This window comes from Sander vitreus, chromosome 14, assembly GCF_031162955.1.
Source record: "Sander vitreus isolate 19-12246 chromosome 14, sanVit1, whole genome shotgun sequence".
Lineage (NCBI taxonomy): Eukaryota > Metazoa > Chordata > Actinopteri > Perciformes > Percidae > Sander > Sander vitreus.
Genome location: NC_135868.1, coordinates 17,630,183 through 17,698,683, shown reverse-complemented (window position 1 = coordinate 17,698,683; position 68,501 = coordinate 17,630,183). Strand labels below are relative to the sequence as shown.

Here is a 68,501-nt window from a genome sequence, read left to right as displayed (position 1 = left end):
CCTGCAGTGTTGTATCTTTACCGCAAGAGGTCACTGTGGATTCATCACAAAGTCCTGTTAGGGCGAGTGGATGGTCTAAAAAGACGTATAAGTGGAATGTCTCAAATAAATCAATGCCAGTCATAATTTCACAAACAAACAACCAACAACCAATTTGAAGAAGAGCACATGATAACAATGATCCACAGACATAACATACTGAGAGGAATTTGAGGTTTATCAGAGAGTAAAACGTGTTTCTGTGATTAAAAAAAAAAGTGACAATCCAATGTATTTGTAAACATAGTCATTATAAATCACTCCCAGAATGCTCTGAATGACCTAAAATTGTGCAGCTTCCATTGTTTCAACTGTACAAATACACAAAACACTTAAATGTTGTAATTTACAGGTGCAATATGTAATATATTTACTGTATTAAATCCAAAAAATGACCACAATATGTCATCAGATATTAAGGAAACATGCTATGTTGAAATACTATCTTTTCTGACAACAATGCTAAAGCCAGTACTTTCTCCTTTTAAAATTTCCGTTCTGTGATGGAATTTCTGTTTGTGTTTTGGCCATAGACAGTATATAAGAATGGACCAACAGATCCCGTTGCTCTGGATGGCGACCAGTGAAGGCCATTAGAAGCACTTTTCCGGTGATGGCTGAGCATTACTGTGCCAAGAGAAATCTCAATCATTCCAAATCTTGCAGAGACGGAGAGCGTAGGTATATGTAAGGCGATAACATGGACACACGCTAATTATTGCTAACTAAAATTCTAGTTAACATTAGTAATTAAACTTAAACAGCTAATGTGACACGAAACTGCCTGCGCGCTTCTCCTGTACTATACGGTAATTCCTCTACTATGCGACAGTAAGTCGCGTGGTTATGACACAATTGTTAGTCTATTTTTACAAAAACGTCTGCTACGCAGCCATAACGTGAGGTACAAGGTAATGGAGCCTTTGGAGACTTGTCATGTTTCTTTAAAAATAAACAACAGACAAATAGAGTCTTTAAACGCTTTAGATGTAAAGTCATTCGCTGTCAAAGTGGTGCCAAAATGAATGGCAGTCAATGGAATGCTAACGGGAGGTGATGGCTTATTAGCATCACAATGGCGCCATAGGAGGTTCGCGGTCCGAGGAGAAGCTTACCCCCTTGGTTTTGGCCTGTGTGTTGTTATCAACTGCCCATTTTGACAGCCCGGCCAGGTTGCCAGATATACCTGTAAAAAACACAAACCCAGCGCGCTACAGCCATGGAAGCAGCAAACAAACGAACGGGATCAACGGAGATAGATTCTACCCAACCTAAAAAAAAACTTGGCATGTTTCGAAACAGTTGCATGACCAGAGACATAATAAAACCCAGCTAAATATTAGAGATGTATTTGAAAGATGGAGACAGCTTAGAGCCCAAAAGGTTAGCTAATTTCATCCTGAACAGGTAAGCATTAAGCTTCAGGCTAATTTATTACGGCTGCTAGGGATGGGCATTTTCAATAACATTCAACATAGACTACTCAAGTTAGTTAATCGCAAAAACAATTGAGACACAGCCAGTGAAGTGATCCCTTCCTGGCTAACGCCGCTATGCTAACACGTGATAACTGCTAACGTTACCTGAGGACCAGGCAAGCGGGCCACGGCCCAAACCACCATGACAGAGCTATGACAGAAACCGCAAGTTTGACTTCCTCATAATGGAAACATGCAATTTTCTGTCAGTCGGGTACAGAGATTCGCGTGAGCATGGGCTTTTATGACACAACATAGCCAGCATCTAACGTTAGCTACTCCGCTGTGCTGTGGAGTAATGTCTGGCTATGTAAGACTTGCGTCTAGCAACATTGTTGGATGCTGCGTTCTCAACCTGGCAACCCCCTTGAACTTCGAGTCTGGGGAGGAGGGGCCGGAAGAGACGACTCTCTCCAATATTTGGCAACTATACGCTAGCTGTCAGTATTACACATTGCCCTTTTAAAGTTAAAGAGGTTTAAAAACTGATCTAAAAGTTCAAGTGGAATTTAAATGGTTCGCTGTCATCGGTCCTCTTATGACCCCCCCCTCCCCTCTTGCTTTATCAGTATTTTGCCCAAATTCAACCCCAGCCCGTGTGTACCTCTCTTGCACCTGTACCCCCTCCCTCCATCACCACTCATTTATCTTGTCATTCCTCCTATCACTCCCTCATGCTGACTCCCTTCTTCCCCTACCCTGCTTTCTCTCTTCGTCCTACTTGTCTCCCTGATTTATAGTTGGCGGTGTGCAGTTCACACACATTCCACTTCTGACAAACCGCCCCCAACCCCCCTGCCACTAGACTCTCATATCTAAGCACTGTCATTTATCTTCATGATCCTCCAATGAAGAAGAAGAACAGGGAGAGTGAGAGAGATCAGACAATAGAAGGAGTGTTGTTTTTGTTGAGCGGACCAGACTATCTTTGCATACACCTCTGTCTGCCTCTCATTGCCTCTCAAGGAGTGGTCTCTGATGTGTGTGTGTGTGTGTGTGTGTGTGTGTGTGTGTGTGTGTGTGTGTGTGTATCTCCTCTGTCAAAGTTTCCAGGCTTGGCGGCTCCTACATGAAAGAGCCCCTGAAGTCTTTATAGAGAACAACCGGCTCCCTGACGCAATGCTCCAGGTTCCGGACACACAACGACCCATGCCACACACTCACTGGCTCACTCACTCATTCACTCATGCAGACACACCACATCCACAACCCACAATCCACAAATCCCCATCTATGCACACCCCTGTTGGCCAGGCCTAATTAGTTATGTGGTCGGCACTCTGCTCTATCCCAGAGCCCCAAATGGCAGCAGGTCATAAAACCTTAAGTGTTCCACCAGTCAGAGCCGTGCAACTGTGGCCATATATCCTCCTACATGGCCCAGCCAGGGCTGAGTCATGTCAAGGCCCATCTCTCATAGCCTACTGACATCCATGAAATCCCTTTATGGGATTTTCAAAGGCATTTCTAAGAGATTTTTGGCACTTCTGCTTTGAATCTCCCTCAGATAGGCAAATAGCCCTATGTCACACAGAGTCAGACGGGCTCAAGCATTAAACTCTTTCCCAAGGGATCAATGTCCACACATATGTATACAAGAGCACATGCACACACACTATTAACCCACACACACTATTAACCCCAAAGGTAAACATTACTTTTGGTTGGTGATTTGGATTCCCATAGTTTGTTTCTTTGGCACCCGACACCCAGTCCTGCCCTCAGTAACCCTGGTGACAACAGACGGGTGTTTCTTGTGACACCATTTTGCTCAAGGGAATTGTGTTTGGGTCTTTGTGTGTGTTTGTCTAATTTCAAAATGCCTGTTATCTTTTGGATACCTCAGGGAGTAACTGAACGGTTTGGTCATCTGACCTCTTCTCTGTGTGTTTGTGTCACATTCTGCAGGTGGACAGAGGTAGTAACAAAATACATTAAATGCATTAATACAAGGTTGAGGTCTTGGCTGCCCTTCAGTTGAGCTGAAAATTGTTGGACACAGTCCTAAGAATTCCAATATAATAAAAAGGTGTGTCAGGGGAGGGGTTCCTGAGGCTTTTCGACCATTAAACAAGCAGCCCTAATAAAGTATACTGGTGCCTCAAATATGAAGCTAGAGCCAGCAGCATTTGTTGTCATAAGTTTGCTTTGTGGATCAGTTAAATGTTTTGCTCAAATGAAATGAATAATATTGATGTTTTTCACCAGAACTAAATCTGACACACATAATACATCACATATTATATATATATATATATATATACATTTACATTGTTTATATCTACATATCTAGCATATATTAAGTCTGTGCATGTGCCTGTGCATGTGTGCGTGTGTGTGCGTGTGTGTGTGTGTGCGTGTGTGTGTGCGTGTGTGTGTGTGCGTGCGTGTGCGTGCGTGTGTGTGTGTGTGTGTGTGTGTGTGTGCGTGCGTGTGTGCGTGTGCGTGTGTGTGTGCGTGTGTGTGTGCGTGTGTGTGTGCGTGTGTGTGTGTGTGTGTGCGTGCTCTGCCCTGGCCAGCCAGCCCAGTGAGATTAATAGGGCTCAGTGAAATCAGGAGGTAATGGGAGGCTCATAGGAGTCTAGACAGTGCTCAGACCAAACTGCAACTCCTACACCAAAAACACTGGGGAAATATGGCAGGGAAAGGACAAAAGCAGAAAGAAAAAAAATGTTTTTATCTTAACTGTATGCAGCTATTATAATAGTAACATCATCTGCGGGAGACAAAGCTAATATTGAAGAATGAGGCCAAATCATATATGAGCATACACATAAAGTGATTTACTGTGGAACAACAAGCTAATGTAAAAAAAAATTTTTTTATCACTCCCTATACCTTTTGCATATAAATTAAGGAGAGAGCAGAAATGTGGAGAGGAGTAATGAGGGGAGGGGTAAGAGAGGAACACAAACAGCACATCATCAGACTTTCAGCATCAACCTCCCAAAACCACAGAAAAATATATAAGCCAAAAGGGGAGGAAAAAGCGAATGCGTCTGGAAAAAATGATCTCATGTTTAGTCATGTTTTCAGGGAACACAGGATGAGATGTAATACATCCTTTAAGTGCAAGTGCTTACTAAGAGAATGTTCTTGACCTTGGCTATATAGTTAACACAGTGAAATTTCAGGTGGGCATCCCCCTTGATGGGTGATCCGAGGGACACATCAGTAGTACACCTCCGGCTTCATTGGATGTTTCGACCATTATAACTAGACATCCTTGGCTGAGGAAGGCCCTACGGGGGTGATCAAGTCCCCGCAGCATATCCCCCCAATCACCCAATCAAGCCGGAGCCCAGCAGGAGTCTTGTCTCTTTATCCAGAGCCATGGGCTGCTTCTCTCAGCGGCCTCTGACATTGCTTTGATGGCCTGACGCAGGTTCTGGCCTCTGATTCCCAGGTCTCTAAGCAGTCTGGTGGTAGATACTGCCATGAACCCCCTGCACCCCACCTCCACTGGACAGACTTCAGTTTTCCATCCGCGATATTGTGCTTCAGCAGCTAGCTCAGCATAGCGTAGTTGTTTTCGCTCGTATGCCTTATCCACTGAGTCCTCCCAGGGTACAGTGAGTTCAATGATGAAGACCTTCAGAGAGGGGGACCAGAGAACTATGTCAGGCCTAAGTGTGGTGATTGCTATCTCTGGAGGAAAAACAAGCCGCCGACCAACATCAATTAGCATCTTCCAGTCACAGGCCCCTCGAAGCTGACCATGCTCCATAGAAGAGGGGCTGCACCTGGCTACCTTTGCCCCCATGCGGACAAAGTTGATCTGCGGCAGATTGGGTGCTGATGGTGGTAGGGAGTTGGAAGCAGTCCGCTTGTTTTCCAGGGTGGCTGCGAGGATCTTAAGGACTTGGTTATGACGCCAGGTATAACGTCCCTGGGTGAGGCTGACTCTACACCCGGTCAGTATGTGCTTGAGAGAACCTGGCCTGGAGCAGAGGGCGCATCCTGGATCTTCACCCAGCCACTGATGGAGATTGCTAGGTGTTGGAAGAACATCGTATGTAGCCCTGATGATGAAGCTTATTCGCTTCGCTTCCATGCTCCACAACTCCTTCCAGCTGATCCTCCTTCTCTCCACACTCTCCCAACGTGTCCACTGTCCCTGTTTACCAAGTGAGACTGCCTTGGCCCACCTTGCTGCTTCCTCCTGCCGATGTATTTCCTCCACCACCAATTTCCTCCGTTCTGGTGCCGCAGCTATGTTCCAGGCTGGCAGCCTAGTTGTTAGCCCTAGACCTCCCCTTTCCTGCTGGACATGCCCCACTATGTCTGCAAGTCTGAGAGAGGCTGCTGCCTCCTCCACTGCACTGGCTGGTCTCCATTTGCGGCCTGCCACAAAAGATGGTGCGTTATTACTCACCATTGCATCACAAGATTCATTCAGTGTCATCTGGAGTCTTACTTTGGCACACTTGAATTCCTCTGTGAGACTGGTGAGGGGCAGTTTGAGGACGCAGTCTCTGTATAGGCCTATGGTGGTTAGGCATCGAGGCACTTCAAGCCATTTCTTGATGTAGCCTGTGATTCCTCTTTCCAACTTCTCCACTGTTGAGATTGGGACCTCAAAAATGGTAAGGGGCCACTGCACTTGGGGAAGAAGGCCAAACTGTAAACACCAGGCCTTCAATCTTCCAGGCAGCGTGTGTTGTCAATGGCCTGGAGCCCACTTCTGATTTCCTTCCGCAGCTGCTGTACCTGATCTTTGTCCTTCAGGCTGGCATCATACCACCTTCCGAGGCTCTTAAAAGGCTGGTCAGACACTGTTGGGATGGGCTCCTCTCCAATGAAGAATCTGCAGTCAGAGAGCACTCCCTTGACAATGGAGATGCTGCATGACTTTGATGGCTTTATCTTCATGCGAGCCCACCTGATGTTCTCCTCCAGCTTTCCGAGCAGTTTCCTGGTACATGGAGCAGTGGTGGTCAGAGTAGTGATGTCATCCATAAAGGCTCTGAGGGGAGGAAGGCGCGTGCCCGAGTTCAGCCGCTGCCCACCCACTACCCATTTTGACGCCTGGATGATGACCTCCATTGCCATTGTAATCATGTAACTTTACAGGACAATACCCAGGACGCAACTAAATATTTTATTATTATATTTTTATGACAACCTTGTCAAACTGCAGAGCGGAGCTGAAGGTATATATAAGAAAGAGGGCAAGATAGAAAGAGAGAAGAAAGAGTTGAAGAGAAAGTAAAACCTAGTTGGCCAAAGTGCTGATGATGTGTATGTGAGAGCTGATTGCTGGAAAAGCACTTATAAAGTAATTGACGTGAAGATGAAAGAAACTCCCCTGATCAGCAAACCATCCTCTGACTCTGGCGAGCAGGCTCATTTTAATCACCAGAGACTACATATGACAAATATGATTAACATAACACATCTTCCAGTTTTCCTCAGTGAGTTCAGAGATCCATGCGAAAGACAGCAGCTTCCACTGAACGCAACTTAGAGAGCTCAAGTTAGAGAGCTACAATGCTGGTGCAGAGGCAACTTTGTCATGGTGGTAAAATTAGGAGTCAAGGGTATGGCTTTGAAGTTATAGCCATTGGCTTTTACAGGAGCTTTGGAAATAATCAACCTGTGCAGCAGGTTCATCATAAACAACCATACAATGTCTATAATCTATAATAACTATAAGCATCTGTGTGAACATGAGCTAGAGTGTAGTTCACTAAGTCTATTCTAGTAAGTTTAGTTTAGTAAGTAAGTCTAGTAAGCACATTTTTTAAACATGACATGCCAACCAGTTTTTCCCAAGAATTTGGGAAATTCTGGAAATCATCAAGTTGTAATCCAGCTAATGTGCTCTGATCTGCCTGAAAGGCTCCTGCATTCATATCCAGATAGAGAAAAGCATTTCAATTTGCTGGATATCCACACACTACAGGTGTTGAGTACGAACATTCAGGATCTTTAAACTGAACAGATTATACTGAGTCATCGTTGTTACTTTTAACAGGAGCTCCACTTACTTATGACCAAAACACTGTTGTCAGCTCAGTCTTAATTACTTCGACCCAAATATTGAGTTGTGTCATATTTAATTGATTATAAGATAAAAGAGGAAATGTATGCCATTATGGGGATGCTGTGAGTACTTGATGGGGTGCGGAAGCAGGGTTCCTTCCAGGAACTGATCAGTAATCCAGCTGGGAAGATTCAGGACATTCATTCTCTCAATTTTTTTTTTATGTGTGTGTGAGAATTGGTGACGTTTTTCTTCAGTGCTGTCCATATTTTCCAACTCCCCCCTGTCCCTAAGCTCTTCTGGCACTGTGGTGAGTAGAATACAAGCCTAATCTGTCTGAAACAGTCATGTGTAAACATATTTTACATAAACAATATCCCTTTAAAGAGGAAAAAAACACTGAAAAACAGATTATGATTTATACCAGAACAAACCCAGACAAACACACTTTTATGGCATGAAGACACATCATCATCATCAAATAGTGGCATCAGGTTTCTCACCGTAAAACCAGAGTTCAGAATATGAGTGTTGAAACAAATGAAACATGGCACCCTAAAAAAATACACAGCAAAGAGTGGGTCTTTCAGAAAATAAACACAGACATTACTCAGACTGCAGAAGGGGGGTGGGTGTGAGCTGAGGCAAGGTGCTGACATGGTTGATGGTGGGTGAGAGAGCCATGCAATGAGGTTTCTAGTGTGGCAATGGATGGGAGAGCTAAGAGGTTTAAGAGGTTGGATTAAGAGAAGAAGGGTAATTTGAAAAGGAGGAGCTGGGGGCATGCAGCAGTTTGGCAAGTGGGAGGTGTAGGTTTAGAGGAAGAGGGGGAGGAATTGGGAGGGGAAGCAAGAAGATATATGATGTGGTATTGGGATTTATCCAAGTTCCGCACACATGCACAAACCCTATCTTATGCTGGCCACCCAGCCATGTAAACAGGCCATGACTGGCTGTTGGCTAAAGTGCCGAGCCAATCGGGACGTAGAGGAAGGTGGGACAAGTGAACCAATGAGTCAGCTTCTGGGTGTGGAGAGACAAGGGAAGAAAGGCCAAGAGAGTCCCAGTGACACAATGAAAAAGAGGCAGATAGGTCAGGAGTTAAACTCATCTCCCTTACTCCCCCTGCTTCCCACTGACTCCCTCCCTCTCAGAATTTCAACTCCAAATTTGCTTTATTGGCAAGATTCTGATAAGGGACAGTATTGCCAATGTTAAACAAGGTTTACAATGTGATAATTAGTCTGTGCATACGCAGGCACTATACAACTATATTTATGTGCCTCTGCTTTGTCACACCAGTTGTCTTTCTCTAATTTGCAAAACAGAGAGGGAGTGGAGGTTGTACTGTATATATGTTCAATCAGTGGGTGGAGAAAACAAAGAAGATGTGGAATGAAACAACTCAGGGGAAAACTGGGGGGGACACATTGTCAAGGAAAGAGAAAGAAAGAAACAGAACGAGAGAGAAGTGTCTAGTTTCAGATTTACAGTGGTGGTGGGAGAGATTTGGCTGTGCTCTGACAGCACACTGAAGACAGAGCCAGAGGAGGAGTAGGAAGACAGATTTACATGGTGAGAACTGCTCTGGAGCAGCACACTGGACACATACTTGTCTCCTGTGATCTCTATATTAAAAAGAACTATTAAATGACAACTGCTTAAGGGTGATAACACAATACTTACATATTAAAAATACACATTCTTTTTCCACACTCAATCATGTGAAATTAGTTAAAATCATGTTTCCCAACACCCGTTCTTCTCAAGCCGCCTACTCATTTTTGCTGTGGTTATTATGATGATATATGGACACGATATCCAATAGGGGTTTAGTGTCAAGATGGTCTTCCTGCTATGTGCAGTGGACTGAAGTGCTAGGTTGTGTTTGGATATAAAAATAAATATTACAACCTGTCTAGACCAAAAATGTGCGGCATTTATTAGCCACCTTAGCGGTCGGTCGGTACTACTTTGGCCCAGATTAAAATATCTCAACAACTATTGGATGGCTTGCCATTACATGTTGTACAGACCTTCATGATCCTCAGAGGATGAATTGTAATAACTTACCCCTGAATTTCCACCTTGTGCCATCATCAGGTCAAAGGTTTTTATTTGTCAAATTCTTTAGGCCTGCAAATAATACCTGCAAAATGCTAAACTGAGATGATGAACATGGTAAACATAGTCACACCGGACCCATTCATTTCACTCTGTGTAACCAATAATAATAACAGAGCAGGGCAGGAAATGGGTCATTATGAGTCTCTGTGTGAAGGTCTGTCCTGGGTGTTCCAAACTGGGATAAACCCCTGTAGGTGTATGTGTATGTGTGTGTGTGTGTGTGTGTGTGTGTGTGTGTGTGTGTGTGTGTGTGTGTGTGTGTGTGTGTGTGTGTGTGTGTGTGCGCACGTGCGTGCGTGTTAGTGTGTGTGCCTGTGTGTGTGTTTGTGTGCCTCTTTTGGGGTTTAACTCCTTATTTAAGACCAATATTTACCCAGCAGCCCTAGGGTGAGATTACCTCATATTCTCCCGCCCAGCTGTGCTTTTTCAGCGTTTCCACGACGACCGGTGGAATGTCCCATCATGTTTATCTGCCTGTCGGGAAAACAGAGCGAGAGGAAGAAGAGGCAGCGGACGAAGATAGGGAAGATACACTTATGTTGGAGTGTGTATACAATATGGACACTTATGTGCTCACACTCTTGTGTATATGGAATAATCACACAGGAATGCATAGGCACAAAGTTACTGTTGGTATGCTACTGATGTGACTGGTATCAGAGCATGTTGACACTGCCGGGAGCAACATGCTGAAAGTTGATCAATACTTCCACCAGGCAACTGCCAAATGAATTTTACCTGCCCCTCTTAGCATTTATAAGCAGAATATAAACACTTAATTAATGGTTTATAACACACTATAATATTATTGTAAGCAAATATAAAGGCGTGTTTTGTTGAAATGATAGCAACAAAGCATTCCTTTTCTAGGGTATAAACAGTCAATTAATACTATAATTACACATTTGTGTGTATGTGACAAATTCTTACAGTGTGTTATAAAACATTTCATAATTGTTCATACATTGTACAAATTGTACAAGTTCAAACATTGTAAATCATAGACAGGTTTAAAACTGTTCATGAATGTATTAAAAACTTATGAAGAGATATGATTACAACTATGTTAATCATAGTTATTATTATACACCAATAATATATGCTACTGTATATATGAGGAGTTATAGTTGTTTATTAATCAACACAAATGGTCTCATATGTGTGTGCAACATGTTATAATGGGTCATAAACTATTTATTCATTTTTCAAAAACTGCTTGTAAATATGACAGATTAAAATAGTGCTACCAAACTTGCTATTAATATTCATAGAGTGATGTTAACATCATAATAAGTACTCAATATGACCATTCAAACCTACTGGACAAGACCACTACTTAGATGCATTCACATACTATCAGAGCAGTGACCTGTCAACCAACTGCATGGATGTATGGCAACTTCAGTTGAAATGGAAATCTCTACAAAGCTTCAGAGGTATTGTTCTGGGATCGACCATAACCCCTGACCTCCCAGAAGGGACCAACGAAAGGAGAACTTATCCTCATGGATCAGTCCATTTTTACATTATTAATATGGTCAGGTGCCTAGTTAGTCCAGTTCTGTGAAGCTGGAAGTTAAAATTTTCCATGCCTCTGGAACAATTTGTCATCATGAGGGGGCTTTAAAACCACCAGCACTAGCTGAATTCAGAAACGTTATAACAGTACATTCTTTCCTCCTTAAACCACAACAGTTGAGTTGCCCTTAAGTAAGTTATTTATGGAGACTGTTTTTGGTCTTGACCAAACCTGTGTTTCTGTATGAAATGCAACCTTTCTTGCATGCCTATTCAATTATTTGGCAAATAAGTGTTTGTGTTCTTAAACTGACTGATTTAGCCTAGAATAAATTACATTTGAAAAACTTTATTGTGTAAAACAAGAAGAAAACCTCAACAGCAATGTGAAACATTTCAAATAAGCTCTGTCTCTGAAAGGACTACCAACACTGTGAATGTCTCCCTGCAGGTCAGGCAAAATGTGCTGTATACTGCTCATAAAAACTGAGAAGGACACAATGTATTGCTTTCATCCAAAATTGCCTCTTACACAAATGAAGCATGTGAAGTTGTAGGGAAAGCATGTATCAATTTTAAAGCTTTTACATTGAAAGCAAATAGTATTCAGGTCGGACTTAATTGATCAGACTCAAATCTTTCTCAACATATTTGTCATCGCCACTATCATCATCATCAACAACAACAACAACAACAAGTTTGGTCTTAGTAATGCACTACTTGTCATAGTGTCCAGAGGCATTAAGCCCACAGTTACACCAGTGGCTCTCTCAGCAGTCCCTGCAGTGTGGACTCTGTCCTGCCATGGGAACGGACAGTTATTTGCTTTAATTTGCAACAGAAAAGCATGTGGTGTATAGTGACTGTTAGGGAATGTTCTATTTGGTCTTCTCCTGGCCTGTTTAAGTGATAAAAGTGTCATTATTTAGCCTCTAAAGCAGAGGGGAGAGTGCAAACAAGACTGTATGACCCTCTGTCAAGAGCCTCCGTCCTTTAGAAGCTCATTAAGGGCCTCCAGGAGGACAGCGCATCAATTGGCAGGGACCTCCAGTATCCTGTCTGCCTTTTTAAGCCTCTCTCCTCGGATTCAACCTAGTCACCGGCCGACTAACCTTAGAAATGGACTCAATATAGAGGTAGAGGGGACATAAAAGATGTTTCGCTGTGAGGAGGCATAGGCATCTTATTAAAACAGCAGGAAAGGCCCTTGGACTTGAGCCAAAAGGATCTCACCCTGTGTGCTTTGACCGGATTTGGGGAAATGTGGATTTACTTGTTGAGATGCTCTCCTTCTCTAACCTCTGTGTCTGGTGAATGAGTTCAGCCAGTCCTGAAAGCTTTGATTGGCGTCAGTTTTTGGCTTGACTGAATAGCAGACATATAAAAGTAACTTATTCTCTGTGAGACTTCTGTTTGGGACTGAATGTGGAAATGGAGGACTGCTTAGTAGAATCCACGCTAATGGATTTTGTCAGTGACATGAACCTGATGGAGTTTCCGCAAAAGTGCACTTTGGGACCGAAACGGCAGGATGATAATGATGACGCATCTAGCGTGGACAACCAGACACGGCTGAGCGACTCGCCCTGGAGCGACCTGGAAAACGCGGAGCTCTGCACCGAGCATCTGGTGATGGGCGCACCGAGGTACTGCAGCCATGGGGCGCACGGGCATCACAGCAAGTCCAAACGTAGGAGGATCATCACTGTGGTCCAGCGGCAGGCGGCCAATGTGCGGGAAAGGAAGCGGATGTTTAGCCTGAATGAGGCGTTTGATGAACTGAGGAGGAAAGTCCCCACATTCGCCTACGAGAAGAGACTGTCCCGTATCGACACACTCCGTCTGGCCATCGTCTACATCTCCTTCATGACGGACCTGCTGGAGAATACCTGAGTCACAATAGTCCAATATGAACTTTATTCCTTGGAGATTGGATTGAGTCTATTACTGAAATAGTTGAACTGATGAACGGTTCTAAATTTACATTCATGTCATCTTTATCCAAACTGTGATGTGGGTCAATTTCTGAAATCTTAGAACTAGACAACAAATATTTGAAACTATATATACAGACTTTCTTTTACAACGTTTCAAAAACTCCAGAAAAGTAGAACATGACATATTATTTTGCCAATGACATAAATTATTAGACGTGACCAAAACACCTAATATACGTGACTTATTGCTGCTTTAAAATAAATCTATATGCTATAATAATGTAGTCCATGTGTTCTTTGCTCAGCATCATAAAGAAAACAACATGCAATTAAATTTCAACTCAATTAGGCCAGTGCATAGGAATATAATATCCTGACAGTTTTATCACCTAAATGCATTTATTTTGTAGTGTTAGAAGGCTGCATGAAATACTATTTTAAAGCGTAACAGTAACGTTTACTGTCATACGTTAAACGCTACTATACATTTTTAGGGAGGTGTCTATGCTGAAGCTTCAGGTGTTATTTCAGCACCATGGAGAGCGACACAGTCTCACCTGGCCTTATGCGGACATGGAACAGGTGTAGCTGAGAACAAAGGTAGCTTTAGGTTTTCCTCAAAAAAAGTGAGAACAAATTAAAAGTATTTATTGGCCGTTTAAAGCCTTATCACCAACCGTGTCAGCGGATTTGAATCGCAAATCCAAGGCTCACTGCCTGACGCTGGATGTTATCTTTAGCACTGAGGTGTAAATTGAGTCAGTTCAGAGAGATCCAGGCCCGAAAGGCGCTTGTGGTGGTTCCTCCTCATAAAAAGGGACCAGACTGGACCTGCTGTTGACCTCCTCGTGTGTCATCCTCCCTCATCATAGGTGAGGCCTCTAATTCACACCACAGACCACCTCCAAAAGTTGCCAGATCTATAATTTTAGCCACATGTAGCGGTATCTCTGCTGAATTTTGATATTATGTCGTGGTAGGCCGCAGAACTGGGTGGTCATGTGTGCGTGTTTAGACTGCATGCTAATCTCTCTCTCTCTCTCTCTCTCTATCTCTCTCTCTCTCTCTCTCTCTCTCTCTCTCTCTCTCTCTCTCTCTTTCTCTCTCTCCACAGTCCATCTTCATCACCTTCACTGTTTGCATTGCGCTCCAGCCCTACACCGCCTTCAGCGACCCCGCTGTGAGCACGGATCCGCCCTGAGAGCTCCATGGGACTGCCTGTCTTTTAAACCTGAGCCGCGGTGTCCACATCCCTGCGGGAGTCAGACCCATTTAAGTGCATACCTCAACGCGGGGCCGCTGACGGGAAAATAAACACCTCGGTCTGCTTACGAGCAGAGACCTCCTGCTGTGACATCCTCCTGTGTTTCAGTAGGTCTGATATTTTTCACAGCCACCACTGCTCCCATCTCAGGCAGTGTCTAGACCTACAGGGAGACGTAGGGCCAACAGACAACTTGTGGAGGAATTCCTCTTATGTTTTCAGTGTCTTTGATTTATCTGCAATAGGAGATAAGTAAAAAGAAGTTTGTAAGCATATTGACATAGAGTAACGTTTAAACAAAATACTTTTATAGAGCTTAAATAGAGAGCTACTTTGCTAAATGTACAATTGACCCAAGAGTGAGAGAAAAAACAGCATTATGCATTTGGGCCAGAAATAAGTTGGGGTGAGGAAGGGAGAACGATTGAATACCTTAAATAGGGACAGTTCCTATTGTCCTTGCACAATCTACACCAATAACACCGCGCCCCATGCACTCCTTTACGTAATCTTGTGTAACAGAGCCATAAGGAGTCTTAAACACAATTTCTGATATTAGAGCAAGAACTCTCCTTCCCCTGCAGTATTATGTTACACCCCTCCTTATCCAATCACAGCGCTCCCCAAAATCGTCCTGCCCGCTCCCCGCTATAAGAGCCCCGCTCGCCCCACTCTGGCAGACACCTCTCCCTCTCAGTGGCGCATGAGATTTACCGTAATACCGCCCACACCCCTTTGCAGGCCACACTTCTCATTACCTGTTGCGTTTGTTGATGTTGTAGCCAGTTCACTGAATTAGAGTCAGGGCTTATTACGCTCCTACATAATATAGAAAGGTTTTTGAAGAGACGATGCGGGAAGAGGATTCCTCCCCAATGGACAGTGCGGGGAATAGCGAGGAGGAGACCGACCGTCAGCTTCCGCGGAGAGGCGCGAGGAAGCGGCGGGCGACCCGGAGGCGCGCAGACGAGGAGGAGGAGGGAGACATGGAGAGTCCGAAAAAACGCAGAAAGAGCTGCGACGGAGGACGCGGCAGCGCAGGGAGCGGCGATAGCGAAGCCAGCAGCAGCCCCGCGCCATCCTTCGATGACCTACAGACACAGCGCGGGATGGCCAACATCCGCGAGCGGCAACGGACGCAGTCTCTCAACGAGGCATTCACGTCGTTACGTAAGATCATTCCCACCCTCCCGTCGGACAAACTCAGCAAGATCCAGACGCTGAAGCTAGCTGCCCGGTACATCGACTTCCTGTGCCAAGTTCTGCAGACCGATGACCTGGACGCGCGAGGAACCAGCTGCAGCTACGTGGCGCACGAGCGCCTGAGCTACGCGTTCTCGGTCTGGAGAATGGGGGGCTCGTGGTCCTTGTCTACTACGTCCCACTAGCATGGCTGCTGTGGATGGTGCAGCACGGTAAGCTAAGCGACTTTTACTGTTCATCCTACAGGGAGACACGCTGTGCCAAAATGTCCCTGCGAATTTTACGCACAACTACAGTGTAGTTATTGTTCCAATATACATGTAGGGATACTTTCGCTGCAGTATTTGTATGGCATCCCCCCAAAACACTTTTGAAATTCATGATGCCTGTTTCATTTCGTAATGGGGGGGGGGGGGGGGGGGTCGGGGTCCCTGTAGACTGTATAAAAATATTAAGCACATTATTTGTAAGACATTCACAAGATTTCACCGTCGACCTTAAACCTAAACTAAACTACTACCTACAAAAAGGGAAATGTGTTTTTTTCTGAAAGCATAGATAAGTTTACAATGCTTACCCCATAGATCATAACCAGGTTACATCTCTTCAAAAACAGCCTACAAATACATGAATTTTACAACCTATCCTACAACCCTCACACAATACATTTCTATGTATTGAATTTTTATTTTTTATTTAATAAAAATAATATTTCTTTCACAGATTACCCAGACTGAAGAGTCCAGTGGAGCAGCTTCACATAGACTGGAACAGGCTAAACACAGCTGAGGGGCCAGCCGCTGTGCTTCAGGCCTCAGAGGAGAGCCGGCTTTTCATATTTCCCGTTGCGAGGACTGTGATGTTTGCAAGGGAGCACTTAGGACAGACAGGACGGATATGAAGATAGAAAGACCACTGCGACTATGAATGTTGTAAAAACAAATTGAGCTCTGAGGAACTGCTCTGATTTGAAACATGAAAGAAAAATGACAATTCATTCCCATATTCCCTGTGACAATGTTTCACAGCAAATGAAGAATTTTGTATTTATTTTTTCTACACAGGCTCGAAATTCCTTTTTCCCACTCAAATAAAAGTTATTTATTTTTGGGATATCACAGAATGCTGAATGGATCAGGAGTCTGTGCGTTTGAGTGTTGTATATATTTGCTAATATCTTGAATAAAAAAATTATGAAAAGTATCATTCTTACCTCTCAGTTGTCTGGATATTCATTATAAATTTCAACTTAAACTCTATAACAAGAGGCTGATAATAAACCAAGGTTGGTTATTTGACACACAAAAATTGTTTTAAATACCTGACATTTTTGGAAACAAACTCATGTCCCATAGTCTCAGTACTCTGAGTACTTTGAGCTTTTGCTGAGTGTTTATTTTCATTGGTTGTTGCTGAATCTCCAGTTAACTGAACCACAGTCGAGGGGGCAGAAGAAAACATCTCATACCCGGGGCTTATTCTGTAGTGATTCCTTGAGCTCTGGGATCTGGGGAAGCCATAATTAGCCGGTGGTCTGTTTGAACAGGGTGAATGTGGAGCTGTGGGAGGCATGCATGATATTCCCAGATATCCTCCGAGCCACAGGTCAGCATGGAAGTATCCTGCAGGTGCTACAGCAGCTACTCCAAGAGCTCTAACAGATAAGAGGGGTGAATGCAGGTCATAAAGCAAACTGAAAAGCCTATGTGATCACATATACCTGCAGGTCTGATGAAGAAGAAATAGTTATTCACATATATGAATAATGATTCAAACAATAAACACTCATGATAGTGGTACCATGGGAAAAACAAAATCATTTTAGAAGGTATGTGCATTGTTTAACTCAATACTGTATTTTGTTATTACATTCTTCCTAAATATTCAAATATTTTTCAATATATTCAATATATATATATATATAAGTTGTATTGAAATGAAGATGTGTCAGGTTGTGCCACAAAAACTCACTTTTCTACTGAAACAGCACAATCACAAGTAACCGTAGAAATTGAGCAAATATAACAGACATTGAGGTATGTGTAGACATCAATCCTCTTATAATTGAAACCACACATATCAACCTGCAGAAAATAAGTCTTCTTGAGCAATATCAGAACAGCTCAACCACTTAGGCAAATAAGCATTTGCAACTTTCTGCCAAAAATATCTCTATAAATACACACAACTATCAATGTGTTTTCTGGATTAAAATGGGTTCTTAAATGTATTCAGGGAGTGTAGGACTAGATTAGACCAGGGATAGAGGGATATAGATGGGACCCCATTGCCTTTACTTGCTTTAAGCCAAAAGTTTCCTTTCCTTAAATGTTTGTAAATGTCCAGTAATAAATGCTTAAATATTACACAGTAAAATACTGTAGATTTCCTAAAGCAATAGGCTATTAAAGGAGTACTTGGAACTATCATAGATGAAAGATACTGAGACACACATCTAGGTGCATTTTATTTCCCTCCATAGGGTCATGAAGGATGATTATGGGACCATTACTGTGTTTTTGCTTCACGCTTTGCGTGCGGAAGGTAAAGCCATCAGCTCTGACCCGAGGTCCTCGTCTGCCACCGGGGGGAATCGATTCCCACCCTTAGATCACCGTGGCCGTGTTATCTTAAACTTGAGGCTGTTGCTCTGACACGGAGGAATGTCACCTCTGAGGCTTCGAAACACACACAGACACATACACACATCTAGGTTATACACACAGGGAATGTAGAGGGAGATTTCTCACGCCTACCAAACAGGGAAATACATTCCACAGAGCGAGAGCGAGGGAGAAGAGGGCTCCTGCATCTCAGCTCCTGCCCCGCCGCCCCCCTTTGATGTTTGAAAGTAATGGGATGACCACTTGTTATCAGAATGAAGGCATCTGGTATCTGGATATAAGTGTGCTATGATAAACTCTTTGATGACTGGCACACACACTCTAACCAGCTCATTAATCACAGTTTGTATCTCCTTGTATTGGGCTTGCAGTCTTTACACTGATCTAAAAGTCCAAAGGTGCAAGCCTGTGTGTTTTAATAATACCAGAAGCTGTAAATCTTTGTTTCAATTGATTTCTCACGCCTCTACATAGACAGTAGGCCCACATTGTTTGTTTGTTTGTTTGTCTGTTGAAACTAGCAAAGACCTTCCTGTCTTGTCTCTCCTTTTTCTTATTTCAGCTTGTTGTCCCACTCATTTCCATCTCTATCTGAAGTTCCTCATTACAGGGTAACAAGAGCTGGTTTACATTAACCCTCAACACCACAAAAAGACAGGGCGGGAGGGGTGGGGGGAGGAAGCTGGACTGACACACACACACACACACACACACACACACACACACACACACACACACACACACACACACACACACACACAAAGGGAGAGAGAGACTAGATTGGCAAGTCTGGTTTCCATTAGAGCTAATTATCTGTGTTTCATCTCAACCTGAAGCAGTTTTTGTGTGTGTGTGTGTGTGTGTGTGTGTGTGTGTGTGTGTGTGTGTGCACGCGCTAGTCTCTTTTTGTTTGTGTTCTGCTGCTTTTGACTCATGCATCTTAAATCAAAACAATCATACCTGAGGACATTATCTGAACTGCAATGAAATACTGCTTTGTATATAACTGCAACCCCTCCACTCGTCAGTGGCAGAATAAACTATGACAGTGAATCTGGTGAAGATAGAGCATAGATACTATTTGTTTTTGGCATATAGAAGAAATTGTGAGCAAATGTAGATAGATTAAAGATATCAAATACGCTTAATTCTCCTTTTTCTAGCTTTTTTAGGTAGGTGCACTGTATTGAATATAAAATCTTTGATTATAGGATTTGTTTGTTTATTGAGGATCCTCATTAGGAGCTAATGAGGTCCTGATGTCCTTACAACTCTCTTTATAATCGGTGCAATGCAATAATTAATACGCACATTACAATACATCATAAACAATACAGAATAGGAAATTATAAGACAGACAGACTAAACATAAACATTATCATATCATAACACAACTCATCTAATAATAACAAAAACACACACATTTTTTTTTTAGGATCCTCATTAGCTCCTGTATTGCAGGTGCTATTCTTCCTGAGGTCCTTACAACTCACTTGAAAATGTGGCAATGCAATAATAAATACACATAACAACATCATAAACAATAAAAAAATTAAAATTGTAAGACAACAACTAAACATACACTGTCATTTCACGACACAACTCATAAAATAACAAAATACACACATAAGAAAAGGACAGACGCACAGACAGCTCCACCAGTGCAGTCATCGGGCATTCCTTACATTTAGGTTGAACACATTTTTAAGACAGGTATGTCCACATACTACCGTCACATAACATCTCTTTCATCCTCTCTGGACACATCTCACAATTGAACAAACATACATATGTTGTTAAACCTCAACCAATGTTGTTTCTTTGTCTACTCAACTTCTTTAATCAATAGATATGTTTTAACTAAACATTTAAATCTCCTTTTACTGCATTGCTCTATACGTGACCATTTGTTTAACAGTATTTGTCTTTGCTTTTGGTAAAGTTACCTCTTGTGGCATGTCTAGTTGCATAGTCATGTATATCTAAACTGAAAGATAAATTATTATACAAAATAGATGGTTTCTTTGTTACAAGAATATTCCTAAAAATTTGCCCCAGTCGGCGGCGCCTAATCAGTGTGTTGTATAGAAACAAACAATGCAGAAACATACACAAAACTATTTGGTTTAGTTGATGAGTCCAAAAATGTTGCTAAAAAACACTCAATACCAATACTGTCAAATGCTTTCATTATTATTTCATATTTACTGTATATTTATTACGAAATACGTACAGCATCTTAAGGTCAAATACTGACTTAAAAACTGGTGGTGTGGGGTTTCAAATAAGTGGAAATCACTGGAGTACTCCTTTAATGGCACAGAGCTTCTTTGGGCTTTAAATATTCAAATTAAAAAAATTAGTAGTAATGTAATAAATGGAGCATTTGGCAGAATTGCAAGTAATTTGCGAGACATAGCGTCAGGTTAAAGCAAGCAGGAAGGAATAGAGTGACAGAAGAGTGACAGAAAGGAAGTCAGGGCAAAGCAGTAACATAATGACCACTCACACTCACACATTCCCTGAGGACGGTGCCAACTGCACCCATCACTCCTGACCTGTGACCTTTCAAACTGACCCTATCCCCAGACTACAGCGAACCCCAGCTGGGACACGAGCCACCACATTCACCTCCACAAAGGAGCCACTCATTTCACTAATACCTCTCAGATGGATGGGCAGAAGAGTACAGAGAGATGTGGTTGTGAAGAACAGGGTGGGAAGGAAAACGTCTGAGTTTCAAAATGAGCGTACAAGTGAGTAAAAAAAGAGGAACTCAAGAAAAGTAGGCAGGAAGGAGGGAACAAACTTATACGAATCCTCTGAGCGCTCATGCCTGAGGCTGTTTATCTTGCAGATTGAGTTAAGCACAAGCCCCTTATAACTCTCCACATACCAAGCAATATCACAGTGACCCCGTTTTACAAACATAAACATACGCGCTTTATCAAAGACCAGCACGGCTCATTCAAACACATAGGCTCTTTCTCCTAACTTAATTTACCTCGCCTTATACAAAGTTCCTTTATTGGATTTGAGTTTTCTAATTCTGGCTTTAAATGGGGAACTTAAGGGGGTTGTATTGATGGAGATTGAATAGGTTTTGTCCATGTTTACCTAATAAAACCACAGTGGTCTCTTGTCATGCATATCTATGGACTATCAGTATAGAGGTCATGCACAACACACTGTGTTTATTTCTAGAAAGAGAGGCCATTGTTTGACTTAACATAGGTCCATTCACACAATGTGCGGAGTGTGGCTGTCAATGGGGAAATGTATGTTTCCTTGTTGTGTAGTAAGAATTGTCCTGACTCTGCCCAGAGAAGCATCTATCACACACACACACACACACACACACACACACACACACACACACACACACACACACACACACACACACAGTGTTGCATCATCCTGGATTATATAAAGTTTTCAAGCTTTTCTCTGTTGAAAGCAATGACCAGAGCGCAGCCATAGTTTACTGGCTTTCTGAGGGCCCCTGTCATGAACAAGTTTACACACACACACACACACACACACACACACACACACACACACACACACACACACACACACACACACACACACACACACACACACACACACACACACACACACACACACACACACACACACACACACACACACACACACACACACACACGGGTAAAGTGAGGGATGACTTGGCAGTAAGAGCAGCTCCAGCCTCAGTGTTGGTCTAAGGGGAGCTGTGCTGGGAGAGAAATAGCTGTTGAAATCTGCAGCCTTCCCTCGGTGTGGACTGTGGGTTGGTCTCTCTTTCTTTCTCCACCTTCTTTATTTCTCTATCTTCAGTACTTTCTACTTTTAAGTTGTCTTTTTCTGTCTTTCCACCGCTCTCTTTCTCCCTCTTTCCTATCCCAAATCTCCCTCCCTCTTCATCATATTCTCTCCTTTTATCTATCGTATAATCTCCTTTGCTCTGTTTAATAATTCCCCTCTGTCATTTCCTCCTCTTCTTCAAACTCCCTCCCCTTTTCCCCTTTTTATTTACCTCAACAAACAAAACACTCATCATGTCTCACTATTTACTCAATGTCGTTTGCCAAAAGTGTGTGTGCAGTGCCAGAGAGTGTGAGTGTACTTAAAGACGGCAGGAAAACCAAGCCGAGACAAAAACAAAGTCTTGCTGATGCAGTGATTATCACTGGCCTGCATTTTTCGAGCCAATTGTCCTCTGAATCAGTGTGTGTCTTTGGGGTATTGTTTTTTTTACTAGCAAACTGTTTAAAATTAGAACATTGTGTTTGCTTTTCTGACTGTTGTTTTTCTGTCTGTGTCTTTCTTTCTTTTCTCTCAGAAGGTGTTGGTTGTGTGATTTTATAAGCCTGGCATTTGGTGTCACATGAACTGTGCATGTTTTTTTCAGGTTCTGTAAAACAGGCCAGAATGCCTCATAATTCTCTTCCCCTGGCTGCTTGGTGAGGGTTAGTGCCAACTTCTGAAGTCTCTCTCTCTCTCTCTCTTTCACACACACACACACACACACACACACACACACACACACACACACACACACACACACACACACACACACACACACACACATACAGTAAAAAATCAGATGCCAGGATTACAACAGGACAGAGGGAGTGTGTGAGTGTGTGTGTGTGTGTGTGTGTGTGTGTGTGTGTGTGTGTGTGTGTGAGTTATAAATAGTTGAATCATCTGGAGTACGTTAGAAGTACAGTGTTTAAGTGAACAGGTCCGCTACCTGCAGCTACAGAAACCTCAGACACTGCCACAAAAGCTGGTCACACACACACAGACAGATACACAGCCACACACACACACACACAAAAAATCAATTAATAAAGGAAAAGTAATTTAGCAAAACTGAGCTTAAACAAAGTGCTGAATAGACAGACATGTTGCGCGTCTGAGAGGAAGTCCCTCACACGACGACACAACCTGCCGTGGTAAATCTCCACAGCTTTAAGGTAAACAGGGGTTATTAGCAAGGGCACCACAGGGATATCAACTCTACTATTAAATGTTGGGCCTGACTTGACTTTAAAGGGAGGGGAAACATAATGTCTGAACAAGGTTGTTTAGCTTTGAACTGGCCAAACACCACTTCCCAGGGCCAAACACATAAACACCTGCATCGCATGCACTAATGAACAAATCCACACACAAATATGTGGGTACAGTTTTGTAAACCAGAGTGAGGAAAATGCCCACATGTTGCTATTAAAACCTTTATTAATTATCATTATTTAAAATCCTGCTTTATAAAGTAATCCACTGTGTCTTATTCCAGCGCTGTGGAGATAGGTCTGGCAATGCGAGACTATCCACTGTTTTACATGTATTACCTGCATTTGTGTAAAATGGCTACAGACAGGGATTTTCACCTCCAAAATCCATAACTGCTCTCTCTTACACTCACTGCTAGTTTATGCAAATCTTTAAAACCCATATTAATTGGTTTACTTTTTATATCTTAAGAAGTACTGCTTTCAGTGAATATACTTTCCAAGTTTGTCACAAATCTAAGGCCCCCAAAATCATGAGTTGGTGCAGGAAGTGGACCCTCCCCCCATAGCACATTTACACTCACACACACACACACACACACACACTGAAACCTGAGCCACAGGAAGTGGTCCTGCGCAGCATCATGTCAGGGCACATTAATTATTCACCATTTAAAAAATGCACCTTTTTCGTCTCTCCTATATTTTACTCCTCCCCCTCTACTCCCTTCTTGTCTTCTCTCCATTTATTGTTTTCATTGCATGTCCTCCAGAGAGGAACCGTCAAGGAGACAAAAAGCTCTGCTACCTGCGTTATCTCAAAATGAGCTGCATTCAGACTCAAAATGAGCTGCTGCTGCTGTGGTTGCACAGGCCCCAAAATTCCGGGAAATATTCTCCTGTGGTGTTCCCTGAAGACTTGTGGTATTCCTGCCCGCAGTATCCCCACAACGCTTTTGTGGAATTTCCTAAATGGATGAAAAGCAGGTTTATTTTAACTCTTTTGAAAAGTGAAACATATATCTTCCTTATCTCTCCATGGCTGCATTATTATACTTATAAACCCAAGTGTGAAAAGACTAAGCAAGAAAATAAAAAGAACATTTTTGTGCTGGTTTTATGAGAATAGAGTGAACAAACTATAACACCACCCAGTTAACACATAATGTGGCCGATTAACACTTTAAAACCTCCATTCAGTGACCTCACCAGCAACTTTACTTTGTGTAAGCAAGTTCGTAATCCAAAACAGGACAGTGGTTGAAAAACAAGATAAAAACCGCCTGTGGATGTAAAGTCCATGCTCATCATTTGCCAACAAATTGTCTCCAATCATTTGCTGGATTTTATGACTGCTGTTGCTGTTCCTCCTCATTACGTGTTTTTTTCATCGTCAAACAATGTGTTTGACTTGCATTGCCACCCTGCTACGTTGATTCACAAGACTGTACTTGCAGTCAATTTGCTGCTTTGAATACTAATAATAAAAGTGCTGAATGCCAGACCGCTTTCATAGCTAACAAATTAAATTAGTCTTTCTACTCGTTTTATTTCTTCCTCTCTCTCTTGTGTTAGTGTGCAACCTTCTTGGACCTCTGTGATGTAACAGTGGGGTCTGCTAGCTGTCCTGAAGAGTCATGTGGCTTGTTTTTCTGTCTTTGTGCAACGTTATACCAAATGTTATTCACTGGAAAATATATTCCCCACAAGGACAGTAAACTATCCAGCTTATGTTGTGCACATGTATGTGTCTTTGTGTGTGTGTGTGTGTGTGTGTGTGTGTCAGCGGTTAGTATGGGACCACAGGGATGTGCACAGCGCGCTAGAATGACACAGTCAACCAGGAAGTGTCCACTCTCCTCCTCCTGCCAGGACTGTGTGGATTATGCGGATGTCAGGGGGGAGAAGGTTGTGTTAAGTGGAGGTTGGAAGAGCAGCGGGCAAACACACTTTCCCCTCAGGCGAGTGGTCAAGGGACAATTAAGGGCATACACACACATACAACCTCATGCACGCACTCAGCTCACATAACCACAAACCGTTGATTCTGAAGTAAACATCTTGCCCCATTAATACCCACTGTGCCTTGGGCTATTTGGCCCACTGGCCTACCCTGGTGACCCTTGTTACCGTGGTGATTAGATATTGGGAGCCTTCATCTGCAAACATTTAGTCAGTGTCACCCCTAATCTACCTTCTGTCACCCTGCCACCGGTGGGCTCAGCAGCAACACACACAAACATGCAACTGAAGACACACATTGTGCCACATAATTTACAACTGACAAATGAATACATCTTCTCTCTGCTACTGCTGTCCCGTTAAAACCTTCAAACACTATTCTATCTATTTTTATGAGTTAAAGGGATGCTGTGCTAATAATACCTTTTGAGTATCAACTTTTCATCCCAAGGTGGCTGTAACAAGTTTATAGTTTCCTCCTTGACAGAAAACAGTGGCTGTGGTCAGCCTGAATTCAGTGGACTCTACTCCAGCAGCATAATCCACTTCTACACTGTTCCTCTGTGTGTTCCAAACACTCATATTTTACCATAAACCTGGCAGAGAAACATTTAGTTAGAATTGAGTTCTTTGTCAGAACAATGTTGCAACATAAAAGTAGTAAAAAAAAGTAGCCCTGTCTCAATTTTCAGTATCACTTTAAGCACAGTTAAAAGATTTCACACAAAGATTTCAGCCAGGCTGAAAGTAAGGCTGTTTTTTCTTGTATTGGAAAAGGTGACATTTTGGAGATCCAACAACAAAGATATGTACCTATAACAGACATTTTCTTTGTCATTAAATTACCATTTGCTGTCACATTCCACCTCCTGACCTCTGAACTATGACACACAGGTCCTCCTCCTCCAGGCCAAACCACCATGGACACCGTGCCTCAGGTCACTCGTTGGCTTACTAAGCAGAGCAAAAGTGTGTTACGTCTGGAAATAAGACAATGCCTTCTTTAAATGACAAATACATTTTGAGCTGTTAAGGGACTCACTTGTATGGTCATCCAACAAATGCAAACAGGTTAATATTATGTCATACTTTCTATTTGTTGGCACCAAAAGCCATCCCAAAAAACACATGTAGCATCCTAATATTTGCCACAACAGTTTACATGTTCTCTTAAAATGACCTATGTGCTGCTAGATTATTTTCATTCATTTAGGGCAGTGCCTGAAATGGGTCAGTACTCACCAGTACTGAGTACCGGCACTTCTGATTTTTGTCCACATGAGTACCCTTACTTCTAATTGTTATTAACAGTATTATTAGTAGGCTGATATTTACACCAAAATAAACTGTATACCATGATGAATTGGGAAAAACCAAGCAATTATGTAAAATCAGACATTCAGAACCCCCATATAGACCGTATGGATCCTTTGTTTCATAACCACATTTTCAGACACTGGGATGATTCGACTGTGAGATTGGTAGTCAAACCAGGCTCCTTAGATCATGCAATGATCATGTCATGCAACTGCTGAATTAGGGTACTGGCACCTTTTTTGAACCAATTTAGGCACTGATTAAGGGTGATGGAGCAGGTAAGACAAAATCTCTGGCCTCAAGCCTGGCCATAGCTCACACTGGTGGAGAGTGCAAAACCACAAAAACAGAAGAAAATATGGTAACATAGGAATGAGACATCAGAGTATCAGTCAAGAGAAAAAAAAACACCAATTTAAAAATCAATACAAACCAGAATAGGCTGAAGGCATACACAAACTAGGCAGCTGCTTAGGGCTCAGCAGACCACATAGAAGATCCCCCACCATTTTACTTGCTTTAATCATTCCTCCAGGTGTTAATGTTCTCCTGCTGAAAACTATAATCTGGGTAACGTTAGATATTATCTGTTGATTTGGGGTATGCTTTACTGGAAGCAGGTTTAGTTCATTAAGAGCTCAAATCTTATTTCAATACCACTTACTAACGGGGCACACTTCATAAAGGGTTTATAGTTTGTAACTATGTCTTTATAAGTGGTTTAGGTTAAAAATGTATTTACTAATACTTTAAAGATAAGTTATAAGCCATTGTTAAGAACAACTTTTGGGTTGCCAAGTTGTAAAACATCCTTCGATAATAATGCAGATATAATGACAACCACTCTCATGTCTTAATCTTTAGAATATAAATGATTTCTTGGCCCTGATTAGTAGGGTTGGGTACCGAAACACGGTGCCACGTAAACGGTATTAACAAGACGGAATAAGAACGAAAATTTCGGTGCCCAACTTCTTTTTTTTTTTTTTTCTCAGAAGCATCGCTGCACAGGACACTACGTTACCGTTAGCTAGTAGCTGGATTAAACACAATGGTTAAAATGCTGACAGCTTACGTTAAGCGGTGTAAAGTGTGACCGTATTTCCCTGTAGAGGATTCCAACACCGGGACGTAACGGTCTGACTGCAGCTTTTCCCATCTGGTGCTCGTTTTTGTTGTTTACCAGCAATTTACGGGTGAAATAAGTCATTGTTCTTACATTATTAATCAATCATTTCATTTTGACCTCATGGCCTTAGCAATAAACAAGCCGTTCTTTAATGTCGCCAACTGTCATTTTTTGCTCCTTTTTTAAAATATTTTATATTATATACATTATAAATATATAGTATTACATATATTTTGGTTCAGGAACCAGCACCGTTTTAAAAGTATCGGTTTAGCACCGGTATCGGAAAAACCCAAATGATACCCAACCCTACTGATTAGTTGGCAACCAGCAGAGACTCCAGTAAGTCTGGAAGACAATCCCCCTATAAAACAGCAAATTATTGTATTCACACTTACGCAAAATATTATGTTAATAAGCAAACTTTAAAAGTGCTGGTAGGCTCTTTTTTTTTTACTTTGAACAGAGCCAGGCTAGCTGTTTCCAGCCTTTATGCTATCTGCAGCTTCAAATGAACATACAGGCGTAAAAGTGATATCAATCTTTTAATCCAACTCTCGACAAGAAAGTTAATAAATGCATTTCATATTGCATATTCATTTAATAAATACTTATGGGTTTCTTCATTTCTCGTAAGCCTATAAGTCTGCAGTTATAAATATTAGGTTAATACTAAAGGCTTTTAATCATAAAGCACAGATGTACATGATCAGGTGACCGATAAAGATGAGCCAAGTTAATTGCAGCTCCTTATCTGTCCTCTTTAGGCAGCTCCTGATAAGCTCTCCAACTCTTAGCAGCTCACAGCTAATTAGACTCCCCACTGAAAGGCGGGGTACTTGTGGGTCTGTGGGGGTAAAGAAAACACAAATATCTTTAAGCTGTCTCTCAGCACTTCGTCACTTAACACCCACTGGCCAGCATTAAAGAGTTTGTTGTGGGAGGGAATTTGCCATGAAAAATAATCATTACAGGGATATTTTTCTCACAATCTAAGCAATGCTGTAGATTTCTAAACTGGAGATTTTCATAGAACCCCTTGTCTTCAAAAAAGCGTTCCTTTTGAATGTGATAAAAGATCATGGGCATTTCAAATGATTCTGAATGAAACGTGGAATCAGGGTGAACATTTCAAAATCTAGAGCTCTTTATTTGGGATGAAGCAGACAGTGAAACAGCACAATTCATTACTGCACAGTTTGTCACTGTGCATGCTGCGTTTCTAGGAAGCTGAGTATTTGGGAGTAAAAATGAAACGTTATCCTTCCATTGCAGCTATTATTCAAGACAATATTTTCAAAGAGGCACATGAGGCAAGTAAAAAGAGAAGTTACCTTAACTGAGCTCGGCAGTCTCAGTTGTCTAGCCTGCATTCTTCAATATTCAAGCAGGAGAAAATGTACCACAATAGGTACAGAGCATTAATATAATTATTATTTTTTTTTTTTCATTTGGCTCTATAAATTAAATACTGGCCTATTTACTTTCAGCACCATATTTAACAGATGTAGTTGACAAGGTTTCACTCCTGTGTTTTTTTTTGTCCCAGTGTGGATGTATGAAGCAGTTTTGCGCCCCCATCAGGCTGTTTAAGGAAGCTGCAATCCAACGAGGACTGATCTGTCAAGTCTGCTTCTATCCTCTCGTGCTCTTCCACAAGCTACAACATGTGTGACTGTAGAAAGGCTCCTTCCTCAAGTCCGACACTCTTTAAGTGATTTAAGAAGCGCTCAGAAGAACCCACCAGATCTCTCGCTTGCAAAAAATTGTGTTTACTTGTTAAGGCACGTCTGTGTTTTTTTGTATTGCCTTAATTATTACACATATTTCCAAACAGAATACAGGATATGATACATTTTTCAGGCAAACTGCTCAATGTCACTTTTCCTCTTCTTCTTGGATTTTGGTGGTTCAGGAGCTTGACTAAAACTGGATCTTGTGACATCTGTATCAGTTTCATGTCTCCTCTTTTTGCTTGGCTTGTCACTAAGGTATCCGCTGGAGTCACTGCCGTGGACCTCCATGGGAGAGATCTCTACCTCCTCCTCCTCCTCTTTGACAGGTTTTTCCTTCTTCTTTTTCTTCTTCTTTTTCTCACCAGCTTCATTACCATTTGCGTCATTCATTGTCCCGTTCAGATCTGGTCTAGTGTTGCCATCCAGTTGGCAAGAGGGTGTATTCGTCACCTCCTCTTCTCCATCCTCCTCTTTGACTTTGTCTTTCTTCTTTTTCTTCTTAGGGGTGTCTTCAGGAGACTCCTCAGTGGGTTCTGGGTTCGGTTCTGGCTCTGCTAGTTCTGGCTCGTCTGTAGGGACCCCAAAATCCGAGCTCTCGCCCATAGCCAGCAGCTCTTGCACCCTGAGATGCACACAAGACAGAACACAGTAACCAATCAAGGGTTTAACCACACCTTTCAAAAACATTATGCTATGATTTCTATTGAACATACATTTCCATTTAAAGACTTCGGATATTATTTTTAAGGTGCTGAGTAAAACAAAAGTTATTATTCAGTATGCGTAGCTGCAAACTCAAGTGGGCAGAAAAAGGGGACAGCCCCCTCACACCTGCACCATTTTTGGTAAAGAAACGTTTTATATAATTGTAATTTAAATATCTTTAGTAACTTGAAGACATCACCTTGGGCTCTGGAAAATTATGCAGGGTATTCATTCTTTTTTTTTTTACAATTGTCCAACATTTATACAGTAAACAATTATTTACAACAAGAACAAAATAATCAACATAAGAAAGCTGTATAAAGCGACTCACAATACTGACCGAAGTAGTAATCAGGGTTCAGTAGGTGAGATGTGCCCATCTGGCGGTAGAGCTGAAGATCTCTGCCTGAACCCGACAGGTTCGGTCTTAATTTCTATCATTTTACACAGGTTCGGGCTTGCGCACGGGGTTGCGTGGTAAATGAGCGGTCAGGTGATGCGTTTCGATTAGAGTGTAAATGGATGCTGAGGAGGTGAAACAGAGGCTGGCCTCTGGAGGACTTATTTTATTTCTTTGTTCCAACTTCCAAGTGGCCTATAGCCTTTGTTAGTCATGAATAAACTATGTTAAAAAATGTATAAATGAATCATTCTTGACGAAAGACAAAAGAGCTCTTTTTTCTTTCGCTCCCCTTGCCGCCGAGTGGTGCGTGTGCCCGCTCGCTGTGTGAAGCGTGTGTCCGCGCTATTCTCCGACACGCTAATCACTGCTGATAGACGGCCTTTTGTACAGTCGGGCTGTAAACGGGTTCGGGCTCTGTCGGGCTTGGTCCTTTTATTCCTATTACAGCTCTAATCTGGGGAGCAGATTAGCATTAGCAGCAGCTTCTCTGGAAAATGAATGTGCGCTCAGACGCTGCCTATGTGCAGGACTAGACTATAGCCCGATGCGCACGGGATGAGTATTACCTGGTGACCTATAGTCATTTGTTAAGAGGTTGTCTGTGATCTTAATCCCGTATAGGTCATTTGTCAGGTAAAAATTCCCTTGCCGATTAACTACCACATTTCCTTGAACGCCGAGGTCCCGTGATGATATTAGTCTCGTGCGTATCGCCATGTCTCTGATTTGGCAGGGTCATATATTATTTTTTTGAAGGTTTAGGTTTCCTGTGCGCCTTTTTTTTTTTTTTTTACCCCTTTCGCAAAGACGGATATGGGATCGCAAGGGGCTGCGGACGCAGCCTTTCATGGGCAACCTAGTCTGGACCACTGCCCGACCGGAGACCTCCGTCCCCGAGTCAACGCACTCCCTGCGGCTTCGTTTGAGGGGGCAGACGTTGATGATGTGTGGGTGCCGCGGCGGCGGCGATAGGGTATGCACCAACACAAAATTTAGGTGCACCCAAATGTTTCCTTGTGTCGCCGTTAACGCTGAATGGCGATACACAATATATAGCTCTGTATTTTTTTTACAAAGTGGGCTAAATGTTCAGTTTTAAGTCAAAGCCACTTTTCACAAGCTCTTTTATTAAAAACAGATTGTGTTTCAAATAAAATGCAAAGACATGGTTTCCTTTACCAGTTTGAAAATATACAGCTGCACATGTAAATGAAAGAATCTGAAATAAATAGCCTAGGATAGATATATATATATATAAATAATTTTTTTTATATATATATATATATATATATATATATATATATATATATATATATATATATATATATCTGAGAAAGCTCCTTCACTTGTTTTCAACAATAAAAGACTGATTAAAAAAATCGAGATGACGCCCTGGTTCTACTCCGACTTGCGTCCCTTTGCTGCATGTCATTCCCCCCTCTCTCTCCCCTTTCATGTCTTCAGCTGTCCTATCAAAATAAAGGCCAAAATCTTAAAAAACAAATAAAAAACAGACAGATAGAAAGACATAGGGAGACAGAGGGAGTGCGATGGACTGAAGCGTATGTTACTCACAGAGTGACGGCTGACTCATTATGAATGGGTCCAGCACGGGTCGAATGCACTTTGGCGGGTCAGCGGCGTTACACACGTCTTGTGTAGGCTATGAAATGTCTGTATCGTCACTGCGCTGCATTTTTATGAACTATGATATTCTGGCGGGTTACATCTCTCGCCCAGGTCCAGCAGGCTCCGTCTCACACGCTATTAGCCTACTCAACGAACTGAAGTTAGTTGCATTTAATAACTTCTAATGTGTTTTTTCGCCGTGGCGGCCGCAATAACAGAGAGTCACCAGCGGAAACACTGGTACCAATACAGGTTTCCCTCTCATACTTAACAATATACAGCTGTGTTAACAATTAAAACTGTAGACAAATGTCAGCATGTGGACCGGCGGCGCTGTGTCTCTCCATGTTGCAGGTGAGCCGTGTGTGACCAAATTGGTCGCACTCTAGAGCCCTGTGGCACGTTCTTGAATCAAGTGGAGGTGTGTCTGTGATTTGCCCAAGCGGTTCTATTCATGCAGGTGCCATATTTTTCAATCAAAAACGTTGAATTTGTCAAAAGGTGAAAAGTTTGCAGCTACATAACCAGAAAAAAACCACCCAGATTAGTTTTGTCCCCATCCTAACCACCACAGCACACTTGCCTGGTCCTGTCCAGCCGTCCTCTGATCAGCAGCACCCCCGCAGTGTCAGCATCAAGTGCAGTCACCTCAAACTCTAGCTCTGCTCCGATTCTTGGCCCTGCGTCCCGCCAGGTTTCCACAGAAACCAGGTTGGGTTTTGGGATGCTGGCGTTGAAGCAGCCGTGCACCAGGCAGCCCACATGGCTTACTCCTAGTTTATTCACGTTACCCTGGAAACAGAAACACAGTAGAAATTGCAAATTATATCCATAAAAGTGGGCCCATAGGTAAAGGCCTTCTTCACGTTTTCTTGGTTTGCATGGGGTTGGTATTTTGTTTTCTAGGAATATACCCCCACAAATCATGTACGGCAGGGCTTTTCAAATTGGGTGAATATGAGCCTCCCCTTAGAGTAGGTAAGGACAGCCGAGCCCCCCCCTTCCCCAAAATCCCGTCCGCCTGCCCTAACCCACACACGCCTCTGCAGTAAATGCCATCTTTTGTGTGTTTGATAAGTTTCAATAACTGATACAATTTAAATATTTTTTAATATTGTATTTGAAGACAACTTTTTTAAAAGTGCATTCATAAACAATTCTTTGCAACAGCAAATTTCCAACTTCATGCAGTCCTAATTGAGGCTACTTTAAAAATCACTGAACTTCAGTGGGCCTATCCACAAGTCAACAAAACATGCTTAACATGTGTAATCGGCAAGTTAGATGGCACCAACATTTGGCCTAATCATAATTGGCCTGGCAACCCAAAGGACAAGGTTTTGTTTCCAGATTTGTGTGGCGACTTATGGTTCAAGGGTTCTGGGCGTCCTCCCCCAGAACATTTTGAGCATTAAACACTTCATTTCATGCATTCTGGTGAATTTGTATTCCCTTATTTCTAAATTTCTTTTTTCTGAATTAATATGATGGGAATATCTTTATGTAAAGGGAAACAGATTACAATCCAAATATAAAAACATAATGGAATTTATTGCAGTAAGGCTGTCAGGCATTCTGCATTGCTTTCAACTATTTATTCTCCCTTGGATCGACTTTTCTAATTACATCGGAGTCAGCACACATGTAGCCTCCAGAGGCATAATTTACTCCTCCCTCCTCTTTTGCGTCTTTTGTTGGGGGAAGTAACCTCCGTAAATGTGCATATGACAACTATTCACCTCAATGATACATGAATTCATTTTAATTTATTAATTATTATTAATTATTTGCACATTCAGGACGTGCCATGTGCTCAGTGCTGTAGTTTTATGTATCCAAGTTATTTAGTATTAGAGCACTGCAGAATGTTGTGTTTTTGAAGCTTGAAAAGCTATGAATTAAATATCCTAAATAGCTTTAATAGAAAAATGTATTTGGCGCATCGTGATATCGAATCGAAGACATGATAATTGTAATCGAATTGAAAGATCAGTGAAGATTCACACCTCTACTATTACAAAAATAAAGTCACAATATTTCAGAAAATAATCTACCTGCACCATAGGCTGCTGTGCATTACGTGATTGCTCTGCTGATACGGTAGATCTCAGACCTTCTGACAGACACACAGCCCCGTTTGAGACTCTGGTCTTTGAATGAGACAAAGTTTAGGGAAGTGGCTGTACGCTGCTCTACATCGGAGGTGGAAAAGCGAAACTACTGCAGAAATACACGGAGCACAAACGCTTCACATCTGCCGCAACATGTCGACAGCAGAGCGCATCCATAAACCTGAAGCTGCACAGCTTTTTACAGCGAGAGTGGACACTAAGCGATGTCCGGTTTCATATTTGTCAGTCAAATTTTCAAAATACATTCGGGAATACACTCAAAACATTCGGGGCTGAAGCCCCGGCAAAATCTGCGCTTTTGATGCGCAGAGGTGTTCGATGCGGGGCTGCACTGCAGAGAGAAATAAACGCAAGTCGTCCTCCACCTGCGGCCTTATTCTGTATTTGTTTTTAATCAGGGTCAGTGTGAAAAACCCACACTCACAAGTAGGTGGAGGTGAAGGGGATTAGGACTTTCATAGCCTTAGTGGAGATCTGAGGGAACTCGCTCTCCACAGAAGACCATAAACACGTGATCGGCATTTCTCCCAGTCTCTGTCACACTGCGGCAGAGGTGCAGCCTCACCGACCAGGTGAAACCTAACTTTAACTCAGGATCATATTTCCTACGTTTTTTGCTGGGTCCTGTCTCCTCCCTTAACCTCTTAACAAACGTTGGCTCACATCGCGTCGGAGGAGTCCTCAGCTTTCCATTGGTGTATCACAAGCAAACCTGCACCGATTGGCTTATAGCAGGTCTCTATGGAAACCTTAGTAATCAGAGAATACAGTGACGCCCACTTCAAGTTGGTAGGACGCTCAGGAGAGATGCAAGGAAGCAATACAAATATGGAAATGAAAAACAGTTTAGCGATTTTCCGTTGTGATTCGGCCAGAAACGTCAAGATTGTGAGGCGAACAGCTCGTTTTGGATATAATGGCTTGGATATTCCATTTCCTTGGACTCTTGGGGATTTAAGAAAAAAAGTAAAAAATCCCCGCAGTGGCTAAAGGGACAAGGAAAAAGGTATGGATGCACTAGACACGGGCTGCGCTGTTTACGCTGTATTGTTTTATTTTCTATAATTTTGTAGCAGTTGTATAACTGCTATAAATCATCTTATGCTTCGTGTGTGGGCTTAATGGAATCCTGAGAGTCTAAGCTTTCAATTGGTGTGTCGCATGGCTGTATATTTTGAAGATTTAATGCTTTAAAGTTATAAAAACGTTTATGAGTGGAGGTTACAGCGACGCCACAGCCACAAGGTGTCCCGTACACGATACAGTGACCATTAAGAGGTTGGGAGTTATTTTCTCTTTGTGTGTCGCACCTCCCCTGTGGCTCTTTGGCGCCCCCCAGGGGAGGAGCGCCTCACCTATTGAAAACTGCTGATGTACGGTATACAAGTTTAATTATATTGTCCTGAGAAATATTTAAAATCACATGAATGGACTGTGCTGCACATCATTTTTGTTTACAGAGAGACTATAAGAGTTTTCCCACAAGCCCTGCTTATAGAGAGTAACACAGCAAGGCCAAGACAGGTGCCAAAACGGTTAAGGTATGTAAGACACTCTGGATAACAACATCTGCCGAGTGCAGTAGATGTAAATCTTACCAGCAACGTCTGTCCTCTTTGGGGCTGAAAGACAATAAAGTGGGCCTCTATGTCCATGTGGATGTAGCCGCTGTCATCGTAGATGCCTCCATGCTGGCTCACTATCCTGATGTTGTCGTAAGCCAGGGGTACTCCCTTTAGACTGCATGAATCAAACAGGTTGAGTTGAATTACTTTGTTACAGACCAATATGATGACATTCATGGTCAGATGAAACATATGCAAATTATTGTTACACCAGCTCCATTTGAAAGACAAACCCCCCCCAAAAAAAGTCCAATCTGAGCCAGGAAAAATCCTGAATTCACAGAAGTCATTCAAAGACCTCATTCACTCTTCTGGATATTTTGACAGGCATGTTACTATTTTCTGATATTTGATGGACTGAACGATTAATCTAAAAGTTAAACGGATTGTGATTTTCTTTAGTGACAACACTTATGTCATCATCTCATTACATTATACCAATGTCATTAGATATTGGATCCCTGCCAGTTGGACCTATGCTCTGGTAAACTAGTGGGAGCAGTGGTGTTTATTTACAGCCATGCTGACATCCTGTATCAGGTGGTGGAAAGTTACACATTTAAAATATATGAAAACGACATTATATAAAAACGACATTATATACAAGCGACATTCGAGACAGGCTACATTTAGTGCACACACATTATAGACTTTACATAAAGTGCAATTACTACTTAAAGTAGAGCATTTATATCAAAATGTTATACATTGATATAATTTACGTTTTTAAAAAAAAACAGCATAATTTATGTTTTCATTACTTTGACCGGCTGCAATAATACAAGCTGCATATACAACAATGCATCAATAATAATAATAATAATAATAATACTACAATAATAAAGTTATGTTATACTGACAGTATTTTTATTCTGTCTTTTGATTCTTATATCTTGGGGCACTGCCACTTTAATTTCCGTAATAGGTCAGAAAACATAGTTTACCACAGTCAGAACCTAGCCTTGTTTGCAGCTCATTAGCAGTGACAGGGAAGTGAAAACTTAGCCAGTAACATTAACTACCAACCTCAAATGTTTACTGAGAGACGACGGCTACACAGACACATTACAGGCTTAACCTTGCATGCTGTTAGAAATGGCTAGCATATCTGAAGCAAGCTGAAGTAGTTTCGTCAAATAAAAGACAAATGGCGTGTCCGGTGTTATTACCTCTGGGAGAACTTGAGCAGATCGGCTTCCAGCTCCTCCTGTATACCTGTCCTCTTCTTGTTCAGGTAGATGGGCGGCAGGGCAATGTGTCTCCGGTGCGTGTTCATGACCAGACACGAGTATGGCGCTGACAGCAGCTCGGAGGCGGCTACGAACGAGGGGATAGAGCACGGGACCGCGCCGACATCTCTGCCCGATACAAAAGACTCTTCGGTCGGTTGGACTTCAGCAGTGGTGGCGGATATTTCACTAGACATTTTGACATGATTCGAGTCGTCTTCTGCGTTCTCTAAGTTTGCCATGCTGTTTAAGAAGACCGGAAACAAACGACACGCAATTTCCGCTTTGAGGAAGGCTCAACATCAGTTAAAATATTTCTTTATTGCCGCCTGCTGGCCAGGATGTGGAATTACAGTCGAAGAAAATGTAATAGTGACAGTCAACATTTTACTGAAGTTTAATACCTAATCTGTCATTTTTTACCACATAAATGACAGCCATATTTACGTATATAAACATAAAGACGTTGACTCAATGATGAAAAATAATGCATGTAATAATGATTACATTTTGGATTTACTGTTTTACTGTATTTCAAAAAAATAAAGTAAGCAAACCCTTGATAGTACCAGAAAATGTGTATAACTTGTCTGATGTACGTGTATGAAAAGACCTGTAAAATATGAACTCATAAACATGTAGCTGCATTTAAATGCTGTATGTCGTTGTAGTAGTAACTATAACGATACATTTTGGACCCTTTTTTATTTGCATGTCAAATTTTAATCTACCTATAATCTAATCTGTGAGACATGTGGCTGCATTTAAATGTTGTAAAGTAGAAGTACTCAAGTAAATAGTACCAAACATTGTTCCCACCCAGCCAATAGGGCAACGTGGACAACTGCCTCCAGGCACCCAGAGGCCCCTGAAAGCCCCAGGTTCTCAGTATGTGTGGTATTATTTGTGGTAATGTGATTAATTGTAACTAAATCTAGATTTAAGGTCATTATTTCAGGTGATGCTGTGCTTACTTGGTACATATGATCAAATTGGGCTAAATTGTGTTTAATCAGACAGACAGTTATTCTTGAAATGAAATGCATGGGACAGTTTGATAACTGACATGAATCTTTATTTAACCCCTGAAAGGTATGCATTTCCTCACCAGCAGGCCCTTTGTTATGTAAACTGCAAGGTGTACACTGGCTACCCTGGCAAGGATGCTGTAAAGCTGCTCATCTGATAAGAGACAGTCATTGATTCTGTATCCTGTTCTCATATACGATGGCACATTAAGATCATTAGGGTGACCTGTGGTGTCAATAAGTGCAACACATGCACACACACACTCACTCACCCACGCACGCACCCACACACGCACGCACACACACACACACACACACACACACACACACACACAGTGCAGTGCAGTGCAGTGCAGGGCAGATCTGGCGCTCACTTCGGCGCCATGGCCCACTCCTCGTCAGTTTTCACAGTGATAAATTGTGACGTAGTTTCTTAGTCAGCAGACCTCCCAGTGGCTTCTGTAGCTGTGGGCCATAGTTAATACACACACACACACACACACACACACACACACACACACACACACACACACACACACACACACACACACACACACACACACACACACACACTGTGCGGTGCTTTCTGGAATAGGCACCATAATGAGGTATTGAGCAGCATGATGTTGTCAGAGCAATTGTATATCTTCATTAGAGGTCACAGCTGTGTGTCTGTCTGTGTGCATGCATGTGAGTGTATGTAATACTGTTTATTATTGCTTGAGGTGGTTTGGGAGGTGCTATAAAACAGATTCACTTCATCACTTATCTTTACGATGAGTGTGTGAATCTCGAGCAGAGCCAAAGGCATCACTGAGTTAAACTGTCGTCTCATAGGAACGCAGTGACTTCCTAAATCTTGCTCCACATTGATTATGTTGGCAGTGTGGCACACAGGTTGTTAATGTGTAATATTGCACACTTGGTTTTTAAGATTTAGTACATGAATTTATCGAAAAATAAACATTTAGTGTACAGAAAAAAATGCTGTGAGGGGGCAACTAGCTTAGTAATAACAGCAGTTGCGTACTTATAGAAAATTGCAAACATAGACACCACACACACACACGCTAATGTATTGCAATAAAAATACAGTATTACACTAAATTCTACTGAAATAATCCATGCAAGATAAACCATCACTCAGATTTGTTGTACTTTAATTGAATTCACTTTTATAAGAAGCATTTATAAAAATATCTTGGATTTATAGCTACGGCTAGATTCCTGATATACAAGCATGGCTATACAATACAGTACATTGCGCATCACTATATTTCATATCAAAGCATTCCATTATCAGACGATACAGTTTACTGTAGGCTATCTCAAGATCTGCATTCCATAAACTCATTACAAGACAGAGAGAGAGAGAATAAAGACATTGAGACTGAAAAAGCAGTAGCCCTTCAAGTGAATCAGCTGCATGCTTGGTTTGTGCTCATCACTTTGAGGCCTTTCATTGGATAACATCTATCCTTCCTGCTAATTAGTTTAAAGGTCAGATGATGTAATGCAGATGTTTGTCACCTGAATTATGGCCCAAACGGCAGCTCTCCATCCTAGCTTTGGTTTGAGTTGATCAGAGGGGATTTGAACCTGTATTTGCATAATCATTCAGAAGCAGAAACGCCTCCCTCTTGTTGTCAAAATGTCCTTTTTTTACTCCGGCGGAAGAGAATATGGGTTCCTTGGCGAGACAATTCACGCCCTGCAGTCAGGATCTTGTTATTGCATCTGCCGCAGGATGTGTAAAAAGAAGTGCGGGCTGCAATTGTCTTCTGACAGCAAGTGATACACATGAACTGCCTCTGTTTCAGTGTGTGCAAGTAACCTTTTGTGACACGTTGTCATGGTGATACTGTGGTGTGTCCGTTGTAAGATATCTGAGGAATGCCGTTACTGGAGTTGTCCAGGATCTCCTGGAAACACAAACGCACTTGATAACTTAACATCGCTGCCCAAACACAAACTTCAAAATCTTCTTAGGTCATTAAACATGCATTTTCCCCACAACTGATGGAGCTAAATGCCATACTGCTGACAAGCTGATCAATTAGAAGCTCTCTTCTGCTGTCATATCCTTCTGTACCTTCTCGGTCATCTCATGCGAATGGTGCAGTGAGTGTTCCCTCTCCAGGAACATCCTCTGCTGCTCGGAGCTAGCCAGGCGACAGGTAAGCCATGTGGATAAGGTACAGGAAGAGATTCCTAGACCAGACAGAAAAAGGGAAACCAGCTGAACAAACAATGTAAGAAGAGCGGGCTGTCATATCTTTAGTATTTTATACTTTTTTAGCCATGCTAGTGACGTCCCTTAAGAATGACAGCCTCGTTATGGTGGTTGGTCCATCATGTTGGTCCAAACTGAAAGATCTCAACAATAACTGGATGGATTGCCATGAAATGTTGTACAGACGTTCATGATCCCAAGAGGATGAATCCTAATGACTGTTGATCCCCTGAATTTTCCCTTTAGCACCACCAGCAGGGCAACGTTTTCACCTATCCATTGAAATGTCTTGAAAACTATTGGATGGATTGCTGTGAAATTTGGTACAGACGTTCATGTCATCCTCAGGTGGTGGCTTAGCTTTTCATATTCTGCAACCATCAGGTATTTTAATGTGTGTTTATTGTGTGCTACATTGGTTTATGACCAAACACATGCAAAACAAATGACATCCATTGTGCTTTATGCTAATTAGCAAATGTTAGCATACTGACAAGCATGTAGGCAATTGTTGGTCTTTGGTCTTTGTAAATTATAGTGTGGTCTAGACCTACTCTATCTGTAAAGTGTCCTGAGATAACTTCTGTTGTGATTACAATTGAATTGAATCGCATTGTCACTGTGAGCATTTTAGCACGTTGACATTAGCATTTACTCCTATATGATGATAGCATACACATGTCACATAGAGTAGACTTTAATAATGGTGTTTAGCTGTGTTGCATTTCATCACAGTGTGTTGTGTGTGTGTGTTATTTTTTGTTTACCCAGACAGGCCAGAGTCATGGCAGCCAGATGGATCGAGTGCATGGAGTCTGGTCGTTTGTTCAGCGCCCGAACAAACTGGAAGTTTAGGATCCCACCAATCAGACCACAAATACAGCATGCCGAAAATAAGATCATCTGAGGGACAGAGGCAGAGAAAGTTAATGCAGACTGCAGAATTTATATCTTATCAACAAAACTGTAAACAAAATGTGATGAGATGGGAGATATACTAACTACTACTGAGCTTCCATATGCTGTTTTGGAGGACGGTTGCTCTGTCAAAAATAAATTTCATTTCCTATTAGAAAATTGGATTGCTCCTGAAAACACTGTCTCTTCAAGAAATATTGCACGGCTTGTAAATAAGCTTGCATCACTTACTTGTTTTTGTGCTTGTCTTTGTGTCAGATTTATGTGTTAGAAGGTTGGTTCCTTTCAAACAATCTTTATAGATTACCTCCTTAGAATAGTAAAGCAGCTGGAAAACTCAAACAGAGTATAAGAATCAAATTTTTTTTCCCAGCAGGATCTGATTGGAAAAGACTGCAGTTCTGTTACTTTGCAATGTGAATAATACAATCCAATCAATTCAATACTACTCTCTGTTTATTGTGCATGCACGTGCACATATGTGTATTGTGTCTGGAGTTCAGGTTATTTTTCATTACTCCCAGAACAGATGCCTTTAGTGCCTTTAACCACATGGAAAAGGGCTTCTCCAATTTCAGTCATTAACCGGTGAAGTGTGGAAAGCGGCTGGCAGGACTCCGGAGCCAAACCAACCTAATGCAATCATCATCCCGCAGGCAAACAATGAGAAAGGGGATGGAAAGAGATGAGGAAGAAAGATAGAAAGAGTCAGAGCATCGAAGCGACCGGGGAGGATGAGATTGAACAGAGAAGGTAGATGGATGAGGGCAATGAAAAAGGGAAAGTCACGAGGATGAAAATGGCAACAGAGACACTAGGTGGGGATGGATAGGGTGAGAAAGAGAGAAAGAAAGGTTGAGAGATGTCTCGGTTACAGTGGATTGTGCTGACATTGATCCATCATCATTGCCCTCCCCGCAGGAGACGGAGAGAGAGAGAGAGAGAGAGAGAGAGAGAGAGAGAGAGAGAGAGAGATGTTATTCAGTCCAGACTGTGATGCGATTACTGAGCAGAAAGATGGGAAGAACGACAGAAAGAGAAGAGGAGAGGTGACTGCTTGTCTCCTCTGGTTTCCTTAGATGTCTTTTTCAGAGCACATGCACTGTATGCAACTGACAGGACAACACACACACACACACACACACACACACACACACACACACACACACACACAGCACCTTTAGACTTAGAAACTTCCAGGGGTAGATAATGTGTAAATAATCATGACACAGACCATTAATATATTTGGATCCTTCAGAGTGTATACTTATGAGAGTTGATGTGTGTGTATTGATATTTGATGCATGATGGGTGACAGCACATAATATTAATAAGACACTGAATAGCAACAGTATTAGTGTTCGAAATAAATTACCTTTCGAAGTGAAATACTTTTCAATACATAATAATGAATTATTATTTGGATTTCATCTTCATCACCTCTCAAAGGATATTTTACCTCACCAAATGCCAATCATCTCAGAAACTGTATGTCGGTTTTGTTTCGAGTTAGAATTTGGCATCATGTAGTCTTCAACAGAGGACACTGATAACATGAATACAGTCTATAATTAATGAATGGGCCTCAAAACTCACCAATCAGTAAGAATCCTACTTAATTTGAGCATGTTTCTTTTAGGTTAACACAACCAAGAGTTTGAGATTCAAGCAAAAACTGAGGAATATGAGAGTAAAAATAAAGGACAGGCAGAAAAACGAAATAGTATCTTCAGATTCTTCAGAATCAAATCTGAACATTCTTCAGATTTGAATTTTTGCTTCAGATTTTTCTAAAGGCACAAAATGTTCAGATATGCTTACTCACTTTTTTATTGCCAAGACTTCGATGAGAAAATCATACGGTGACCGAGAAAGTTCAACAAAAACACAAAAGCCACAACACAAATGCAAAAGCTACAACACAAACGCAAGAGCTACAACACAAATACAAAAGCCACAACACAAATACATAAGTGACAATGGAAGTGAGTGACAACGGAAGTGAGTGTGTTGTTGACAGACATAGCCAGCGGATGAGCAGGAGGAAAGTTCGTGTATGTTTGAAAAGTAAGTGAAAGATGGTTCCTTGCTAATTATAATTACTGTCGCTATGTCACAAATAAGCAATGTTGTTCAATATCTTTGTATTTTCATATATTTGTACTCTGCCATTTAGGCTACGAAAGAAAGTGTGTGTGTGTGTGTGTGTGTGTGTGTGTGTGTGTGTGTGTGTGTGTGTGTGTGTGTGTGTGTGTGTCTATTTGTAGGGTAAGACTGAGGACATGCAACAAAACCATAGACATACACACACACAGACACACACACACACACAGACACACACACACACACACACACACACACACACACACACACACACACACACTTTCCGAACCAACCGTACCGAGGGAATTTGCCACTGGGAGCTGATCAATAACCAGATAGATATGGTTAACAAGTTAAAACCACGTAACAGTGGGATATATATTTGTGTGATTTAAACAGAATCACTAAACGTGACAAACTATAGACTTTAAATGTAGCACTCGTGCGTTAAAAGACACTGGGCACCATTTAGTTAATGTTATAGCTGTAGCTTGGTAGCCTAAATGGCAGAGTACATACATATGAAAATAAAAAAGATATTGAACAACATTGCTTATTTGTGACAATCACATAGCGACAGTAATCATAATTAGCAAGGAACCATCTTTCACTTACTTCTCAAACATGCAAGAACTTTACTCCTGCTCATCCGCCAGCTACGTCTGTCAACAACACACTCACTTCCGTTGTCACTTATGTATTTGTGTTGCGGCTTTTGCGTTTGTGTTGTAGCTTTTGCGTTTGTGTTGTAGCTTTTGCATTTGTGTTGTGGCTTTTGTGTTTGTGTTGTAGCTTTTGAATTTGTGTTGAACCGTCTCGGTCACCGTAAGATCAATAGCACACTCGTCTGTTAAATATGAAGCTACAGCCAGCGGGCGCTCATCTTATCTTAGTATATAGATACATTATACCTCAGGGTTATGTGCTGGACTATTTCTTGGCTGGGGACCAGTTGCCAGGCAACCAGCAGAGACTCCAGGAAGTTACTCACCCAGACCAAGAAATAGTTGGGCACATACTACACATATGGTTTTTGCCAGATTAAACAAAATATAGTCTCGCATTACCAGACCTTTCTCCACAGCGCTGCGGAGGAGGGTCTGGCTAGTCCGCACAGCATTCCGGGATGGGATAAAAATGTGCTCTGGTTTATTGGCATTTCTTTAAAGCAATGACAATCGTTATGGGCGGTGCTAAGCGCTGGACAGAGCCAAGCTGCCGCTGCAATATAGTCTCGGGAAGGAACGTGTACGTTCAAAGGTTGTTTTAGTCGTGCTAAGCTAAACTAACTGGCTGCTAGCTGTAGCTTCATGTTTACTGTACAAATATGAGACGTATTTGGATCTTCTCATCTAACCCTTGCCAAAGGAAAAAAACGTATTCCTAAAAATGTCTAATTATTCCTTTAAAAAAACTTTGAATCTTCCCATGTGTCATATTACTGGATGCTGTTTGCTGCAGCAGGAACATGCTGTTTAAAAAGAGACCACAATCTAATCCATCAGAAAGGACAACAAAAGAGGCCACTGGGAAATGAAACAGCTAAATATATACTTACAATAAGACCTGTCCTCTTGCGAGCACACAGCACTCCACACATCCCACAGACCAGAAACTGGAAAGAGAGAGAGAACAGAATGAGTCAATGAGCAGTTTCAGAAGTTGTAGTCTCAAGATAATTACTGGTTAAGAAACAATATGAAACTAAACTATTGGTATCACTCCATCCTCCCCGTCTTGACAACAGGAAAGGGAGAATGTATTATTTACACTTGGCTATGCAGATGCAACTTTCTCCCTCTAAAAATAGTGTGTTATTGTGGGCTTCGAGCAAGAAGGCACATTGTCCTGGATGTCAATGATTCAGACTGAACTGGAACAGCGCACTGGTGTATTACAGACGTCATCCCTTGGCTTCCTCTCATTTTCAGTCTAACGGTAAACCGTTGTAGTCTTGAATTATTTTATTTTTTTTATTTGAAAGCAACTTAAAATCACTCTGCTTTCAGTTAAAGTTAAAAGTTTTGAATAAATCAAGGTCTACTTACTAGATTTCTTTCAGAGCTTTCAGTCCTATCTTGTGGCCTTCATCAGTGGACACAGTTTGCTAAGTTGACAGCTCTGGAAAAAAAATCCACTTAGTTGAACTTAACTAAAAAATTCTTGTGTGTCAAGTTACTTTCAGTTAGTTTTCTAAATTGTATTGTAAATTAACAAATTAAATGTGAATTTGAGTTTCTCTGTTTCACTTTAAAAATGTTTTTATTATTCCAGTAATCACAGATTTAAAAAAAAAGTCCTTTCATTTGTATCTGTGACATTTGTAGATATAATACAATACACTGTGTCTGAATTTTAAGCTTTTATCTGCCTTTAAGGCAAACTTTTAAGGACTGATTGGTTTGAAAGGAGATTGGGGCTTTTGATTTAGAAATGACACACTCAAAAATGAAAGAAGACCAAGTCAAGAATGTAACAGATGACCTTTCAGTTAACAAGGGGTTGCCCAATAACTTGGAACAATATTAATATAATGAATTGAAGTAATCTCAAGAGTAAAGAAACCTGATAAATATCAGATGTGAACGAGGATCACTTCCCTGTTTCAGCAGCACACTAAATCTATAATCAAAGGTTGGACATTCAAACTGCTCTGGGGGCAGCAGTCAGTCAGTCTAAATGACTCTCAGCTCTGACAGGAGATCTTTGAGTAATCACAAGACACAGTAGCTAGCTCAGCAGGCAGCATTCAACAGCTGTGAGGTTGAATACACACGTCACATTGCATAACAGCTTTGCAGCAACTTTATGCACACACACTCTACATGCACTCACATTCAAATATACAACTTATATAACGTAATATCAGTAATTGCTGTTTTTTCACATATTTACACACCTCAGGGGTCTTGAAATACTTATGACTCATGTTGCCTAAGCTTCAGGCACTTGCAGTAATTCTCAGCAATAAGTATGTGTTCATGGTCAAGTACTGTATAAGGTCATATGTAACTGCTACTAGAAATGTCAGAAACTCAACTTATTATTGCACATCAGCAACATCAAGACAATGAGGCCAAGAGCGGCACTGTCACAGCAGGAGACTTATGCAGAGGAGTGAGCTGATTGTGCGTAAAAAAGCTTTGACTCTCCAAAGAACAGAGCAACAACTGAAGCATGAATGAATGAAACCGATGTGTAGCTCCAGAACAGAGGCATCTATAGGCCAAATGGCTGTGTGTGTCTCTCTAACATCTACAGTAATAGACAAACACATTTTGCCACATAAAAGACAAACATAACCAAAATGATTAGTCTTCACTACACCCTGGGTCTATGTACTGGGGGAGGAGCCACAACTTCCAGTTAGTGGTTAATATTATAAACAGCCACCAGTATAAACAAAAATCAATTTAATACCTTCAAAAAAAGCTTTCTACTGTGCCCTCAAATACTACAAACGTGTGTGATGTAAATAGCTTAAGTAAATGAAAGGCTTTTTAAGAAAAATGCTGATTTGTAGTGTGTTTTTTAATTGTCGAATCAAAAGGTTAGACTTATTATAGTCGTTACAGTTGTATAACCTATGTAATGAAGCATTTATGAAAATCATTTAACAGAAATTTAGCTACACAACTTTTTGAGCTAAATTCAACGGTATATGAGTAAGAAGGCTGGTAGTTCCCTTGAGTTTTAGCTGTGGCCCTAAACAACACCCCTGGAGATAGGTCCTCTCTGGAGGTAAATAAGGAAAAGTAAGGACAAAAGTTGTTCTCAGGACGTACACAGAGTCCGCTCCACACCGGGGACGCGTCGCCCTGCTGCGGCTTGTGCTGTCCCCGGACCCAGCTAATGCCCACGGCTCCCAGGACGATGCTCGCCACACCCAGGCCCACCTCCACCACGGACAGCAGGAGCAGGCTCCACAGGATCTTGCGGCTGGAGCACATCCTGCCCCGGGCATCTCTCCAGATCCAGCAGGAGGAAGCGGCAGTGGGAGGGCGAGAGAGGAGTCCGCTTCTTGGTGCTCCGAGCGCGGCGCGGCTCTACTGCTTCATACCCTGCTAAAAAGGGAGGTTATCCGAACAAGGAGGTCCAAGTAGAGTAGAAAGGTTAAGGAAAACAAAAGGAAGGAAGCTTGCTCTGCGGATGGATATTGTTTGTAAAAGAGAGAGCGCTCCGCTGAAGTACCTACGCTTGCTTAAGTGCGTTTGTGCCGCCTGGCGCTGTCCAAGGTACTTAAGCACCGCTGCAAGCGAACACACACACACACACACACACACGCACACGCACACGCACACGCACACGCACACGCACACACACACACACACACACACACACACGATGCTAGAATGTGCGCGAACGCAGACGTGCGCAATCCAGTGCCGATGCCAGGAGACCAAGAGTCGCAGCCCCAACACCAAAGCTGACAGCTCTCAGGCTCATTGTGAAGCTCATTGAAAGGACTTACAGTAATCACAGGCTCTGGATCGGTTGGATAAACAACGTGAGTTAAGGCAATTAAGTTTAACTTTCAACTACAAGGCCAATCTTCTTTACATAAAAAGGTACTAAGACCGGGATAGAAAACTAATAAAATAATGTCCATACACAGATTTTTAGGAGTAGGTTGTAATAGCTTAATAAAATACAACAAAGAATGAAAAATGATAGTGCAGTATTAGTGCAAGGTATGACCAAATAACCCAACATTTGATTTAATGAAAGCAGTCTCCAACAGAAAAAGCCTCAACTTTGAGAGTCGGAGCAGACCTCAACTTTTCTGAGAGTTTGGTGCATAGACACTTGATGTTAAAAATTATTCTTCACCAATTTGGGATGATCTCCCAGCAAGTGAAAAGGAGTCACATGCAGCTTTTACAGATCAGGAATGGCTTTTAAAAAGATTATCCCCAATAACTACACACCAAACATTAGTTGGCCTATCAGTAAATGCTTTAATTAATTTAATTAATAATTAATTCATCATGTGTAAATCATCATTAATACACATTAGTAGCCTATGTAATTCCAAACCCAGTTTTATTCTTGATTAATAAGCTCATCTATAATGTGTTTAATGATTGTATTTTCATAAATGATGGATTCACCGTACAGTAAATCCGGCGTGAAGGTCCGCTTGGTGCTGTCATTGATTAGGAGTGTTGGCACAGCCAAGGTATACTATTGTGTCAGTACTGACACTGATGATTTTAATGCTACTTAAAAAAAAAAACTATAGCCAATTTAATGCATGTCTTTGCAGAGCAGGGACTGCATGCACCTGCTGCTTTGCCTGGTTCAAAATATTGCACATAAGCTCACTCGATTTTTACTATTTTAGTCCTTGTTTTATTGGCTCTGGCCTTTTGATTGTTTTAGTGGACAGGTTTTTTTTTTGTAATTTTGGTTCTAGTTTGCTTTCAGTTACGATCATTTTGTTTCGGAGAAATACAATTGAAGATCTCTTGTAAATATGATTTTCTAATAGCGGCTACAGATATTGTAAGGCCTACAGTAGGTTAAGTACGGTGGCCGACAGGGACAAACGCCCTCCAACTTAAGAAAACACACGCAAATAGACAAAACACAAGCAAATTAAGAAAACAACTTAATTAATTTGACAACACATGCGCAGCATTCAGCAAACGCTCTGCAAATGCACACAACACAACCAAATACATAAACGCACTGCAAATATGAAACAATTCAAAAAGAAAAGCACGCAAACCCAGAAAACAAAAAACAAAAAAACGCAGCATCCAGATTACACAGCGGAAGTTCTTCAGACCTCTAGAGGGAGCAGCTAAGTGAACAGTTTGATTTTCGACCCCACGGGGAGAGAGTGCTCTGCCTTTTTATTAGAGTTGGGTATGGCTGCAGCCTGGAGAACTCCATAGACTGTATATTCAATTCATATTATTATTATTATTGTTAAAGGGATACTTCATCAATTTAGCATTAAGCTTTGTATAAGTGTGTAAGTAGCATTTTTGAATGACCGTGCTTCCCTCCCTCATGTCCCCCCTGAGAGGAGAGATCTCTATATTGTGGGTCTGGAAAAATTTATACCGATGACGCAAAAATCGTCGTTTTACGTCATCGGTATACATTTTTCCAGAGGCAATGGACTACAGCCAGTACTTCCGCATAGCCCATAGGGGGTTGGACTGTTGGCTTGATTGCCGAGGTAAAAACGAGTGTCAGCCATCTTGAATCATCGCTTAGCTTCTCAGCAGAAACAGATTTATTCATCCTGAAGGAAATTTTAGAACAACAATTATGTGCATTCAAACTACCGCACACATGTACCACCTGTATATATATATATATATATATATATATATATATATATATATATATATATATATATATATATATATATACAGGTGCACCAGTACCCTATCAGGCATTGCACATCTTATAACCATAATAGTAAGTACCACAAATATTATTTTGTACTACAACATTTTTGTTTACAAAAAGTGTAAAGCAGGTGGAAACACACATCTCTTATTATTCATTAATTTGATTGAAAGCGGCACAAATACCTGTTATACCTGTTAACTTGCAGTTTGGTAACCTGTACCTTCTGCCTGAAGGCATCAGCTCATACTCACTATACAGGACATGATTTGGGTTGTGGGTGATTTGGAGACCCTGTTTCCTTACCGCCTCTTCGAAGAGCTCCTGAAGAACTGAACTCTAAGTCATCTTAAAAAATATAGACGCTGACTTATCTTTGAGCAAACATACTCGCCCTGATGGGATGGGATTTCTTTGGTTTTATTTACATTAAGCGGCAGGTTATGCCTGTTGCACCACTTCACTACCTCCTCTATCTCCTGTTTATAGATAGCAATGTAGCAGTGGATATTTCTATAGATGTTTCTGCAATCATTTGTGTATATTATAAAAAGTAAAGGAGAGCTTACACAGCCTAGAGGGGCACCTGTACTTGTGTTCAGAATATCAGAAAGAGTATAGAGTAATCATAATGTGTGATAGGTTCTCAGTGTCTTCAGTGGTATCCAAAGCCCTTAACATAACCAAATAGCATTTACCAGTAATATAAATAATAATGGAATATTTTATTCATCCCCCCCTTCTCTGCTTTGTCCCCCCAGAGAATTTGGGCCCACCCATGAGAAAGAGAGAGACATCATGGCTTGGAAACGAGTGAAACATGGTCAAGGCCACACCCCCACCCTCCACCTTGCCCCCCCTCTCTCCTCCTCAATAGCATTTAAAGCTACAGACACAGAAATGGCACATACTAAGGAAAGCCCATTGTGGGACTGGCTCTAGTTGCTGTAATTCTGCACCAAGGCTGAATTTCAGGAAAGAGACTTCAGATACAGTATTAGGGGACCACTGCATAATATATAAAAGCATCCAAGAAGCAGCATGTCATAGGACCTTTAATAGTGACATATTGTACCGTAAGTATTTATCATCATGCCAACAATCACATCAATTAGGACATCCTGATGTTTAATGGAGGCTGTATAATCCACTGAACACACCAAAACAATGTGCATGTCGAAAAACCACCAGAGGCAACTGGCCCTTTAATGTTCACACTGAGCACATGATGACACCAGTTTGAGCATCTGGGTACAGTTCAGTATACATTACAGCTCTAAAGCTCCGGTGTTTCAATCAAAACATCTTTTTTTTTTTTTTTTACATCGTTTTAAAAACTCAAATAAACTTAAATGACAACAGCTTGTGTTTTAAAATCAGGTATAACATACTGTATATCATACATAACATATGACACCAAGATATAGTTTTAATAATTATTTCTGTTGTTGATTAACCAAACGTAAAATTAATAAAGATACATTGGGTTTTATAGACAATACAAGAGTATTTCTCTACATAACATGATTCTAATTTGTCTTTTCAATCAGTTCCGAGGAACAGTAAATCCATAACAGCATCACAGTAACAACCACTTGTACAGATCAGGTACAACTCTGTACTTGTTGGTCATGCCTACGTAATAACAGGCCTGGCAGATAGCGTATGCAAACTCATGATTCTCCTCAGTAAGATGACGTCTGGCAGTATAGAATGGCCTCCAATTAAAGTATCTCATATAAGCCGTATTATTTTGATCCAGCTTCAAGAGGAACTCAGCGAGTGTTGCGGCATCAGGAAAGTCATTTACATGTATAAAGGAAGTACCTGGGGCGAAATCCTCATAGTTACTTCTTGGTGGGCCCAAAACTATTGGCACAGTGCCTGCCGCTAGAGGTCCATTGAACGTTTCTGTGATGTAATCTCTGTGAATTGAATTCTCAAAGGAAAGGTAGAATTTGCAGCTGCTGATAGTCAGGAAATAGTTCTCACCCTTCGAGAACTCGGCAGAGGAGCTGTCATAAACATCCACCTTAATGTGTTTTACAAGCTTTCTGTAGTAGTTGTATCCCTCACCTGATTTTGTGCGGAGGTCATCGCTATCCACAATCCAACAAAGCAATCGTTCCTTCTTAGGTAGCACAAAATCTTCATCTGTGTTCTTCCTGAGAGTCAGTCGCCAGCGAACATGGATATCTGCATCCTTCCTGTAGCTCAAGGTTAAATTGAAAAGACCTTGAATGCCTGCTATCTTGCGTGTGTTGGTAGGTGAGTCTGTGTTAAACCAGATCCACCTCTGAAATTTTGCCCTAGGTGAAGTGGGAAGGTTGGAGAGGTCATCCTGGATAGCTCTGTGAAATACCAACACTCCATGAGCTCTGGAGTATAAAGATCTATCATCTGTGAGGTGGCAGCTGTCAATTTTGAAAAGCGTCTTACAGTCTTGAAAATCAAACCTTTTGTTTTCAGGCCAGAACCACAGCAGCACTACAGGCTTATCTGTGTGTTGTTTCTGTGAATGAGCCGGGGGAGGATGACATTTTGGAGATGGAAAAGAATTATAGTACATTAAAAACAGAACCATGATTCCAGCCAGTACTATAATCACTGCCAGGGTGGCTCGTAAAACAGAAGAGATTGAAGCCATGCTAAACCTGCAAGGAAAGAAGAATCCTCATGAACATAGGCAACACATTCCCTCAGCAAAGTATTGCCTGCATATTGCTGTAATGTCATTTTTTGTTGATATGAACAGAGCCAAAAGTTTAAGTCCGGTGAATTCCATGGTTGTCTGTGGCCGGCACAAGTTTTCCTACATTTTGACCAACCATGATGAGGAGTGAAAACTTTTCAAAATCAACGTTACAAAGTGCTTAGAGACTAGTCATTTAAACATCAGGTTTTTAAAACAAAGCAAATAAAAACTATTTGGTGTATAAAAACCTGTACAGTGTAGGTAAGAATAGGAAAAAGTAGGTGTCAATCATTTAAGAATTTAATAACTACATGTATAGCAGGAAAAGCCAATTGGGTGGTCATACAATTTAAAAGTTAGTTTGGATCCAAATAAGCATAATTTCTGCACTGCAAAGTGTCCCTCCACTAAAAAGTGTAAAGTAGGTGGAAAATGTGTTCAAAATACCTGCTTGTCCTTTGGAGCTGAAGGTGTGTGTGTAGATAATGTCCAAGATCCAGACTAAAGCTGCACCAGTCTGACAAGTTAAACTTGATAACATTGTTCAATGGTTCCTCCCTTCAGATGTGACATCTGACTGATGCTTCATCTGACTCATCTGCAGCATAAATACTCTGTCAGACTGGTTAGTCAAGCATTTGAAACTTTAAGATTAGACTTGAAAATTCATGTTGTTCTTGAGTGTAAAACAACTAAGATTGGTGGAATACCCATAGTTGAGCATTAAATAACTAAAGCAAACTATTACATCTACAGAGTCAAACAAATGTAAAATAACTAGTCACCTTGTCCCTATAGAGACGCAGGAATGACAACAGAGTGAGAACAGGCAGAGTTGCCTACAGAGAGCATAAGTGAAACCAGGAAATGCAGAAGTGAGAATGCTAACAACTTCCCTGTTGTGTACTTTAAATGTGTTGAAGGATACGCCAAACAACAACAATGTGGTAGTCTGTCTTGTAATACTTTCAAAATAACTGCTTGTCCCTTGGAGCTGAAGGTGTGTGTGTAGATAATGTCCAAGATCCAGACTAAAACTGCACCAGTCTGACAAGTTAAACTTGATAACATATTTCAACTGCTCCTCCTCCTCACTATCTCACCTACAGCCTAAATACTCTGTCAGACTGGTCAGTCAATCATTTGAAACTTTAAGATTAGACTTGAAAATTCATGTTGAGCAATTCAAAATCCCTCTGGGATGATGAGACAATTTTTAATTTAGTCTTTATGTGAAAGCAGCTATGTTGATCAGTACAAATATTCAAAGATGTTCTTGAGTGTAAAACAACTAAGATTAGCGGAATACCCATAGTTGAGCATTAAATAACTAAAGCAAACTATTACATCTACAGAGTCAAGGGGGCCGAGTATGGAGCCTTGCGAACGCCTTGAGTGACTGTGGCTGTGGCAGAGGTGTGGTTATGGAGAGAGATGAAGTGGGATCTGTTGGATAGGTAGGAGTGGAGCCAGCTGAGTGCAGTACCTTCGATACCAAGGTCTTTGAGTCTGGTAAGCAGGATGTTATGGCTCACAGTATCGAAGGTTGCACTCAGGTCGAGGAGGATGAGGATGTTGAGGGAACCGGTGTCAGCAGAGGTGAGGAGGTTGTTGAGGACTTTGAGGAGAGAAGTTTCTGTGCTGTGGAGGGGTCGAAAACCAGATTGGAGGGGTTCGAATTGCTTATTGGCATGAAGATGGGTTTGTAGTTGTGCGGCGACTATACGTTCCAGGGTTTTAGACAGAAAGGGGAGGTTGGATATTGGGCGGTAGTTGTTGAGGGAGGAGAGATCCAGACCAGGTTTTTTAAGGATTGGGGTGACAGCGGCAGTTTTGAAGGCAGAGGGGACAGTTCCAAGGGACAGTGAGGAGTTGAAGAGGTTAGTGAAATAGGGGCATAGGACGGGGAGGCAGGACTTCAGGAGTTGAGTAGGGAGGGGGTCAAGGGATCAGGTATTGGGTTTGGAAGAGCTGATGAGTTTGGAGATTTCAGGAGGAGTGACCGGGTCAAACTGGGAGAGGAGGCAGTGAGGAGGAGGGTTCGGTAGGTCAGGAGAGATGGGGAGAGGAGGGGTCATGGTAGGTGCTGGAGTAGATACTGAGAGGTGAGATACAGGGGATAGAGATTGGTAAATGATGTTGATTTTGTCAGCAAAAAAGTGGAGGAATGAGTTGCAGAGATCCGGAGTAGAGGTAGGGAGGGTGTTGGTCCGAGGCTTGATGAGGTTGTTCATTGTGGAGAAGGGGGGTTTTGGCAGGGGTCGGTGAGGATGGTGGAGAGGTAGGCAGATTTGGCAGCAATGAGGGCGTCTTTGTCGGTAGTGAGATGGAGTTTATAGGCTTCATGATGGACTGTGAGGGATGATTTCTTTGTCAGACGTTCAAGTTGGCGGCCAGTTTGTTTCATTTTCTGGAGTGCAGGTGTGTACCAGGGTGAAGTGGTGTTAAAAGTGACGGTTTTTGTTTCGAGGGGGGCCAGGGTGTTTAGGGAGGTAGACAAGGTAGAGTTGAGGTGGTTTGTGAGATCATCAGGTGAGGTGAGGGTTGTGTCCAGGTGGAGAGTGGTGGAGAGCAGGTCAGAGAGATGGTGGGGATCGATTGATTTAAGGTTGTGGAAGGTGATTTCTCTAAGGAGGAGGGGGCGTGGGGTTGGAGAAGGGATGGTGAACCGGTTTGTTGATCACCAGTTTGTGATCAGAGAGGGGAAAGAGGTATGGATGGAGGTCGAGCACCGGTTGGTTTGTGGAGCAGACCAGGTCGAGGATGTGTCCTTTTTCATGGGTGGGGAATGTGACATGTTGGGTGAGAGTGAAGTTGTCCAGTAAAATGGTGAATTCTGATGAGAGCTTGCAGGTGGGGGAATCCATGTGGATGTTTAAGTCACCAAGTAGCAGCAGACGTGGAGAGAGAGAGATGAGGCTAGTGTGAGGAGTACAGTAAAATCAGAGAGGAAGGAAGGATTTGGTTTAGGTGGCCGGTAAATGAGGACGACTGTCATGGAGGAAAGAGTAACTGAACTGAACCTACAGGATGACTTTCCCTTACACTCAGACAGTGAGGCTTCTGGCTTTTCCTCATAGATCTGAAGCACTCAGACCTAACCGTGACCTCTCCTGACTCCAGTTCAATTCAATTCAATTTTATTTAGAGTGTCAAATCATAACAGGAATTATCTCAGGACACTTTACAGATAGAGTCGGTCTAGACCACACTCCTTTGAAACTGTGATTAACATAGAGGTTAGGGTATTGCATTTCAGAAACACAAAATATTTATTACATTAACCTATCACTCTGCTAACGTTATTAACGTTGCTTCGTCACTGTGCTAACTTTGGCTAGTAAAGAGCATAGACAGTAGCTAAAGCCAAGGAGCTAGCATGTATCATCGTTTGGTAAACTCAAAACGGAGGCTTGTTAACTTACCTTCGTAGTTGTATATACATACACATACAATTTAAAACATTTGTCCTTTTTTGACGTTGGTGTCTTCGATGTGGCCTGGATTATCCGATGTACGTCATTTGCCGTTATCCTCGGCAGGTCCTGCAGCGATCGAGTAAAGAACGCCATAGCTACAGCTAACGTTAGCGAGTACCGGAAGTACTGCAGCTGGCTGGAGAGTCCGGAAGCATCAGAACGGATGTCTGTGGCATTTAGCCTATTCAAACGATGATACTGAGGGGAGGGTGAGTTCTGTGATCCGGAAGTTCTGATTGAAAATAACGGCGAGGTCACCTCCACGGCAGGAGGGGCGGGGTTTGCAGATTTAGTTGTAGCCAGGGGGGGATGCTTGGTTGAGGGAGAAGAAGTCGTTGGGTTATTGCCAGGTTTCAGTGAGCAGATGGAAGTCCAGAGTGTTGTCTAGGATTAGTTCATGGAGGGCAGGGGCTTTATTGTTGAACGATCGGGTGTTGAGGAGGGCAAAGTTGGCATGGTGAGAAGGTGGTGGGATGGGGGCAGGCTGGAGAGATCTGAGGTTGTCCCGGTTACCAGTGCGTGTGGTCGGTGGGGTGTGGGGGTATTGCAGTTGAGGGGGGACAGTGAGCAGATTTGCAAATGATTGGAGAGTATGATTAAGTGAATGTGAAGTGCAGAAAGCACTGAAGTCCAGTCCAGGTTTTCTGTGCAGCCTGACGGTGCATTCAGCCAAAGCCCGTCTACGGAAAGCCGTTCCACTCCCTATTCAGCCCCATTGTACTGAATTTGGTTGCAGTTCCACCAGAGTCCCACTGGGGGTGATCGCGGTCCAGTGCTAAATGAATGGGACTCTATGGAGCTAGACGGCTAAATTTGTCTTTTTCGCCTGATTGTCGTTGAGGAATCTCAGATTTGATTGTAGTTTTTGCAAGTTCAATGTGGATTATAGGTCAAAAGTTGAATGAACGAGTACTTGTGTCCTTTCGATTTCTTACAGGTTGAGTCGTTGTTGCCCATAACACGCTAGCATTCTGCTAATGAATGCTGATTGGTCAGTGAAGGACTGATTACGATTGGAGATCCCGCTTGACGGCATACAAAGCAGAACCAGAATGTCAGAGTGTATATTTCGGCGTGGTCTTTAAAACATTAGCAAACCTCTTTCTAGCACGTGTATTAACAGGGAGAGGCTAACCTGTCAGCTGTGTTGTCGATGCTTCGAGAGAACAAAGGAAGCAACTCAGAGCTTGCCATAAAGCAGTATCTCTGGCCGTATATGTGTATGATGTCATTGACATTTTAAAAGGCTTTTTAGAACAAAAAAGCCACTTTAAAAAAATCTAACACCCAGCAGTGTGTATTTTCTTAGCCTCCCCTTTCGAATGCAACATTCAAATTACTAGACAAAAAATTATATCCTGAGAAAAGTGGATTTTGAGGGTTATAGCTCCATAGAGTCGCATTCATTCTGCACTGGCCTGTGAGCGCCCCCTATATGGAACTCTGGTGGAACTGCAACCAGTTCAGAAGCCGGAAGTAACGAGAGAGTGGAACTTCTTCCCTTATTAGAAATTCTTTGGTTCAGCCCTATGTGATCCAGTGGGTGAAACATTCTGATGACGTGGGACAGGTGCGACAGAGCGTACAGGTGACCATATGGATGGAATGGATTGTCCGTGGTGAAAGAAAACAAACTTGCGGCGAGAGCTTCTGTGGATGTAACGGGGTCGACGTAGAAGTCCGAGCTGTTTGATGACCGGGACGCAGGATGGAATGGAGTAGTTGACGAGTTCAACCAGTTGCAGAGTTGAATATTTGAACATGATGCCGAGCGGAGGGACTGAGAGCTCCGTGATAGCGGTTAGCTGTGGACTAGGGGCACAGAGGTGGATGACTGATGTGAGTGCCAAAATGATCCACGGCATGACAGGAGGAGATGAAAGTCCAGTCTTGGTCATGGCTCGCATCTGGTGGAGGTTGCCTGTGAGAAGGAGGTCAGCAATCGGGTTAGCCGCTGTAGCAGCTAGGATTAGTCGCCACGCGTTGGGTGAACGGGGGCAGCCAGCTAGTGGCTAACCGACGAGGCGAGAGTCCGGTCGAGGAGCCCAGGCGGCTTTGGGAACCAGCTGAGAGGCTGTCCAGAGGTACACAGGCTGTTCAGAGGTAGGGGTACAGCGAACACAAACAAACAGGAACACAAGAGAATAGCAGACGGAGAAGCCGCGAATAAACAGCGCCAGCGTCCTCTCACATCGAGGTTCCTCGTCAAAAAAATCACACATTATCTTTTTGGATAAAGAAACAGCTTAGCTTAGCCTAAACACTAGAAACAGGGGACACAGCTAAACCTGGCTATGTCCAAAGGTAACAAAATCAGCCTACCAGCACCTCTTAAGCTCACTTATTAACATCTTATATCTAATCTAGTATTATTATTATTATCTAATTTTTTTTTTTTTAATCTTTAACAGAAGTGAAAAAACAAGGTTATATGCTTGGCTATTATTATTTATAGCCAGGCCAGCTGTTTCTCCTTGTTTTCAGTCTTTAGGCCAAGCTAAGCTAACCATTTGCTGGCTCTAGAGAGGAACAAATTCCCAAAACTATTTCTTGTCTTATTTCAGCCAGTTTATCACGACCACTTTAAACAGAATACAGTGTTTACGTGTCCCAAATTATGGCAGAATAAGGCAGAATATTTAAGTATCTTGTATATAATCTGTGCATTAATGTGCATGTCTGAGCCACTAACAAAGGACCTTCTCGTTGACGTTTTCTTGTCGAGTTCCACTTATAAATGTCATGAGCTACATGGAAATTCCTGTCTCTTGACGTGGTTGCAGGCGAGGCAGATGGGCTGAATGAATTCATTGTTGATTGACAGGAGATGAGAGGTGGCTGTGTAGAACTTCCTCCACTCAAAGTAACGCATGTACACCTTGTCCTTCATGTCCAGCATGTTAAGGAAACGGACGGAGCCGCTGCAAAATAGTCGTGCGAGAGAATGTGTGTGTGTGTGTGTGTGTGTGTGTGTGTGTGTGTGTGTGAGCTTGTGTGTGTGTGTATGTAAAGGATTTTAACTGATCAATGACCAATTGACTCACTACAGAGTAAAAGCGGCTACTGCAGGACCCTAATGGTGTGTGTCCATTGTCAGCGTCATTTTCCCGCTTCCTATTCATCTCTATGGGAGCAGCCGTGCAATGCATTCTGGTAGCGTTGCCGTGACTTTGGAGAAGCGGGGCGTCGAGTTGCCCGCTCCTCATTTGCATTAAGATGAATTCAGCCAACTTTATGCAAATGGCGGCCTCTCAAAAACTGACAAAAATCTTTTAAACTCAGCTTTGTCTATCTGATACGAAGACAGATTCAGCAACTGCATTGCCTATTTCTCGCTTAAAATGCTTTCAGAAACATGTTTCGGTGAACTATTTTCTTAAAATACGAGATTGTATTCCAAGAGAGCCGCCATTATGGTCAGTTTTGAACTAACAGAGCTGTAGCCTCCATCACCCCCACTCTCCATGCACAAGCACACAAATACAACCTGTAGCTTCTAAGGACTACGGACTAATGTCATGAAAGCACGATATCACATTAACAAAACAAAAAACTCTGCAAATGCTCATATGAGTACTATGTGCTGTGTTTATGTCTTTTTATTTTATTGTATTTATCTTGTTATTATTATTTATTTACTGCTGCTGCCCTGATTGCCACCAGTGAAATTTCATTGTGTTCTTACAATGACAATAAAGTATCTTGAATCTTGATGCCTGCAGAAGGACTTTCTATGTTCCATGTTTGTCAATGTCAAGCAGCTATGATTTAAATCCTGGCATGTTGTTGTTGGGTCATGACACAACAAAGCATCTGATGTGAGATAGAAGAGACGCAGGAATGACAACAGAGTGGGCAGAGTTGCCTACAGAGAGCTGAAGTGAAACCAGAAAACCCAGTAGTGAGAATGCTAACAACTTCACTGTTGCAAGGATACGCCAAACAACAACAATGTGGTAGTCTGTCTTGTAATACTTTCTACCCTGACTGGCTCTCTGCCCCAAGCCCACTTGTTCCTACTTACAACATACATCTTAAATATATATATAAAATATAAACTTTTCCCATAAGCCCAAAACCAGTAGTTCCTGATAATTTTGCTGTTGTATATCAATTTTTTCTGAACAAGCTTTCTTTATGTATTTGCAGTTGGCTGGGGTTCACATATAATAAGAGATAAAGGTTTTATTGAAGTATAGTGTGTGCCATGGCTGACATCAATACTATTCAGCTGCCTAAATATACAATGTTAGCAACTGAACAATATTACAGAGTGGGTAACTATCACACTTCCAGATAACACTGTCATTTGACAAGATGTCTTTGCATTTTGACTGTCTTGGTCTAAGCAATGATTTAGGGACCTTTTGTTTTGATGAAAATTATTTATTCATTGATGGATTTATTTACATTTGAAACATGAGTTAATTCCTTTGATTGAGTCACCTTTTGCATGTCACATAGTAACATATCACATGTAAATGTATGAATTAAGGGTTTATTTCAACCAAACCAGCTGGGTCGAGAAGCCGAGTATATCGAGGAGGGTTAACCCATTCAAACACACAGTCAATCTGGGTTATACCCTGATTGACCCATTGGTAAAGGGGTACTGGTCATGGGGGAAAAAAAGGTCGTTGACGAACATATTTCTTCATTGTTTTCGTTAATGAAATGAACACAGCATGCCGATTTGAGACCATAGTAAGGGCAAGTTCTTTGGTAAGTCTACAGAGTTTGGCATATCCTCTGTGAAACAGAACTTCCTCCTGAGATGGGCGTTCACATTACAGTAAGAATAATCTCTGCTTTACTTTTCTTCATGAAATGCCTAGTAAATAATTTTACTGACAAAAACATATAATCATTCGATGTTGAGTGTGACCTCACACTATTTTCAATAGATCATATGGGCCAATAAAATCAAATATCAAAGCTAACAAGGGTTTGGTATTACTGTATTTGGAATGCATTCATCAACAATAAACTTTATTGGCTTCAAAGGCCATGGTTCGTAAAAATAAGTTTAAAGCCTAATTCTCATTCATAACAGGTGATGGTCCTTAATCCAGCTTTCATGAGGTATGTTCATGACATGTGGCTGGAAAAGAACATAACATAATTCAAACTAGCTCCACCTTGACCAACTCCAAAAGTTAGATATTGTCTGCACATTAATGCATCAAAAATAACACCCTGAGCGGGGCCATTCTGCATGATGTGTACTTTTACTTTTGATACATTAGGTACATTTTGCACTCACACTGTGTTTTGGGATTGAAATCGAGCATAGACAGCAGTCTGCCACATCAGTCAGTCATGTGAGAGGACCCTATTACAAACACATAATTAACTCACAGTATCAAACACACACACACACACACACACACACACACACACACACACACACACACACACACACACACACTCACAGGTACACTGAGCAATTTTCAGGCATTATTAATTATTATTTAAGGTGCATTATCAGTGCAGCACAAGAACACACACACACACACATTTGTGGCACTACCTTTGTGGGGACCCGTCATTGACATAATGCATTCCCTAGCCCCTTACCCTAACCTTAACCATCACAACTAAATGCCTAACCTTAACCCTTACCCTTGTCCTAACCCTAACCTAATTCTAACCCTAATCATACAACCAAGTCTTAACCCTCAAATAGCCCTTTAAACTTCTAGGGTCCAGCATTTTGGCCCCACAAAGCTGTCGGGACCCCACACATATAGTGGACTCCTGGTTTTTGGACCCCACGAATAAAGTTAAACAAGCCCACACACACACACACACACACACACACACACACACACACTTCCCAGCTATGAACAACACATGTATCAGGTGTGTTATCCACACACCTACAATAGCAGGCTGCACGTGTGTGACAACCCCTCCCAATCTGCCTGCCTGTCATGTTCTGCTTCTTTGTCTGCAGGTACTGGGAGTGGGCGGGTAGGTGGAGCTGGTAGGGTCATCTGTACAGCCAAGGAATGAAGAAGACAAGGGCTAAAGGATGAAAGAGGAGGGAGAGTATAGATGAGACAAAGACAGATTATGCAATCAATTAATCAATAGATTCCTACCGTGTGAGTGTAACGGTACAGATAGTTAATGCCCCACATCACTTGTGACAGGTGTATCACCCTATCAGGAGTAAATAGTTAAGGTAAATATAGCCTATCCGGTGTGAGGGGGTTGGGGTAAAAAAGAAAAAGGTGTGGAGTTGTGGGGGCGAAAAGGAAGGCGCGCAGAAGTTTACTGGAGAGCACCACTCTCGCTTGAATGGAATATAAAAAGAACCAAATTATTGTGTAAGGGACAGACAACTAGTCAGGATTGCTAAGCTTTAAGTAAGGACTGAATCTGTTTGCGTCATCTAGGACACATTTCCTCAGCTGAACAAAGGTCGGTGAAGCTATTAGCAATAGCGACAGAGTCTTTGATGTTAGCCGCCTTCCGTGTGGCCTTGATGGTAAAAGGTTAGAGTGTTGAAAGGAGCGTTGTCTAATTTTACTCAGCGGCCAGTTAAGCTCTAATGGAGAGTTTTCATGACTGGAAGGAGTTGAAGAGCAACCTCGCCTTAACAAGAGAACGTTATCCTGTGAGTGAATATTGAAGTTAGGATTCCCTGCCATCCAGACGCCATCTCAGCGATTCAACCTGGTTTTATCTGCGGCACACCGTTCTGAATATTCTATCGTCACGGATTTTTGTTCATTACTTTACACCAGAGACTAAGGTATGGTTTATTCTTTTTCTACTTTTGACCGTGGACTGGGAGCGTCAGCAGCTAAGGCTGTAATACTGTTACGGACAATAGACTTCTGCTGTCATATACTCGGGGAGCAATTTTCAGCGGACTCAAATCTGCACCTTTGGAGGGACAGTGAGTGTAAACAAAAGTGATTCTGGTTGAACTTATTGATTGCTGAACATTTAAGGATAATTAGCATGTTCTGTTAAACTGTCAATAATTTACTAAAACTGTGCTTTGGTTTTTGTTGACTACAAGCTGGTGTTTATTTTTTTCTCTGTGGAATATCTGTTAAAAACAGTTAGGGATTGTCTACAGTGAGAAACATTTTTTTGAAAAGTATTGTTTTTCTGTCACATTGAACCTTAGTTGGTTTTGTGTGATTTTATTTTTTTGGGATTAATTCCTGCAATAGCAGAGTTGAAACTGGTCAAATTTAATCGGACTAGGTTTGATTTACAATATTTACAATCAAATAATTTGTTGAGATATCTACTCAGTTGTTATTGCAAATTATATTGGGTTTATATTGCTAGGTATAGGATACAGGGGGGAGATTGTGCAAACTTTAAGTTCGGTTTAGGAGCACATCACACTTCAGGTGGTCACCGTGTTAGAGATACGAGTCCTGAAGCCCATCCTACCATACTCTCATTGCTTCACGTTGATCAGGGAGATCAGCCAGATAGGTGACAACATACTTACTGAATTAGGTACTGGGGCCAATTGCACTGGGACGTACAGACCCAGATCTTGTACTCTTTCAGTCGTTCAGAGCAGAACTATACTAATAACACCCCTACATAGTGGGGCTTATCCTCCACTACATGAGCTCAGACAAAGATAACCAATTCTAAAATCAATTCCCCCTTTGGGGCTCACAGCAGCATGCTCTTTCTCCTTCCTTCCTTTTTTTCTGTCTTCTGCTTTAAACTATATGTAGCACACACTGCTCTGCTTTCATCTCTTGGTTCAAAGCTGTAGCCAACCACTCCCTCTGTTATCTCTTGACAGGATGGCAAACTTGTAAAGCGATGAGACAGTATTTGTCATGAAAGGTCACGGGTGGCTCACTTAATTAGTGCCTTTGCAGTGAGAAAGGTTAACAAAAAGGAGGATGCTGTATGACTAATTAGCGTTTGTGTGTTTATTAGCGAGTGGAGAAGACAATGGTTTCATCCCTCCATCTTGAATGCAATGTGACTAAGCTTTTAATCAGCTGTCACATCTGACAAGAAGCATGAAGTAGAGTGTGTGTGTGTGTGTGTGTGTGTGTGTGTGTGTGTGTGTGTGTGTGTGTGTGTGTGTGTGTGTAGCTCAAGCAATGAGCATGCAGGGTGATAATGTGCATTTCTTCCAACTGCTGGGCACATTGCTCTGGTCAGTGCTAGGAGACTGTTGGAGGAATGCCCTTGAACTCAGTACAAAATCAACACACCACACATGGGCTGGCATCACTCCCAGTCTCCCAAAAAAACTGGAGTCAAAGAAAGAGAAAGAAGAAAGCCTCTTAATGCCACTCTTTTTTGTTTTTGACAAAAGAGTTTTCGCTCCTTGTTTCCTGTTAGTGACCAAAGCACTGAGAGGGTGATACAGAAAGAAAGTAAAGCATTACCAATCTTCTCATCTCAACTCTCTGTAAAAATCAAATAAACGTAATTATAAAAATGTATCAAACTGTTCTTCAATTTACACTTGTGTTTAGCAAGGACTAAAAAAACACACACACACACACACACACAATTCACAAATGAATACCCGGAGGAACGTCAAGTAGTTTCTGCCATAGACAGTATATAAGAATGGACCAACAGATCCCGTTGCTCTGGATGGAGACCAGTGAAGGCCATTAGAAGCACTTTTCCGGTGATGGCTGAGTGTTACTGCGCAGCCTCCAACTGAGAGAGATGACGTAAATGTGCAGCGAGCAACGTGTCTGAAAGTTGTAAGTCTTCTGGTAGCTGTGCCAAGAGAAATCTCAATCATTCCAAATATTGCAGAGACGGAGAGCGTAGGTATATGTAAGGAGATAACATAAGCACAGGCTAATTATTGTTAACTAAAATGTTAGTTAACATTAGTAATTACACTTAAACAGCTAATGTGAGATGAAACTGCCTGCGCGTTTCTCCTGTACTATACGGTAATTCCTCTACTATGCGACAGTAAGTCGTGTGGTTATGACACAATCGTTAGCCTATTTTTACAAAAACGTCTGCTACGGAGCCATAACGTGAGGTACAAGGTAATGGAGCCTTTTATACATTGTCGTGTTTCTTTAGAAATAAACAATGGACAAATAGAGTCTTTAAACGCTTCAGATGTAAAGTTATTCGCTGTCAAAGTGTCGCCAAAATGAATGGCAGTCAATGGAATGCTAACGGGAGGTGATGGCTTATTAGCATCAAAATGGCGCCATAGGAGGTTCGTGGTCCGAGGAGAAGTTTACCCCCTTGGTTTCTGCCAACTGTCTCTAAAACATTTGACAAGGCTTCTTCAGGTCTTCATGTAGTTTAACAGCGGTTGGCATCTATAAGTGTTGCATTACCGCCATCTACTGGAGTGTGCTGGGATCGTCACTTAACACCACCATCTACTGGAGTGTGCTGGGATCGTCACTTAACACCACCATCTACTGGAGTGTGCTGGGATCGTCACTTAACACCACCATCTACTGGAGAGTGCTGGGATCGTCACTTGACACACAAATAGTTTTGATAGTGATAGCAAATAAATTTTAAGTTATCTAAACTTACCACAAAAAGTAAGGAAATTTGTGTAAAAATTTGGAACGCCTGTTTAGTTCCCTTTTAAATGGTGCCCCATTTGTAAGGAACATGCATTTGTGGGATGAGCAGCAGCGCTGAGTATGTGGGTTGTGCCCATGAAAAATTTGCCAGATCTTCTCTGCCAATGCCAAACAGCTTTTCAATGCTGAACTGCAGATTCTGCCATTGACTCCTTTGGTGTTTGGTGGATTGGATGATTCTGCCTACGGCAGTTGGATCATAGGGTCAAAGTGTGGAGAAAATGCAGAGAACGCTATGCTGATTGCTGCACCGATAGAGTAACACCTTTTGGTGGAGGCAGTGTGATGGTGTGGGGCAGCATCTCCCTCACTGGAAAAATTAGGCTTGTCATCATTGGAGGCAATCTCAATGCAGAGAGATATCGAGATGAGATTCTGCAACCAGTGGCAATCCCATATCTCTACAGTCTGGGACTGAACTCTATCCTCCAAGATGACAACGATCGCCCCCCACAGGGCGAGGTTTATCAGAGACTACCTCCAGAATGTGGGAGTGGAGAGGATAGAATGGCCTGCCAGCAGTCCTGGCCTCAACCCCATTGAACACTTGTGGGATCAGCTTGGGCGTGCTGTTCGTGCCAGAGAGACCAACACAACCACGTTGGCTGACTTGCGACAAATGCTGGGTGAAGAATAGGATGCCATCCCACAGCAGTGTGTGACCAGGCTGGTGACCAGCATGAGGAGGAGGTGCCAGGCTGTTGTGGCTGTGTATGGTTCCTCCACACGCTACTGAGGCTCCTGTTTGTGAAATGAATAAATTGTTAAATTGCCAATTTGTCTTGTTTCTTCAAACTTCAATCATCCAATCCACCAAACACCAAACGAGTCAATGGTAGAATAACCTGTTTGGCATTGGCAGAGAAGATTTGGCAAATTTTTCATGGGCGCAACCCACATACTCAGCGCTGCTGCTCATCCCACAAATGCATGTTCCTTACAAATGGGGCACCATTTGAAAGGGAACTAAACAGGCGTTCCAAATTTTTACACAAATTTCCTTACTTTTTGTGGTAAGTTTAGATAACTTAAAATGAATTTGCTATCACCATGGATAATGTTTTGCAAGAAATGTAAACAGCAGCGACATTATTATGAAAACTTCAGTGTTTCAATCCAAATATCAACAGCAGCAGCAGTAACCTATCAGCTGTTTACTGTAAACCTTTTTTCCCCCTGCAGCTGTGCAGTTCAACAAGGACCCAATACAAAACTTCTCACAAAATTAGCACGTATATATACTTACAAAAACATTAGATCTAGGGCTGTCAAAATAACGCGTTAATTTCGATTAATTAATCTGAGAAAAAATAACGCGTTAAAAAAATTAACGCAGATTAATCCATTTCATATTGACGTTTGCATACAGACGAAAATCTGGTGCCACTGATATGTCTGCACTTCTCTCTGATGCTCTGAAACAGACGATACAGGAAACAAAACACCGCTGCATGTGACGATAGTTAACACTATACTCGACAGCAGCTAACGTTAGCCTACCGCTAGCTAGTAGCTGGATTAAACACGGTTAAAATGCTGACAGCTAACGCTTAACGGTGTAAAGTTTTACTGTAGAGGATTCAACACCGGTATGTAACAATCTGCAGCTGCCGTCGGAGAAACAACACAGACGGTGCGTTCAATGAAACTGGTAAACTACAGCCTCGTGGTGCATTTGAAGTTATTGTAAATGTCCTTTTCCTATCTGGTTGTTGTTGTCGTTCAACAGAAATTTACTAGTGAAATAAGTTATTGTTATTGTTATACATTATTATTAAATCATTTAATTTTGACCATATGACCTTAGCAATAAACAAGCTATTCTTTAATGTCGCCAACTGTTGTTTAGTACCCTTTTTTTTTTATTTTCTTTTTTTCTTTTCTTAAAAAGTATCAGTTCAGGCACCATTAATTATGTATGCGATTAATTTCAATTAATTAATCACAGAGTATGTAATTAATTAGATTACATTTTTTAATGGATTGACAGCCCTAATTAGATCAATTATCATTTCTAATAAACATATATTGTAATTGCAGGACACTACAGCAGTTATGTGGTCACACAAAATGAGAACTGTATAGTGTGTATCTACACTGAATTACAACTGAAACTCACCTGCGTGTTTATTAGCACATCATGCTGCCTGCCTGTCTGTCTCTTTGCATGTCTGTCAGTGTGCTTTTGTTCTTTCTTTGGCTTTCTCTCTTCCATCCTCTCCCCTGATGTGAGCTGGCTCAACTGTCAGTAGGAGATTGTCACCCATTTTTTTGAATAGCAAAACAGCATGAGTTTGCATGTGTGTGCGTGATGAGCAATGGAAGTGAAAGTGTAAGCTATCTGACTAGGAGAGCCCCGTGGGAGACATACTGATAAAAAGGCCAGTTAATTAGGAGGATTCATTTTCTTTGTGACACACTTTTGTGTGTTTGTAGAAAAATGAGACAATCCTGGTGAAAACCTGTACAGTAAATGTGTTGCTTTCATAGTGGGTTTAACTTAAACTAAAATTATGAGGTTGTGTTGGGAAAAGCCATCTTTCATTCTATTAAAATGTTAACACTCAGGATGGAAACAATCTCTTTAGTCATCTTTCTAACATTTCCCCCCTGCTAGTTTCAAAAACAACAAGGATATTCTCTAAATTGTTCTCAAACACGTGTGGTAGGCTTTGTGTTGACACTGTTAAAATATTTTCTATTTCCTGTTTTTCGTAAGTTGTATCTCTCAGCACTTGAGCAGCATCTGCTGTGTTGGCAGCAGCCCTGCCAAGTAAACAGACACGAACACACACACACACACACGGACACACACACACACACACACACACACACAGGAAGAGTGGGTGAGAGTCCCAGTGCAGAGTCAGTGGCCTCTTTTTTCTCTAGTCACAGTGAAATTGGATCTCTCTTTCTCTCCAGAGTGCGATCCGACCTGATTCAGCTCCACTACAGACATCTGAGACCTTGAAAGATGCTCATGTACGATCATGTGAATGGTTACAGAAACCACCTTTTAGCTGAATTAAGG

The 68,501-nt window shown here is 41.8% G+C and overlaps 4 protein-coding genes and 1 long non-coding RNA gene across 8 annotated transcripts; 1 reads left to right on the top strand and 4 right to left on the bottom strand.

Annotated features, from left to right (window-relative positions):
• Positions 1-13,222: 13,222 nt before the first annotated feature.
• On the bottom strand, positions 13,223-15,197 carry LOC144529397 (uncharacterized). Its single transcript, XR_013502986.1, has 2 exons — positions 15,108-15,197; positions 13,223-14,585 (listed from the first exon to the last, which is right to left on the bottom strand). It is a non-coding gene; the product is annotated as an uncharacterized LOC144529397 (long non-coding RNA).
• A 3-nt stretch (positions 15,198-15,200) lies between these two features.
• twist1a (twist family bHLH transcription factor 1a) lies at positions 15,201-16,755 on the top strand. Its single transcript, XM_078268464.1, has 2 exons — positions 15,201-15,764; positions 16,276-16,755. The coding sequence occupies exon 1, from the start codon at positions 15,201-15,203 to the stop codon at positions 15,735-15,737; it is 537 nt and encodes a 178-aa protein (XP_078124590.1). The 3' UTR covers positions 15,738-15,764; positions 16,276-16,755.
• Positions 16,756-28,728: 11,973 nt separating this feature from the next.
• polr1f (RNA polymerase I subunit F) lies at positions 28,729-37,341 on the bottom strand. Its single transcript, XM_078267558.1, has 4 exons — positions 37,005-37,341; positions 35,809-35,950; positions 32,662-32,870; positions 28,729-29,963 (listed from the first exon to the last, which is right to left on the bottom strand). Exons 1-4 carry the CDS (start codon positions 37,304-37,306, stop codon positions 29,465-29,467), a joined length of 1,152 nt encoding a protein of 383 aa, XP_078123684.1. The 5' UTR covers positions 37,307-37,341; the 3' UTR covers positions 28,729-29,464.
• A 1,797-nt stretch (positions 37,342-39,138) lies between these two features.
• Positions 39,139-49,677, bottom strand: tmem196 (transmembrane protein 196). Of its 4 annotated transcripts, none has more exons than XM_078268375.1 (5): positions 47,132-49,677; positions 44,905-44,961; positions 41,093-41,228; positions 40,185-40,303; positions 39,139-40,014 (listed from the first exon to the last, which is right to left on the bottom strand). In XM_078268375.1, the coding sequence occupies exons 1-5, from the start codon at positions 47,294-47,296 to the stop codon at positions 39,943-39,945; spliced, it is 549 nt and encodes a 182-aa protein (XP_078124501.1). In that variant the 5' UTR covers positions 47,297-49,677; the 3' UTR covers positions 39,139-39,942. The 4 variants fall into 4 exon arrangements, with proteins under 4 accessions (XP_078124501.1, XP_078124505.1, XP_078124504.1 ...); XM_078268379.1 differs by lacking the exons at positions 44,905-44,961; positions 47,132-49,677 and adding exons at positions 41,328-41,368; positions 41,475-43,275 and having other exon boundaries at positions 39,141-40,014; XM_078268376.1 differs by lacking the exon at positions 47,132-49,677 and adding an exon at positions 45,395-45,632 and having other exon boundaries at positions 39,143-40,014.
• Positions 49,678-50,749: 1,072 nt separating this feature from the next.
• On the bottom strand, positions 50,750-53,003 carry LOC144528974 (4-galactosyl-N-acetylglucosaminide 3-alpha-L-fucosyltransferase 9-like). Its single transcript, XM_078267881.1, has 2 exons — positions 52,855-53,003; positions 50,750-52,366 (listed from the first exon to the last, which is right to left on the bottom strand). The coding sequence occupies exon 2, from the start codon at positions 52,357-52,359 to the stop codon at positions 51,292-51,294; it is 1,068 nt and encodes a 355-aa protein (XP_078124007.1). The 5' UTR covers positions 52,360-52,366; positions 52,855-53,003; the 3' UTR covers positions 50,750-51,291.
• Between the last annotated feature and the right edge of the window lie 15,498 nt (positions 53,004-68,501).

What these genes read in the sequence shown, in the direction of transcription:
- LOC144528974 (XM_078267881.1), bottom strand. Translation starts at nt 52,359, where the DNA reads ATGGCTTCAATCTCTTCTGTTTTACGAGCCACCCTGGCAGTGATTATA.
- twist1a (XM_078268464.1), top strand. Translation starts at nt 15,201, where the DNA reads ATGCGGGAAGAGGATTCCTCCCCAATGGACAGTGCGGGGAATAGCGAG.
- tmem196 (XM_078268375.1), bottom strand. Translation starts at nt 47,296, where the DNA reads ATGTGCTCCAGCCGCAAGATCCTGTGGAGCCTGCTCCTGCTGTCCGTG. An exon ending in GCAAGAGGACAGGTCTTATT is followed by an intron (nt 41,229 to 44,904) that starts GTAAGTATATAT and finishes TCTGTCCCTCAG; the next exon opens with ATGATCTTATTTTCGGCATG. An exon ending in CATGACTCTGGCCTGTCTGG is followed by an intron (nt 40,304 to 41,092) that starts GTAAACAAAAAA and finishes TGTCTGGTCTAG; the next exon opens with GAATCTCTTCCTGTACCTTA.
- polr1f (XM_078267558.1), bottom strand. Translation starts at nt 37,306, where the DNA reads ATGGCAAACTTAGAGAACGCAGAAGACGACTCGAATCATGTCAAAATG. An exon ending in CTGCTCAAGTTCTCCCAGAG is followed by an intron (nt 35,951 to 37,004) that starts GTAATAACACCG and finishes TGATTCATGCAG; the next exon opens with TCTAAAGGGAGTACCCCTGG. An exon ending in AAAGAGGACAGACGTTGCTG is followed by an intron (nt 32,871 to 35,808) that starts GTAAGATTTACA and finishes TTCTGTTTCCAG; the next exon opens with GGTAACGTGAATAAACTAGG.